Below are 70,197 nucleotides of genomic sequence, written 5' to 3' on the forward strand. Positions count from 1 at the left end.
TTTGAAAATCTTCTTCTCTGCTCCTGGGTATTATTAAAACAAAATAAGTGCATGGTTATGATAATGAATTATGCCTTTTCTAAATTTGTGAATTTCATGGCCCCTGGATCAGGGGTTCTGGTGTTAGGGCGAGGCTCTATTGATTATATAGTGAAAATGCATTAATTCTTTGAAAATCTTCTTCTCTGCTCCTGGGTATTATTTAAACAAACTAAATGCATGGTTATGATAAGCATTGATGCCTTTCCAAAATTGTGAATTTCATGGCTCCTGGGTCAGGAGTTCTGGTGTTAGGGCGGGGCTCTATTGATTAGTGAAAATGCATTAATTCTTTGAAAATCTTCTTCTCTGCTCCTTTGTTTTATTTAAACAAACAAAGTGCATGGTTACGATGCACAAGAATGCCTTTTCCAAAATTGTGAAATTCATGGCCCCTGGGTCAGGGGTTCTGGTGTTAGGGCGGGGCTCTATTGATTATATAGTAAAAATGCATTAATTCTTGGAAAATCTTCTTCTTTGCTTCTGGGTATTATTTAAACAAATTAAGTGCATATTTATGATAAGCAATGATGCCTTTTCAAAACTTATGAAATTCATGGCCCCAGGGTGGGGTGGGGTGGGGTGGGGGGGCTCCATTGATAATATAGTGAAAAAGCATAACTTCTTTGATAAAATATTGAAAATGCATTATTTCTGTTAAATAATCCTGTCTGTCCCTTATTGTTGAGCAGAGAAACAAAGTGCATAGTTATGATGAACAATTGTGCTTCTTAAAACTTTTTTTTAAAGTTGTGGTCCCAAGTTTTGGTGTTTCGCGGGGGGGGGGGGGGGGGGGCTAAATTGATAATGTAGTGAAAATGTGTTAATTACTTGAAAATCTTCAACTAAGTGCATAGTTATCAAGATGATGAAGGTACCTTTACCAAATTTGTGAATTTCATGACCCTGGGACATGGATTTTAGTGTTAGGATAGGGCTGTGTTTATTCTGTAGTGAAAATGCATTATTTCTTTGAAAATCTTCTCTGTTCCATGGCAAATCGAAGGCAAACAGAATAAAAGTTTTAATAAGCAGAGAAATTTTTACCAGATTTTTTAACATCAGCGCCATTTGGTCAAGTGTTCTGGTCCTGGCCAGCGCTCTATTAATTTGTATTCTATTGAGAGAAGTTATTCCCCTTTGCCATTCATTTTTGATAATTAATCACTGTAAATAATGTACATTATTTGAAAGTCAATAGACTAAGACAATTATGCAAAAAATGTTATTGTATAATACAAAAAGTACTTTCATAGTTTTAATGATCAGGTAGACTTGTAAATAATAAATGAATCAAAATGAGACAAAAATAACTAAAAATAAATGTTCTTCAAAGACCAAGAGAGGCCAATGTGAGAAGTCACAATATGGGGTTAAAAGTAGTACGGAATTGTCTGCATTGCGATAGTGCTAAATGGGAGATAGATTAGAATATAATGTATGAGTTGTTACTGAATACTAGACTAATTATTTCATTGATCCTGATCATCCTATTTCTCTTGCTTTTGGGCAACAAAGCTTCATCTATCAGTTTATTTTATACTCTATGAATCCTCTAAATTGTATTATACTCAGGTGTTCGTTAAGGCCCTTGGGCCTCTTGTTATTAATCGTTACAGCTCGTTTCAGTTTTTTCTTGTGGTTTGAACCCAATATGCTTTAAAAATTTAGTCTACCAATCACGTTGCGGTATAGTAGTTATCTCTGGCTATTATTATTATAAATATTGCATGTAGTTGAGTGTAACATTGAAAATTTTCACCCCAAGAAAACCATTGTCAACCGAGGCGCAGTCGAGGTTGACAATGGCTTTGGAGGGGTGATATTATATTATACTGAATGTTTTATACAAATACAAATTACAGTGAACCTTGCGCGCATGATTTCTGCGCAGTCAACATTTTTTGAAATATCACCCGTCGTCAAGCAATGTTGACTGTTGCTACGCTGGAGGGCGTGGCTTCATTATTCAGCGGGTAATAGTGTTTTTTAACAAATGTTTCTCGACGAATCAGATTCAACTAATTTACATGAAAGTATTTAAATATTATCTGCTGTATCATCAAGGTATTGTCGATATATGTCACATGTTACTAGTGTCTTGTATGTATCTTCCAAGTGCTCTGTTGTAGAGGGATTTCAAATATTTTGATGTAGATATCTTTCATATGCTATTTTGTAGATATCTTTCACAACTTGTGTTTTAGATATTTTGTTTAATTACATGCGTTGTAGATATCCTTTTCATGATGTGTTGTTGATATCTATTTCGTGTATAGTTTCGTAAATATCTTTTATATGTTGCGTTAAATTGCTAATTGTTCCCTTATCGATGACCATACAGCAAAACACACGCCTATAGATATAGATACCTTCATGGTTAGGTCAGCATTTATTCTTTGATTTTCCATGTCTCATTTTGTTTCTTTTTAAAAACTGTGACATTTTTTTTAATATTATACTAGATGAAATCCCGCGCAAGCGCGGGGAATTGAATTTATACCACTACCGACAGAAAAAACCTAATAATATATATTGTAGGTTCTACTGACAGCCTACAGGCTTATAGCAGGAAGAAATACTTTGTTCAAAATCCCGAAGTGAAGTAGAAGTACGTCTCCAACCCAACCCAACCCCCCCCCCCCGTAAAACTTAAATAACAATATCATTAATTGACGTTTATTGTGAAACCTGTTATATACAATGTACTATGTTATGGATATTGTACTTCAAATGCTCTTATTTCATTTCCGTCACGAATAAAAGCAGTGAATATGCACATTTTACTGAGAAATAGATTTTTTGGTAAAAATTCACAGGTACTTGAGTCTTGGTTTATAAATATGTGTGTACCTTATTGATATGTAAAAACTGTACCTTACCTCTTTTTTTTTTTTTTTTTTACATATCAATAAGGTACATGTATACATATTTATAATCCAAGACCAAAAACTACCTGTGTAAAATTTGGCTTTTATTTAACGCCCTATGAATACACTGGCGGATTTAGATAGGGGCCCAACCCCCCTCCCGTTTTGTGTCCAAATATATACATAAAATTTAATAAATCATTTTTTCGGTGTGTCCGTGGGCCCCTACCCCAACCCCTTTTCAAGATTCCTGGATCCGCCACTGGAATAGGCCGAGTATTTGATACAAAAGACTGTATTCAGAAAAAAAAAACCTGAAATGTATTAATTAAAGCACAAAATTATATAACATAATTGTATTTGAATAATGCCTTATTCATTGATATTCTCTTTTCATGTAAGCAAGTTTATTACGAAGTACAAATTGTACTTCGGGTTGCCACGATGCTCTCAGTGAGGAATATATACAAATTTTACCTATAAATTTATTAGGAAAACCTACTACATATATGTAATAGTCTTTTCGATATATAAATATATTCACAACTTACAGTGTTATCAATGATTTACCATTATTTCAATGACCATTCACACAAAAGCTTTTTTTTTTCTTTTTTAACATCGGGCTCGATGCTATATGATGTTCTAGAAGCTTCCGTCAATATTACGATCGGTGAATTACGAAAAATAATTTGCACATTTCCATTTTTAATCGGTTATCACAACTTATTTCTTTTATATCATTTAAATCAAGTTTTGATTGAATAATTCTGTAATGACGTTTCATGAAATAAATAAACGATTGCTTGTTGTCAGTTTCATTAAAAATTGCCAGTAACTTTGATCTGCCAACCGGAAACGCCACCGTACTCACGTTTTTGCTATTTCATGGCTGTTTATAGAAAATAAAAGTAGACTTCTAATTTAATGCGCGATACTTACCAGGCCCGTAGGAAGCAATTTCAGTTTGGGGGGGCACAGCCAAACATTTTTCAGTTGACAGTTGAGGGGGCACTACCAAAATTTTCTGACAAGCAAAAAAAAAAAAAAAAAAAAAAAAGGTCGTCAACTACCAAATATTCCTTGACAAGCAAAAAAAAAAAAAAAAAAAAAAAAAAAAAAAAAAAAAAAAAAAAGGTCATCAGGCGGTTTTATTGAGGGGGCACATGCTTATAGTATCTATGTTTACTATACTAATCTATATATCGGCAAAATTATTGGGGGGCACGGCCCCCCCCCCCCCGGTTCCTACGGCCATGCTTACAATGCAAGTGAAATCTAAATATAGTTTACGGACATCATCTTGTATCGTGTGTATTCTTAGAGGAGTAAGTAAGAACTTTGGTGCACCCGTTTCGGAGTTTACTTGCAAAATTTATTAATTTATAAGTATAGATATTGGTTTTGTGCTTTTGAAATAAATGCAATGGAATGAATGTGCCACTTCCTCGTCCTATAATGTCGAATGATCTTTTTTTTTCAAATGTGTATGACAATTTTGTTAGATTCAAGCCTTTAATAACTGTATCAACGAAGAATCCTTCTCATGAATTGTTTAAGTAAACTGATCAGAAATCCTATCTCAAGAAATATTTAACATTTACCTCGTACAAGTGATTTTAATTTCTTCTTAGTAGCTATGGGCGGTAAATTGTATATTTTGATTACCAAAAAAGCATAACTACTCTAGATATTCTCTCAAGAGCAATATGAGTAAAGTGATATTTTGAAGCTAGCCAAACTATACCCATGTTCTTTAATAAAGAATAGATTTATAGGGGGAAAAACATTTTGGCAATGAGACAAAGATGGAGAGAGATGGATCACACAATCTGTGACAAAAACGTAAATCCTAAGCAAACCCTTAATATTACAGCCACCTTGGTAAAAAATCGTGTCTCAAACAAAAGAAAACTATTTATGTGTTACATATTGTTTCTGCTATGGTGAGAAATTTCATTTTCTACGATTGTCACCTTAACGCATGCGCCATCGGATCTTTCGCAGTCATCTGAAACGCATGCCCATGAGATAACTCGACAACTTGCACAGGAGAAAGGTTCAGATTTAATTAAAATGGGTTGGTTCTTATCGAAGAAAGTTTTTTTTTTATTATCGCACCGACACCTGTTTTCTTCTCATAACATGGGCAATGGCAGATTTCTCACCTCGGCCGATCACTCGCCGTGGATTCCGTGTCCTAAGACACCGTTAATAGTGTTCATGTGCAACTTTCAGAGGTGTGAATCTCGACTAACCCAGCGAACAAAAGGACTGGAAACATGTCCATTGAATTCAATATAGTTACCCTCAAACTGTTAAAAAAAATCCTGCCATTCCCGTAATTACCACTTTGTAAGGGCACTTGTTGACGAGTAAGTTCGCCGTCGAGGCTTTCACACTTCTGTCTACAGTAGACTATTAACACCTCTGTTGCTGTCATATATTTATTATGCTTTAATGCAATATCTCTTACATTTGAGAGTGTGAAGTCCGCAAAACGACAGTTTATCAAGAGAAAATGGAGCAGGTAAGAAATCGCCACTATTTCATTTCATACACCCAAATATTTCAATCGGGGTGCCAAAGATGTGTGATTTTGATATTTTTAAGGATACTCTTTTAGAAATATCCAACTAGTTCCATATATTAAGAAATACAGGAGAACAAGAAATATTGTAGAATTAATTCGAAATCTCACATAAAAAATATATTAATTGCTTAAGAATTGATATTTCGTGAATTTTAAAATTCATTTAGCCATTAGATCTAACAACAAAAAGAGACAAAAGTGATCGCGCCATAAGTGACCACACACAGATTTTCTCACCATTGGACCAAAATCAAGGTTTCTACATCGGGAGTGATATTTTACAGACCAAGGAAGATGAAGCAATTCGAGGCGCGGATCTTATGGGGGTAGAGAAGAAAATTGTCCCAACCGCATCAAACCTTGGAATTTCGAAGATAAGATATCAAGTCCATCAAAATACGAAATTTATGAAAGACGAAATATTGAACTTAAGTGTGGGAGAAGAAACTTCAAAAAGTGTTTCAGGATATGGAACGGATCCCGAGGAGTCGAGGGGTGTTAATATTCAGGAGCCAGACAACAATCTCGGACAATTTGATGTATTTCAAAACATTGAGAGATCACAACGAGATTTTCAAACAGTGAATGATCAAAATATTAGGAATGGCGATAACGAAATCCATAGATTGAGAGAGGGATACCCGGATCAAGAAGATCCATTTGCGGCGAATATCTCGGAGGGTCTACACTGTGAACGGGAGGGGGTGCAAGTCAATATTATGGATTCACACTTGTGGATGGCCTTCAATGAAATTCAAACCGAAATGATAATCAACCGAAGCGGGAGGTTTGTTACAATGATGATTCTTCTTGTTAATTCATTTATTAACAGCTATTATCACCCAGGTTAGCTTTTCAACAAACATTCATTTAAGATTTATTCCTCTAATCACTCATATAATATTTGTTTTAAATCTAATGATTTTCCAAAAGAAATCTAATTTTTAATTAAAATGTGAATAATAGCAGCCTACCCTGTGAGACAAAATTTGACAGAAATGACCTTTTACTTGACAATATTTTATAAAGGAATAATGGTCATTTATCTCAGTGAGAGTTATCTCTCACCAGAGGGTCAATCCACCTTAAATCATCCCACCCCCATTTTCCCCAAAAAGCCTCATTACGAGGATATTTCATTTTTCGCTTAAAATATAATTATTATTTTTGAGAAATCTTAGAATTTAGTAAATATGGACGGCTTTTTATCGGTATGTTATAAAAGGTATAAAATTATGTCGATGCAGTATGAAGCTGCGAATTTAGAGTAACTTCATTATTTTTTAACGAAGAATTCTCGATCAACAAGCTGTCGTGTAGTTGCTGTGAAGTGACACATCTTTTATTGCCATGCCACTGACGAGTCTGAGCTAGGTGCTGAGGTTTTGTTTAATATTTCTATAATTATTCTGTAATATTCAAACAACAACAACCGTAATTTAACATGTTTTAACAAGTCAAGGATGACCCAGTTATATATGTAAGTTTTCATTTTATCTAACCCGAGTTTTTTCTACCGACGAAATGAAAATTCTGGTTTTTATAACAAAATTACTGTTGCAAATTCTCAAGATATGGAAATAGTATCTCTGGGTTTTATTCTTTTACATACAAGAAAAAAAGGACGTTTCTGTGCTTAAATATTCTTTTAAATATTTGCTTCAAAGTTCAAGGGTTATTATTACTAGTATGTCACGCAGGAAAATGAATTTTTCAATTGATTATTGTAAAGGTACTTATTTTAGCGGTAATCATATTTAAGCACCTTTCTCGCTTCTTCTTGTCTGCTATTTTATGCACCCGCTAATACATGATTGAAACTGACACTTGCAGTTTTCATGACTCAAATACGCGAATTTATGATTCCGCTAATTAGTTGAAGTGGAAGGATTGTGCTAAATTTTGTGTGCGCTAATTTATGTCCGTTTACAGCATTTAAAGTATGCTTACCCCTGCCATTACAGTATAATATTTACATCCACTGAATATTATTTCCTTTATTTCTTATAAAAACCAAAGCGGTTAATCAGTCAGTAAACAACACTAAGCAAGCCACCTGCATAGATTTCTTTAAAACGGCTGTTCCATCAATTATGCATACAATGACATTCACATCTATAATACAATATTTAATATATTTAATTTACTTAAATGTTTTTTTTTTATAAAGATATAAATATAAACAATAAAATTCACATAACCCGCTTACGCGGGTTATGTATTTTTTCTGCAACAACTGCGACATTAATTCCCGCACTAACAACCAAAGAAAGCATTTTATTGCTTAAATATACATCTCCGGAATCTCTGGTTTTCTACACTTGTAACCGTCTTCCAACAAAGAAAAAAAACGAACATATTTTTTATGATTAGCGATAGGGTTTTTTTTTACCTTTTTGTTTTGTTAAACTTTGTTTAGTTTGTTTTATTAATTTAGGACATGTACGTTTTTCTATCATGCACAATGTTTGTAACAGATAATTGTTTATTTATTGAACATTTTAATTCTTAATGCACAGTATATAAACATGTAGTATATGTACCCTAAAACTTTTTTCTTTGAATCACGCTTACACTTTAAAACTTCTTGTTCGTTATGTATTATTTTATAGATGATTGTGAATAACCAAACATTTTTAGCACACCCCAACGAAATCGAGATGAGCTTATGCTACACCCCGGGCGTTGGTGTCGGCGTTTAAGTTTTAGGAGCAAGTCCATTTCCCTACCTGCACCTAACTTGCATGGACGATGCATCTATGGATGGGTAATACACGTACCAGACTTGCTTCGGATGCTGAATCTGTGCTATATTTTCTAGATGAGTGACCAGGTTAAAGTTTTTGGAGCAGGTCCATTTTCAAGAAACTATAAGTCATATTTGGACCAAACTTGCATGGATGATGTATCTAGGGATGGACAATACCAGACTTGCTTCCGATGCTGGATCTGACCTACATTTTTCGGATGAGTGAACAGGTTAAATTTTTTGGAGCAGGTCCATTCCCAAGTAACTGTAAACCCAACCTGGATTGACTTAATTTGTATGGATGATGCATCTATATGGATGGACACTACCTTACTTGCTTCAGATGCTGGATCTGGCCTACATTTTTTGATGGGTGAACAGATTAATGATTTTTGAGCAGGTAAATTCCCAAGTAACTGTAAGTCCTACTTAAACCAAACTTGCATAGATATTGATCTCAGGATGCAAACTAACTAGAAAAAAATTGGTGTGAGATTTGCCTTACTTAAAGATTACGTGCGTCGAGGTGAGCATCGTTATCTTTGACTACCTATGTTTTTCTCAGGATGTCTCCTGGCTAGAAGTCTTCTCCAAACTATAGTTTTATCTTTTATCTTTTTTTTTTCTTTTTGTAATGTGGCTAGCGAGGTCCAATAATCTGGTCAGATTCATACACAAATTTTCAAGTGCTCACTTTAATTTTCAGGAGAATGTTCCCATATCTCTATATTTCTGTTACCGGCCTGAAGTCGGACGGAATATATGATATTTTGCTGGACGTCCTGCCGGCGGACAAACGAAGGTTTAAGTTTTTTAATGACGCCTGGGTCCCAGTGGGTGTGGCCGAACCTCAGCAGGAAAATTCCTCCTATGTACACCCCGACTCCCCCAGTCTAGGGTCGCTGTGGATGACGAGAAAAATTTCGTTCGCCAGAGTGAAACTGACCAACAGCTTAGAGTCTTCTCCAGAGAATGTAAGTAGACAGTGACTTGGAGTAGGTAGACTGGAATGGTGTAAGTATATAATGGCTTGGATTCTGCCGAGAATGTAATTAGACAATTAATTGGTGAATAACAGAGAATGTTAAAAGCCATTGGATTGGTTACCCCGGAGAATGTACTTAGACAATGAATGGCTTGGATAATTAGACAATGGCTTGGTAATTCCAGAGAATGTAGGTAGACATGCTATGGCCAGTGCGTCTTCTCACAAAAAAGTTAAGGTTAAAATAGGACAACTCTGTTATTCCTTAGGTCAACAAATACGTAATTTTTTTTACAGGATTATTAACATTATATTCTAATTAAATAGAAATATGAGTTTTGTGACCAACTATAGATTAGATATTTATTGGAGGCTCTGAAAATTTTGTCTTAGTCGTAAGATATTTTGTGAAAAGGTCCACTGGTTTCTTCAGAAGTAGCTCCCTCTTTCGTGAATGTTAATAAGTATTGCTGAACTTAAAAAGCATTTGATTGGTAATGTAATTAAGTATCATTTCTTTATGTTGTGATACATGTAGCATAAATACCTGAAAGCTAGGCGCGAAATCGATAATCAAAGTACTGAAATGTCATAAAGTGTGGAATAAAATATTACTTTTATATATCAAATACTACTAGTATAAGTGTAGGTATGAACCTTCCTCTAAGATATATTTGCAGGAAATCGTCGGTACTGATTAGAATGCACTCAGAGAAATGGGAGTGATAACAGCGAGCACTTAACACTTTTACATAAAAGATAAACCTGACCATGGCGTCAGGTCTGAAACAACGTGCAATTATACAACATGACAATTAGGATAAAAATAAGGCGTAAAATGGCCACAGATGATGAAAATGCGCGCAGCAATTGTAAGGCTGCATAAAAGAGGCGTATCCTAATTTATATGGAAAATATTTGACATCACGAAAAATAACATTAAAGGTGTAAAAAGGACAGTTGATTTTTTTAGGTATCTACATGAACCTAAAAATTAATAATTCGTCCTCAACTGGCAAGGAAATAATCTTTCCTTGACTAGTGCTCCTTGACTGATGCTACCCCCCCCCCCCCTTGAAAATTAAATAAAATCGGAATCGGATATAATATTGGGAACAACCCAGCCACGAATATTCTACACTTTTTTTGGCCAGCAAGTTTTTAATCTAAGCTGTATGTTGCACAATAGAATTCAAATTTAAACAGGAATTGAGTAAAACAGTTATATTTCATTTATGCTAAGATAATGATTGATTGATTGTATGTTGTTTAACGTCCCATTCGAGAATTTTTCACTCAGATAGAGACGTCACCGTATGGCGTTGAAGGGCTTCAAGTTTAGATCTATACTCGGCACTCCGGGCCATTGAGCAGTAAGAGATCTTTATCGTGCCAACGCCTACCGTGACACGGGACCTCGGTTTATATGATCTCATCCGAAAAACCCGAGACTTTCACTTCTAGTACCGGGCGCTTGGCGAAGGAACAGTCACTACCTATGTTTACGTCTTAGGTTTGACGCAGCGCGGCGAACGAGAATCGAAACCGGGCCTCCGGATCACGAAGCATGCGTCCTACCACTAGGGTATGGTAATTAACTTTCATATTAAGTATAATTCAGTAATAACCATAGAGTTATAGTTGCAAACAATGTATTAGCTTATTAAAACATATATTGTTTGTTTATTTCTCTCAGACCATACAATGGTATATGAGGTACATGAACATATTTACATATATACAAAATACAAAGTCAAGTAAGGAAGAGTAGTATGAAATGACAAAGTATTACTGAAAAATGGCCAATATCTTTTTAACAAACAAAGACAGCTTTATCAGTGAGTCAACATTTGTGGTGGACATAAGATTCTCAAACTTATAAATATTTACATGAAAACAATACTTCTTATCAATAAGTTTCATACGAAATGAGGAAAAGTATGGACACTCCATTACATAATGGAATTCATCACCTAAAGTATTTTTATTAATACATAAATTACATATTCTTAAAGATCTATCAGTATTAGTCCATCTACCAGCTTCAATTGGAAGTTTGTGGTTATAAATTCTAAATTTGGTCAATATAATTCTTAAATCTTTTGGGAGTTTACTTAGGTACATTTCTCGTCCAAAATTGTTTTTAAAAATCCTGTAATTTAAACATTTAGGTGAATTTTCTATGCTCATATGCCAGTCTTGTAAAAATTGACTTAACAATGTTTCTTTCACAATAGATTTTAACCATGAAATACTCGAAAAATTTTGATTCATCCACACATAAGAGAGACCACATGAATTCAAAATATCTCTTATACATTTCAACCATGGATGCATAAATAAACCTTCAGAAAAGCATTTATGGAGAAAACAATACATTATTATGTAATCTTACGTTCATGTGACATCAAAAGTTTAGCCCAATAAGTAATCATTTGTACCTTTATACGTATTATTAAAGGGTATCGCCCAGTTTCCCCATATACCATACAATTTGGAGTGCTGGATTTAACATGTAAAACAAATTTCAGAAATTTTAAGTGTACCTTTTCTAAAATATCTATATTTTCGTAGCCCCACACTTCACACCCGTACATCAAAATTGGGCTTATAACTCTGTCAAAGAGATCTATTTGACAATCTACTGGCAAATTAAAATACCTTATTTTTCTAAGTACTCCATACATGGCTTTTGATGCTTGTTTAGTTAAATGTGTTTTGGCATTTCTGAAAAAACCACTACGAGACATGATAACACCTAAGTATTTAAATTCGTTCACAATTTCAATTGGTGCACCTCTATACAAAAATATTTTCTTTGGTATTCTTCCTCTAGAAAAAAATTACTATTTTAGTCTTGTCTGTATTTACTTGAAGCTTCCAATGGTCACAATAATCAGAGAAAATATTCAGAGATCTTTGTAAATCCTCTGGATTATCAGATAATAAAACTGTGTCATCAGCATAAAAAAGTATAAGTAGTTTAAACATAATCTGCATTTCAATTCCTAATTTTTCACTAAAGCTCGTAACCCCTTCAATATTATTCTGCAATAAATAGCTTTCTAAATCGTTAATATATAAAGTAAAAAGAAATGGGGATAAATTTTCCCCTTGTCTTACTGCAAGGTTACACACGAAAAATTCAGAGATATTTTGATCAATATATATCTTCGATTTAATACCACTGTACATATTTTTGATAAATCTTAGACATTTACCATCTATACCACTTTTACACACTTTGGACCACAAACCAGATCGCCAAACAGTACCAAAGGCTTGTTTAAAATCAATAAATGCACAATGCAGTTTTTTCTTACTAAAAGAAACAAATTTACACAAAAAATCTAGTATCAGTATGTTATCTATTGCATGTACCATATCCTTTTCTAGAGCCAGCTTGGGCTTCAGTAATTAATTCTAACTCATCAGCAAAAATATTCAAACGTTCACATAAAATACTGGTAAATACTTTTCCTAAACAGCTTAATAGTGTTATTGGTCTATAGTTTACAGGAAGAGTTGGGTCTCCCTTGTTTTTATATATTGGCTTAACGATACCAATAAGCCATTCCTCAGGTACAAAACCAGTATCAAAAATCAAATTAAAAAGGTCAACATATAGTGGCAAAAAACATGATATCGTTGTACTTATATATTCTTTACAGATTTGATCATACCCTGAACATACCCTGGAGCTTTATTATTTTTCAGTTTGTTAACTGCTTGCAAGATTTCTTCTGCAGAGATTTTAAAGGGGAGTTATTATCGAGATTGACATCATTATCATCTACATCACCTTTATCATCTTTAGATTCATTATTTTTTTTCAAAAAATCGTACATTGCTTTGATATCAACTACAGTTTTACATCTAGCCTTCGAACTATTTAAAATTCTCCAATATTCCTTAATATCACTTTTCTGTAGATTTTCTAGATAAAGAATGTTCTTTAATACATTTATCCATTGTTTTCTTGTATTCTTTACTTGTAATCTTAAGATTTTCGGAGTCCTCCGGGGTTTTGTGTTTGTTGTGAAGACGTTTAGCCAAATGAAATTTTCTTCTTGCAGTGCGGCATGTCGCATTGTACCATAGTCTATTAACTTTTTGATTATTTTTTAGTTTTGATTTGTTTTTCACATCTAGTGTAATTTCTGCAGTAGATAGAAATAGACTACACAATTTACTAGAAATGTTGTTTATATCGCTATTTTGGACAGTATCAAGATTTTCTCTACGTTGTAAAACTTCTGTCTGTAATTCTTTCAATTTATCAAATTCAATGTTTTCTTTGAATTGTTCAGATTTTTCCGGGTTCCATTTATACTGTTTGTTATTGTTTTCGTCACACGGTTGATCGGTTGAGTGAGTTTCTACCTTTAGGCTTTCGAGTTCAAATGCTATTGGACAATGAACATCAGAATATAAATTACAAAAATCATGAATATAAAATTTTTTAAGCAATTTGAACATGTATACACTGCATATTACATAATCTACTGTACTACTACTTCTACACGGGAGTTTATCTTCACCAGCTCTACCGTTTGCTATAAATATATTGTTATTTTGACAGAATTCAATGCATTTGTACCCGTAATTATTGCAAGTAGTATCTACAGGTAAACGATCAAGTTTTATATTCGTGTCACATAAAATGCTACCATGTGTAATAGCTTGTCTTGTTTCTTCATCCCAATTATTATGATCTGCTATAAATTCATCAACATTTACGTAGTCCTGCAGTTTACCCACACGGGCATTAAAATCACCTAACAAACATGTATATTCAGTGTCATGTGAGAGATTAAACAATTCTCTCTCTATTTCTAGAAAACAATCTTTTGAAGCATATTTTGTATTTTCAGGGGGTATATATACAGTTCCAAATAGAATGTCACTTGGTAGATTAAACAAAGTTTTGGCAAGTGAAAACCAGTAGACATATGGGCAACATGTATTATGTACAGTAAAAAATTTAACAAAATCTACTTTAACAGCTAAAACTATCCCGCCAGATTTAACCTTAGCTATATCAAATCTATTTTTCATGAAAGTACAATAATCTGGTATGTTAATATCGTCAGTATTATCCGTTTTTGTTTCAGTGAAACACAAGATGTCATATTCAGAGATAAAGTACATATGAAAGTCTATAAGCAGTTAGAAAAAAAAAGCATCACAAAGATGTAAAAATATATTCGTTTATAAATTATGACGATTTGGTCCCCAAGTATATGTAACCCCATCCCATCTCAAATAAGAGAACAAAAGTTTATTTGCAAACTTCCGTTAATCCGGATACGCATGAAGTTTTGTCTTCTAAAAGACGTAAGATGGGCGTGTTACTGCAGCCTCATCTTTATAGGAATGCCAAGTTATATTTTGGTATACCGTTATTTACGTTCTTGCGCCATCGACCCTTTAGTCGATGCTCTACTATCTAAGTGCTGATCTAAGTGGCCCTCTCCGGATTCCATATATGCGAACTATATTTAACCTTGTGAAATAATATCGGTTTATTTAACATACATGAAAATCTCAGAACATATACTAAATAAAATATAAATATAAATACATTGTCATACATCAGAAATAACACACTTAATGTCTTAAATTACGTGAATATATCTTTAAAAATGTGTTTTTGGTATTCGTAAGAAACGCTGTATGTTGCAGTTCACCGACTTTAGCGTGGGAGAGATGCGAACTCGGTCACTTCCTTTGATGTGGTGACAATGAATTCTCGACATGGAAAGCGTTAGCACGTCACGAACAGAGAAATCATTATGGTCTTCTGCAAAAAGTTCTAATCGCAAAACATGTGAATGAATCTCACAACTCGGGATGAATTTGAGCTCTTCGACATCTGGGATTTCAATAGCTGCAATAACGTAGTCCTCTCCACTTATTTTAATTTTGGGGTGGGGGTGGGGGTAATGGTGCAAGTGCAGGAGTGATCCACTACAAAAGTCTCTTGTGTAAAATAAATCTATTTCTATCAATACTATTGGTTCATCAATATAAAGGAAAACTGCTCAACAGGAACTTTCTTTAGTTCCAGAAATACTTAGAGGATAGGGTTGTTTGCTTTTTACGAAAGCCTATTAGGATCAAACTATGGTAAAAAAAAATCTTGGTTAGTTTAGTTTAGTTTGGTATAGTTTAAATATAAAAAATCATTTATTGATTGCTTGGTCTCTTAACATTTTGTTGCAGTATGGTTAAACTCGGGCAAGTCATTGCATTTAAAAAAGGTTTTACCGAAAAGTTAGAAAAAGATTCCCCTCAAGTTTAGGCAGTTTATTTTTTTTTTTGGGGGGGGGGGTTGTTTCTTGTTGTTTTTTCTTGTTTGCTTGTCATTTTTTATGGGAGGCTACCCCTCCCCCTTCAAAAGCACGGATCTGTCAAAGACATAATAATGGCTCTTCAAAAGGCATAATAACGCCCTTTGGAAAGGCGTAATAACGCCTTTTAGAAGTTTGATTAGTTTGTAGTTTGATCCTAATAGGCTTTCGTAGCTTTTGTATGTACAGTATTTATTTTGATTACCTGGTCATTTTTGGTCATGAGTGCCGTACAGGACTGTATTCTTTACATCTAAATTTATATTGTAGATTTTTCTTCATTCTATGCATAAATACGTCATCAGGATTACGATCCGAAAGCGCCAGACCACAACAGAAGTCAAAAAATGCATTTCGTTTTTGCTGCGGGAGACCAATTTCATAGCAGTGACGGCGTATCAAAACAGCAAGATCACTCACCTTAAAATCCTCAACAATCCTTTTGCCAAAGCATTCCGAGGGGACAAAGCAAGGTCGGTTAATTCTGAGCATTGGGGATAAATTTACATCATATTCATCTCAAGGTCTATGAATTCTGCGCAATGGTGATAATTTTACATCATATTCAATTTCGGAGATAAACTATATAACACACGCATATTCATTTCAAGGTCGGGATAAATTTACATCATATTCATTTACGGTCAGTAAAGACTGTGCTGTGGGATAAATTTACATCATATTATTTCCAAGGTCGGATAGTTCTACTCAGTGGTTATAAATTTACATCATATTCATTCCAAAGTCGGTTAGTTCTACTCATGGTGATAAATTTACATCATACTCATTCCCAGGTCGGTTAATTCTACTCAATGGTGATAAATTTACATCATATTCATTCTCAGAGATAGATTTACATCAAATTCATTTCAAGGTCGATTACATTTGCGCTATTTGTGATAAATTGTATCATATTCATTGGTAAATAAATTTAAATCATACTCATTTCAAGATCGATTAATTCTGCGCAGTGGAGATAAATTTACATCGTATTCATTGCAAAGTCGTTTGATTCTGCGCAGTGGGGATAAATATATAATTATATAAACCTTCTAACTTCTGATTGCCAATTATATAAAGATATATCGTAAACAGAGGTTTTACCCTTAAAAACCTCCAGTTGTGCATCTTAATTATACCGGTATCTGATACAAAAGAAATTTATGAACGATTTCAAGGTATAATTTATTACTATAAAAAATAGTTTGCTTCGAGGAATGTTTGTTGAAATCTGATTTTCATTTCCTAGCTAGTTGTCGGTGGTGCTGTTATGTGTTTTGTTAATATATTTTTTTGCTCCTTAAAAGTCAAAAGCAAGAGAATTTCCACAGAGATCTCGATAACTGTATACATGTACATATATTAAGCAAGGACTGTGTTAAAGGTAGATTGGAGTTGAAGTCTTAATTGTATAAAGCATGAACTGTTGGATTCAATAGGTAGTTTTTGGCAGTTTTTACCACAAGTGACTAAATTGCAGCAAGTAATGATAAAATTATACAGTACTTGTATCATTATACGTGTGTATTTCGTGAAGTACAATTCAGGAGAGAACGTCAGGTACCCGTGATTATGACGTCATAATAGAAAATATCCGACTTCCATAGACCTGTGTGAATTGGTGAGAAAATAAGTTACAAATCTACGTGTTCATATATTGTTCTTCAGGTGCGATAAATGTTTTCTCTCTCGAGTGGCGAAATGAACGTGTTGACCTCATGCAAGCCAAGAATTGTATATAATATTTGAACATTAGCACCTGTGTAAAAAAAAAATCACGTACATACCTTGGGCACATTCTTTTAAAAGGTCAGACGACAAGTTCCTCAATAATACATAATTTTTCTTAAGAATTTGTCATTGAAGTATTGCTACTTTAACAAGTTTTCTCGCAAAAATTGAGTATCTTACTAGGCATTTATGCAAGATACATGTACCAGATGATGGTGTTATCTATATAATCCTATTGGAAATCTCTTGAATTCTCTGTATCACAATTTTTAGTGTATATATTTTTTTATATTATTGTGTACATTTTTTTAAAGACATATTTTAAAAACAGTTTAACAATTACAAGATAATGATATTTATATTTTTCTATATATATTATAAAGAGATACAAAACAGCTATTCGAGGAAAGTGTCGTCTGACCCATTTCCATGTGGCTATTCCTGTTGTATTGCAGAATAGCAATCAATACATGGTTAATATATATTTTTATGAATACATGTTGTAGCCATGCAGTAAATATCAAAACTTATAACAATCGTAGAAACGGTAGACCTCTTATGATTCGAGTTTTCAATGTTCGTAATGGAACGTACTAGTTAAAAACGTTAGAAGCATAGTTTACTTAAATATAATTTGACGGATGGTGCGTTGGAATAGGGCCACTAGCTACTTCACATATGAAATGTGGAGATAACGAACATTATTCAAGCTCAAAGTCCATTATTAAAACAATACAAATCGGGAGCATAGCAAACATGGACCTCCAAAAACATCAGAGGTTGAATCAGGTGCCATGAGGGAGTGAGCATCCACTGCCGACCGGTCACACCCGCCGAGTGCTCCATGTCATGATGTGGAAAAAAACGGAAAAATCCGTAGACATTTCAGTGTGTAAATAATGGCCTTACAATTAGTATGAAAAATGTCATTCGAAAAATATAAGGCGAGATCGTAAGGTTGGCAACGCGACGGTCGAAGCCGACAAAGCAAGGGAGAGAGAATACATGCACGAAAAGCATGGGCGACCAGAACACGAGCCGAGGGAAACAATACGAGGAAGTGAAGGCAATAAAGCAAGAGAACGAGAGGGAGTATAGGCGACAAAGCTAGGGAGCAAAAGTACGAGGGCAGAAAGCGGCGAGGCCGACGGTGCAAACCGACAATGCGAAAAAGCGAAATTACCATTATCCTCGAATTACATGGCTCTCGCTCCGATATTCCCCCCCCCCCCCCGTTTTTGCGATTGCTCAGTTTCGCTCTTTCGTGTTGTCGCTCTAACGACATTGAACTGAGGGAGGTAGAAATTGGATGTTAAAGCTAATATACTTCTAGTTCCTAGTAATCATTGGACACTATTTCAGGTACAAGCGACCCAGACGAAGGTCTTCAGAGAAAGACCGTAAAGCAGATGACTCATACGGACAAGGCAAGTGTGAACAAGATTACAAATGAGAAAACTTAAAAGTGCTAATCCACTTTAGTATAAAGTTTTTTTGTGTGCTATTTTTAGAGAGCGATGAGGTCAGTGATGAGAAAGGCAGACGACTGTCGGAATCCCGCGCAATCTTCCCGTGGACTCACCAGAATACTACCTCTAACAAAGACAGCGGTAAATCTGCAGAAATTATGCTTAAAATGTTATTAAATGATACTCTGTTCACTTGCTGCGACTTGTACGAATACGTATATTATATTACTACGCAAGCTTACATCACCCTATTCAACTCGGTAGGAACACAGATATGAACAAATTATGCATGCAGCTGAACACCCTCTCGCATCATGGTTTCATTTAAAGAATGTTTCTCACAAAATAAATTATCATAATAAATGTCAATCATTGGCCTTGACTTATAACCAAGGTCAAGTGAGACTTTAAAGTGTTTCAACAACTAACACTGTCTTTGACCTTTAACTTGACCCTTTAACTTTGACCCTGTACTCGGTGGGCTTATGGCCACTGTTCCTCTATCGCAAATAAGAAACTGAAAGTTAATAAATATTATATATTGTGTCCGAAACTTAGATTAAACATTCTTTGAACTTAACCTTTGACTTTACGACCCTAAATTGACGAGGCTTGGGATTTATTTCAAACAAAAAGGTTAAATATGTCTCTACATATCTTGTTTACAACACTACTGGGACACACTCGCATATTCTACCATATATCCCCTTGCAACATTATTGCGAGGGGATGATATCCAACCAGCTAAAAGATTTGATTTTTTCTCTAGAATTTTAAACTTCATCCAATATTTCAATGATACTCTCGATTTATCTTTCAGAAGAACTTAGTAGTAGTCTGACTTTTTCATCGGAATCGACCTCTAAGAATGTATTGATGTCTCCATACCTTCTGAATGCCTATCGTTATAACGTCGGGATCTACGCCAGCATCATGGCCTATCACGCTCGCCTGGCGGAACTCAATGGAATCTCCAACAACTAGTGCTTGGATAATTTATCTGTGCACACTGACCACAGGACGACAATGTCCAAGGGAAGAGAGATGTGACTATGTCTGTCAAAAGTGCATTTTGTATATGCTTTTAAGATACATACAATCATACTTTTGACATTCTTATTATATATCATGTCAAACTTGCTAAATTTACAAGCACCCTGTGCTTACTCTTGTTTTCTTTGATTCTCCATCACATGTTTGGATAGTGCTTCACATACATCACGTCTCTATGTATTCCAGACGTGCAAATCTGACAAATTAAACATTTTATGTTCGTCTTTAGGGTGATTTTTATTAATAGAGATCACGTCATTAAATTATTGAATAACCCGCTATCGCAGATATGTGATTTTAGTTATTTTTGTGTATCTTTTTGCAATGATTGCAACAGTCATATCCCATAAAACACAAGAATGACTAAGACATTTTATTGTTTATATTTATATCTTTCTTGTGTTTTCATAAAATGGATGAAAGTGATAAAATATTATATTATCGATCTTTAGGTTACATGCATTGAAAACCCGTGAAACAAGTGACATTTGACATGTATTTCCATACTTGAAAGTTACATGTCATTTTTATGTCTAAATTGATGGGGAAAAAATTTTTCAGAACTATTTTAAAAAATTCAGTTATTGGGCTTATACAAAAGTACTATAAATAGAACGCCTTTCACATCCTAGTACATTACGTTCAATGAACCCTAACCCCGTCACCAGGGCCCTCTACAATATGTCACCGAATTAATTATAATTTTTTCCAGTTTGGTTTTATCTTCCTTCATCTTAAATTTGTACACATAGAACATTAGTTTTGAAGATTTAAAATAGTATTAATTAAATTGTATTTTAGAAAAAGTATCAACAACAGAAAAAAAATAACGTTAGTATAACGTATTTTATATGTAATAACGTCACGCTACGTTATCTCCAACGTGTAGCGTATTACGGTAAATTGAGACGAAAAATCAAATATTTTTAGCCGTACTCAATATGGTATATCATATTAATCCTTTGGCAAAGACCTTCATAAATACGACTGACATGTAAAACTGAGCATATTGACGCCCATGTCGGAGGTACCGATGGAATAGCGCATAAAGGAAAAAGTGCTTACTGATTTCATATAAAATATGATAGATACTATAGATCACGTGTAACTGTTATTTATTTGTGATGTTCTTGAAATTGACTGTCAAAATTTCTCGGATTGTAGATTTTCAGCATGTTAAAAATGACGTAACAATCGCATTCATTTACAAACAGCGCGGAGTTTCCCGAAAGTGACAGAGTTAGGGTAGTGACAGAGTTAGGGCGGTTGGCGATACTGGATACAACAGTTGCAAATTAACCCGAGTTAGCGAGTTATGAATTTTTTTCTGCAATGATTTCAATTCCGCATTACTCAGCAAAGAAGGACATTTATCGTTTATATTTATATGATTTGCATTGTATATCTTGATACGTATAATCTTTTTCATTTGAAGTAAGTTGGTAAAATTTTGTGTTATCGATCTGTGCGACACAAAGATGGTAGAAACATGAAACAGTTGCCCTTAAACGGTTTTTCCATATTTAGAGTTACTGATGGGCTCTGTCTATTTCAGAAGCAAACTGTTGTTACTGTTGGTGTAAAGAGCAAGAAATAAAGGGGGAGATTCATATATATTACAGTAGCGGCCAAAGTTCTTAATAGGAGCAGTTTTATGTACACCATGTTAGAACAACAAGCTATAATTTTTGTCCTAATTTATGCAAATATTTGATGTACTGTAAATTGAAATTGTACAGATCATGTCCTTTCGTTAATCATGACTTGGTCTACAGGTTGATTCCAGATTATAGCATTGTGACTCAAGTGAGCGTTGTGTACCATAGGCATTTTGTTATACAATGTACTTTTTCCTGAATTTTCTGAAAATTCCACTTAATTCTTATATTTAGATAAATTATATAGCCTTATAGCCCTATAGATAATTCAAAAAATGTAAGGCATCTATATGTCATTCCATGGAAACGGTAAAATCCATGGTAATATAGCTGTAATTGGTTTTGTTCTATATACGTAGAATAAGAGCACGCCAATAGCGTTAAAAATATTTTTGGTACAACGATCGAAACGCAAAATTTAATATCCACACACCGTCAGGGGTCCCGTGGCCACGACGTTGTAAGGAAGGGTGAGTAGGAAAAGTATGCGTATCAGCAAAAAATGTTTATATCGGGAATATTTTTAGCTCACCTTGACGAAGTCTGAGATGAGCTTATGCTATTAGTATACCCCCGGCGTTGGTGTCGGCGTCCCGGTTAAAGTTTTAGAAGCAAGTCCATTCCCAAGTAACTATAAGCCCTACCTGGACCAAACTTCCATGGATGATGCATCTAGGGATGGACACTACACACTTGCTTTGGATGCAGGATCTGACCTAGATTTTCCAGATGAGTGACCAGGATAAAGTTTTTGGATTTTGGAGCAGGTCCATTCCCAAGTAACTATAAGCCGTACCTGGACCAAACTTGCATGGATGATGCATCTAGGGATAGACACTACCACACTTGCTTCGGATGCTGGGATTGACCTAGATTTTCCAGACAAGTGACCAGATTAAAGTTTTTGGAGCAAGTTTAATTCCCAAGTAACTATAAGCCCTACCTGGACCAAATTTGTATGGATGATGCATCTAGGGATGAACACTACTACACTTGCTTCGGATGCTGAATCTGAACTAGATTTTCCAGATGAGTGACCAGGTTAAAGTTTTTGGAGCAGGTCCGTTCCCAAGTAACTATAAGCCCTACCTGAACCAACCTTGCATGGATGATGCATTTAGGGATGGACACTACCATTTTTAGCCATATTTTAATCAAATTAGCATGGATGATGTATCTTAGGATGGACACTTTCAGACTTGCTTTGTGTTCTGAATCTGACCTACACTTTCCAGATGAGTGACCAGGGTAATTTTTTTTGGATTAGCTATATAGTATTATGGCCTGTTATGATTATACTTGCATAGATGGTGCATCTAAGGATGAAAACTTCCAGACTTCCTTTGGATGTTGGAACTGACCAAAATTTTCTTGATTAGTAAACAGGTTAAAAGTTTTTTGAGCAGGTCTATTTCCAAGTAACTGTAAGTCCTACTTAAACCAAACTTGCATTGATATTGATCTTGGAATGTACACTAACTAGAAAAAACATGATGTGAAATTTGCCCTACTAAGTTACTTATTGATAACATTCGTCGAGGTGAGCTTTGTGATCTTTGATTACTTATGTTTGTACATACACGTAGATATATATAAAAAAAAAAAATACTGTCCTAAATTTGTCGCTACTAGGAAATAAAGAAGTGATTATGTCAAAAAGAAGAACAAGAGGCTGCAAGCCACAATGCTCACCAGAGTCCTAAGTCATTCTCCTCTTCTTTTTCAATCTATATTGTGTCCCAGCCCCAAGGTAATAACTAATTAACCAATCTTGTCGAATCCACTACATACATGGTGATTCTGAATATCATTATGACTAATGTGCCCTTGCTGCTTTGGGGATTTTTTTTTTCAATTTTGCAGGAAGTAAGTGTCTATGGCATGTAGTATGTAAAACTTGACCCCCGATTTTAGCTCCACACTACCCCAGTGTCCATATTTAATTTCAACAAACTCGAATCTACACGATTTGGGATGTCGCCATGCGTGCTGCCTTCGAAATTTTCCATTTTAATTACCGGTATATCTGTGCATTCCCATGTAAAATTCCGAGTACCTATTTTAGCCTCACACTTGTCCCAGTGGCCATTATTTGAACAATATAAATTTGACTATATTCGGGATGCTAGCATTTTAATATATATACTTATACGTAAATGTTCCACTTCTCTATTTGAGAATAGGATCAATTTTAATTTTTTTTTTCTTCAGTTTTTTCCCTGTATATGTTCCATGTGAATGATCTTTTATTGTTAAACCACCTAAACACAGTAAACATGGTTCGAGTCAGTTTGAATAAATTTATATTTGTAATATCTGGGAATACTTGCATAATATAATTTTAGTGACCTTGATGATCTTGATTTAAGTAAAAAATGTAGATTTTTAAATATATATATATATATTCCCATGTAAATTTTTATCCCCTTTTATGGCCTCGCCCTACCCGGGGGGGGGGGGGGGGGGGTACGATTTGAACAATCTTAAGTTTGAACTACATGGAGAAGCGTGCATATCAATATGACTTATCATGACCCTACTGTTCTTTAAAGATTTTCCCTACAGATTCCCAAGTTAAACTTTGAACCCCTTTAAACCGTAACCCCTAGGGCCATGGTTTGATCGAAATTGAATCAGAATCTACACTACATCAAGAAGCTTTCGCACAAGTTTCATCTTATCAGGCCCAGGGGTTCTTGAGAAGATTTTGAAATCACTCCACTATTGTTGGGTGGGGGTGGGGGGGGGGGGGGAGGCTTTTCTTATTTACCCTAGGAAGGGGCATATTCATTCATTTAAATAAAATTGAAATCTTCTTCATTTAAGGATTCTTTGCAATAAAATTGATTGAAATTGAATAACTGATGCTTGAGAAGAAGTCTACAGTTAAGAGATGACAGACTTCATCAGAAAACTTCACTTAAGCCATTGGCTTAGGTGAGATAAATGGTGACCAAATAGAGACCGAGCTAAATATAGCTATGGTGAGAAGAACTATATCACCCACACTCCATGGTGGCCAAAGTATACTAATAAATCATCCAGGGAGGCTCCAAGAAGTAAGGAGTTTTCACACAGATCTAAGCAGATAACTTAAATACAGTGAAAAATAAACTTGTAAATATTTTTCAACACTTTAGTAGTTACACAACTGCCTAACTGATATTTTTCTATCAAGCTATACAGTGAAAATAAACTTGTGAATTTTTTAATTTTTTTGTAACACCTGCATTATTACAATTTCCCTGTTGACATTTGAAGATCTTCTGAGCTTTTAACACCTGCCAATCTGATAAGTAGATAAAACTCCAGAAATAGCTGGCATTACAGAAATTACCAGTATTTGATGTCAATTTGTTTCAGGGAACAAACAAGAGTGTCAATTAAGTAAGCTGCTAAAAAGGGTTATTAAGTTCACTGAGGAGTTGCTCAGAAGTTTTGAAAATAATCTCAAATCAGATTTGGAGCTTAAATAACCTCCTGACTAGATTAACTGGGTACTGGATAGAATACACAAACTGACCACAAAAAAAATTCCCAGTATATCTGTTTCTGGAACTGCTGTCCAATCTTTTTGACACATCAACAATAAAAATATGTTCAAAACAAACAACTAAATCTATTGGCCTACCTTATTTATTCCCATGACCAATCAGTTGTTAGAGTCTTTACATGATCAATAATTCTCAAAAAAACAGTAAAGAACATTGAAATAACACATTAGTTGATATCCTTAACCTGCAGTTTAGGGAACCATTGATCATAAAAATCACAATTAAAAAATCATTATACATGTTTGCACATGATAAAAATAATTTTCATGTATGTTTACAAATAAAAAAAAACCTGAAGATAATAAACAAAGAATAACAAGATACAAGCAAATAACAAATGAATTGATCACAGCAACAAGTTTGTTGGACGGACAGCAACAAGTTTGTTGGACGGACAATGATGATAAATGCAGTCGAGAGTCAGCAATACTGAATTAAATGTTTATCACAGATTGGCTTTTATACATTGTTAACACTGGTCTATGCTAATGGCAGGCCTGAGTCTGCAGGTGTTCTGTTTGTGTGTGCGTGGGTTTGTCAAACAGAGATTTTCACTATTGGTTTCCAAATTTGCCAGTATTTCAGTCAGAGCTAAGTTTACAACAAAAAACTGCTTCATACATGTGCAAACACAAGATGGAACCTGCTTTTCCTTCCAAATAATAAATCCTCTCTTTCTCCAGTAGACTTAGATGTGTACAGAATTTCAGCTGCCTCATCATTCTATCTGCACTTCTTTTATGTGATTACATGAAGACATAAAAGCTTTAAATGGTCCTTTTCCGTCAGATATTGTGACCTTTCTACAGGCCCATCCATTATAAAGCCTATTATGTGAAGATATCAGTCCTTACTGGCTCTACATGTATATTTTCACGCTCATAAATAGACTAGCACTATTGAAATATCACAGAGTGAATCATATCATTTGACAAATTTCTTCGTGAAGGATGGCAGAGGTTTGGAGGGGTTCAGTGGATCGTGGTGCATGGGGGAGTTAGGGAGTGGGTCCAAGCGGTGGCTTCCTAGATTTGGTTGACTGGAATGTTTGGACACAGCTGGCTTCTCTCCCTTCTTAGGTTTCTGGTAAAAAAAATTACATTAAGCAAACATTGAATATAATGAAATGCTCAATTTTAATTTCTTTTCTAGAATAAAGTTTAGGTGCAGATCTGCAACACCCTTATTGTGTCACCTACAGAGCAGGGTGACACTTACGGATCACTTTACCCGAGGTCTGTCTGTGTCCATCCATCTGTTACACCCTATATCTTGAGAACTGTAAGAGGTATGGATTTGATATTTTGTACATATATTGCTTGACACTTTGGCTTTTGTAAAATACCATGGTTATTGACCTTTTGACTCTTAAACTTGATCTTTAACCTACTTTTCAAAATAATGAATTGTGCCAATACACAGCATATTTTTGACATTTAAGAGGTAAGTCAATGTTATTTGGCATGTGCACTGTTTGCCATAAAACATTATGAAAATACCATTATTACATCTTCTTGACCTTAACCTTTGACCTACTTTGCAAAAATTACTCCTGACACAACTGAACCTGTGTCTTGAGTGTCTTGAGAATTTTGAGAGGCAAGGTTTTGATAATTAGCATTTATATCATAAGTTTATGAGCTCTGACACTGTTCTTTGAAACTGTATGCTATACATTTATCAAGAACACTGAAATTTAAAATACTATGAAAATACATCAGGATCCATATACCAAAAGGATGGTTGTCCACTGACAATTGCTGTAAAGACAGACAAAATCTTTTTTGGAGGATAGTTGGATTAAACACGTGTTTACAAAATGAAAAATAATTTCATTTTTCATTTTAGCTTTGGGGGTTGAGGAATCATACTTCTATTTGATTGCCAAATTTTATATGACAAATGCTATTCTATTGGTCTTACTATCAATGGATTTTTTTTTCTTTGCAGGCAATAACTATAATGCTAGTAATAAATAAATAGATGACCAAGCCATCTTTAAAAAATTGTTTGGTTGCCCTCTCCCAACTGACTGAAAAATCACCCGACTCCAAACTTTTTTAACCTCCAGGACGCAATTATTTTTTTATGCATTCTGGAAATTCAGCGTTGATTTTGAAATTTTCTTGGGAAATAAAATTCTCACCTACCTACCAACCCAATTTTTTTCATCCTGAGTTGGGAGAGGGCAAGCAAATCATTTTAAAGTTGACCCCACCTTTAGATTTCTTTTAATTGTTAATGATGCTATAGAGCAGGCGACACAAGCATTCCTTTGAACACTAGTTTTTTCAATTTTATTTTACCACAATGTTTTACAGGCCTTTTTAAACTGCTCATATGACTGAATTGAAAGTCTTTTTATTGAATGGACTATTTAGGTGACTTTTAATCTCAAGTTCTCAAGGTGTGTATCTACGACAGTCTTCACTGCAAGTATGTCTCTCAAAAAACAAGCATATTGGTTTAAAAATTTTAGTCCACAGTATTTTTGATACAGCTGCAATTTACAAAAATAAAATTTGCATGAACCCCGCTAAGTTGTGTATCATCAAAATATCAGAACATGAAGAAAAGATGTCATTGTTCAAGAAGTTCTAATTTTTTCCAGTTTTAACCACTGCGTAATCAATCATATCTTTATAGATACTAGTGGGATTCAAAATAAATACAAATGGTTTTCCTTTCCACACATTTTCTTCTTTTAATGATTCCACATATAGTTTGACATTTGATAAATAATATACAGGAGTGTCACCATTTAAGTCCTCCCACAAAATTGTATACAACCAACTTGCACATTTTGAGCATCCCACAATACTTGCACAGTAAGTAGCAATGTGTTAGTCCCCACCTTGGTGTTAATTGGTGGTGATGAGATTATTGTCCATTGTTTGTTTTTTACATATGTCATTCTAGTGGTCTACTTGTAGTACACATGTACAGAAAAAATAACTGTACTGTGTTTATTACATCATAATTAAACATATCAATAGGTGATTTTGAAATCAGGAAAGGGAGATAAGCCTGTGAGACAACTTAGAACATGCTGTGATTTGTTACATCAAATAAATTACTAAGTAAACAATATATTCCTTCATGTTGTCTGTGGACATTTGTGCTTATTTGTTTTCTACGTGGCCAATAATAAAACAGCTATGACTTTCAAATTTTTAAACAAAATACTTTGACAATTCAAACGTAGAGAAATAAACTGAAAGTCTATGTGTGAGGCATATCTGAAAATTTGTCCACAGCAAATGTGTTAGTTTGCTTCACAATAAGAAATGAATGACACATTGTTACCTGGTACAATAGACAAAGTCACCAAGTACAAGAATCATACTAGTCATAGAACTACAGAGAGAATCAGACATACCTTCGCCAATGGGTTAATGACTCCTACGTTGGTTGTGTTATTAAACACCTTGTTAAAGTTGGTTTCCCTGTTTACTAGCTCCAGCTGATAATATCTCTTCTCATCCTGTAAGAGAACATACAATGTTAACAAAGGTCATTAAGTCCACTGAGAGAAACAACATGAAGAATTTAGATGTACAACACTGAGCTCCAGTGACTGACAAAATATGTGTTCTGCCTAATCTATTGAATGAATTTCAATGTTCTATTATTGGACAACAACATTAATTTGTTGGCCTATTTCTCTATCATTATTTGTATGTGTACAGACATAAACTGCTTCAGAGAAGACTTAACACATACTATCAATTGTTTCATTCGTCCCTCTCTCTCAGCGATTGCATCCCTTAGCTGCTGGATCAGTTCGAGGTCCTCAGGGCGGGAGTCCCGGTTATTATACTTCTCCTCAGCCTCCTCCAACCTATCAGACAAAAGGTCAAAGGTCATAAAGCATAAAATAACAATCTTACATTATGCTTGGTGAAACTTGTCCAAAACATTGGAAAATTATATCAACTTTAATGTACTAGAGCAGGTATAATGCAATGTACCGGTAACTCATTTTTAGGAAAACAAGAGTTGTCTTACTGGGACTGATACAATACACCATGCAAAGGCCACTTTTAAAACATGGTACATTTCAAATGCTGCATAGATAAAAGAATCCAAAGATGTGCCTCATCATTAAGTCTGCAGCATACATCCTTTGTGGTATGCTTTAAGTGCTAAATCCTTTCTCTCTTATGTCAATGAAGCATAAAATCTAGGTCAGATGCAGCATACAATGCATGCACCAGACAGTAATTCAACATTATCTTGTGTGCACATTTAGTTTGTACATCATGTGTGAGAAAGAAAAAACAGGTCTTAATGCTGTTCTTGACCACGGTCACTCAAGCTTAACCAAAGACAGATCTAAGTGCAAGTTTCCTTTAGTTCCCACTTGTAATAAGCTTAGAACAAACTTCAAAGCTACACTTAACAGGATACATTGCAGGAGAAATTGTAGATCAGGTGCAGCATATACATCATGCATTACACTAAGTGTAGAGGCACCATGTCTGCAATTTTGTTTTAGATACCTTAAGAGATAAGTTAGAAAGTGATCTTAACACTGAGCTTAATCTTGCATCATAGTGACACACAGCAGATAGACAGACATCTAGACAGATGGAAATGAGAATTCCAGTAAACTATCTATACTACTCTGCAAGATGCTGTATAATTACAATTAATGAAGAGTTTATCTTGTTAAAAAAGTAATCAAAATTAAGTGAGATGGACAAGAGTTATGGCCCTTGCCCTAAAATGAATTCTGTGGAATACTGAGATACATACATGATCTGTAACTCCGAGATCTTGTCCTTCAGAATGTCCTGTGCCTCAGTAAATTCAGACATCATAGACTCTGACTCCCTGGAAAAGTCCTGCTTAACATTTTCCAGTTGCTGTAGGTGGCGCTTGTTAAGCACTTCTTCTTTTTTCCTGAACAACCAAAGCATTTGTTATTCATGAACAAGTGTGAGTCATTTCTTATTTGTTAACTTTGCTCGAGTTTATTATAGTGATTTACTGTGTGATTATTTATTGGAAAGGTTTTTTTCTTGGGCAGAGAATGTGTTCGGGTAAATTGGGCACTACTTATTTTTTGATCTATACTTTGGATATAAATAAAATCTACAGACAATTCTCCAATTATCGCCATCCAATTCAATCACCATTCTTGCAATAATGCCATATTTTCTCAGGAACATTTTTCCTGCTATATAAAATCCCTTTTATAATGCTAAATTCGCAAAATCATTAATATATGTAATTAAAATATTAAGATAACATTTTGAATAAAGAAACACAAAATATTTTATTCCCAAGAATGGTTACTCCATTTCATACTACGAAAGAACCTGTGTCCTCTGTTTTCCCCAAGATGCAAAAATTCATCGCCACATGCACTAAACTGCCATGATTTCCAAATGACAAAAGTGTGTTTTATTGAGAGTTGATGTATTTTGTCTTTTAAAACTCTATTCTTTCTGTAGTTGTTTAGCATCTTACTTAAGCTGTATCTTTGCATATCAAACATGAGTTATAATTATGTTGGGTCTTACTTGAGCTGTAGGTTTGCGTCATTGCGGATTTTGACGATATCCTTTCCCTTTTGTTCCAGCTCTCTCATCAGATGATCAATATTGTCCTTGAGTTTCTGGATCTCCTCCTGTAGGTTTTTAATGTGTCTCTCTCTCTGTGTAATCTCTGCCTTCAGTTCCTCAATCTGCATACCATGATCTCTGTCCTGTATCAAACAATACAAAGCAATTAATTGATGCTTCTTGGTATTTCTCTCTCCTAAGTTAGTTGTAAAATAATGTTTTATATGAATGTTGATGAAAAATAATGAGCAGTGATATTCAATTAGGTGGACAGTGCTTTGTTCATCTCTTACCCTCTGGTGAGAGATTTCCACCGCTCGCTCGAGCTCGAGTCTAGCAGCCTCCAGCTGCTGTTCATGTGATGTAGTGACCTCTGACATGTGGGTCATGTGACGCTCGTGCAGCTCCTCCTTAGTTGTCTCTATACAAAGAGAGCAAAATAATAATGTAAGTATTTATTAATGGTAATCTAAGAAATTTAATGTTGGAGAATAATTTCTAAATACAAAATTTTACATATAGAACATTAAGTAGGATAAACTACGCAAAAAAAAGTCAGTGAATTTCTAATTACCTGGTAATTCTCCCACACCCCACCCCCTCAATTTTTTTTTTAAATTTTTTATGTTTCTAGTAATATATAATTTTAAGGAGCTATAGACCTTTCTATTTCACATATTTTATATCACTTAATATTTTTCTTTAACCTACCAATTTCTTGTAGGCCCTTTTATGTCCCTACTATAGATTTTCAGAGGACCAATAAATTTTCACTATAATGACCAGTCTCTTCCTTGGTATATATTCTCACTCACCTAACACTTTCCTGTGGGCATTTTTCTGTTCCTCTAGGGCCTGCTGCTTTAATCTCTCAGCCTCCAATTTCAGGCCCTCTAGGGCTGCTTTATGAGCTGTGATGGATGTCTGCATTTCATCTATGTGTTTGGATTTCAGACTGGTCTCAAGCTCCTAAATAAGATTATTCATACATTGAACTATACATAAAGTACTGCATAATTTAGAGTTCAATCTACAGAGAGATTACAGATTACAGTTCTGCTTATGTGCTACAAAAAATAGAAATTTCAATTTTTTCATTTGTTTCAATTTACTTTCAAGACTTTTAATGTAAGACAGGTCATAAAAATCAATATCAAAGGAATAACTCATAACAAATGCAGTTTTCACTTGCATGATACTGGAAGATTCGTAGCAATATTATTTTCATGTTTAGCTTTGTCCCGAACCTGAATTTCCTCTTCCTTTTGTTTGATGAGAACCTGTATTTCTGCTGTATGCTTAGCTTCAATGGCAGCAACCTCTTGAGCAAATTCCTCGGCAGCTTGTGCCATTCTCTCCTCTAGACGGCATTTTTCTTCAGCAGCCTCTCTCTGGAGTCTCTCAAGCTCACCAGCACTGATTGTCTGAGCATTGTTTAATTTGCTCTTCAACTCATTCACCTATTTAAAAAAAACCAAGCACTTATTTATTTCAATAACATCAGAATTTGACAAGTGAGATATCTGACTTATAGCAAAATTCGCAAAGATTTCCCCACAGAAACATTTCCATGTTTACAGTAAATCTGTTGATAATTCCATGTTCCAAAACTGATTGATTTCATTTTTTTCAAAGATTGATGAAAACATCTACATGCCATAAAAAACATCAAACTGAACTTACTGAAGGTGTATTTCATTCTATAAAGAACAGATGAATTTGATGATTTTATATTAATCCACATACTCTAAGAGTGATGATTTTATATTAATCCACATACTCTAAGAGTGATGATTTTATATTAATCCATAGCTCTAAGATTGATGATTTTATATTAATCCATAACTCTAAGATTGATGATTTTATATTAATCCATATACTCTAAGACTGATGATTTTATATTAATCCAGATTTTATATTAATCCATATACTCTAAGATTGATGATTTTATATTAATCCATATACTCTAACATTGATGATTTTATATTAATCCATATACTCTAGGAGTGATGATTTCATATAAATCCATATACTCTAAGAGTGATAATTTTATATTAATCCATATACTCTAAGAGTGATGATTTTATATTAATCCATATACTCTTAGAGTGATGATTTTATTTTAATCCATATACTCTAGGAGTAACTTTTTGATCTAACCTGTTTCTGTAGCTCATTAACAATGTTCTCCCATCCCCGTTTGGAGGCGGCAATTTCCTCGTCTTTTAGTCGTGATAATTGTTGTAGGGCCGCCTTCTTCTCCTCTTCCTTTTGCTGAGTCAGTTCCCGTCGCAGGTCTGCTGTTTCTTTCCTGTAAGTAGTAACGCATATAAATTTAATGCCTGTACCAAAAAATCTTTTAACAATACCAGTAATCCTTCTTCTTTTAGGTTGGTATCCCCCACCCCTAAAAAGGGGGGGGGGGGGAATTTTCATCCCTACAATTTAAATTTAATCTAAGAAACTTTATGCTACCTACCTTGTCTTATGAACCAACTTGTGATCAAAATTTATCTTATTTTCAGAGAGCAAACATGTATGGCAGGAGTTTGATATCATCTACTAACTTGAGTGTATCAGACCATTTTCCTTCCAAGTCTGCTGACAACTTCTCAAGTTTGGTTTTTATGTCTGCCTGTGCCTCTATCATTTTTGCATCATACAAATTCTGTAGCTTGTCTAGTTGTACCTGAAATCATAGAAAAACAATTAAGTATCTCTAAATACTGTACAATGACAAAACATGTAATGAAATTTGGTTTGAATAACAAAGTTTTTAAAACTCTTAGCATTTAAGAATTGTTAAAGTCAATGTACTTCATAAACAGTGTATTTATATAAATATCTTTTTTACTATAAGAGGACCTATTTCTGACCTTGAAATTAGCAGCATTAGTTTTGGACATTCGGAGCTCCTCTCTGGTTTTCTCTAACTCTGACTGTAATCGGTGTGATGCATCTTTAAGACTGGAGATCTGACTGGAGGCAGTGCCCAGGCCACTCTCACTCTCCCGGACAATCCTCTCAAGTCTCTGGACCTATCAATATGTCACATACATTAATAATTCATATAATGAGGTCCTGACACAAGAATTAATACTTCATACTTTATCATACAATATAATTAAAACAAATTTCAAACATCTTCTTCTTATGCACATTTATCTCCAAATTAGAGATTGCTTAGAAAAAATGTTAAAATGTAGCATCAGATGTGGATATCATTAAAAATATCATATTACATAACAAATCTCTGTAGCTATACTGTACCCCAATATATAACACATCTATTTTCCATTTGATACTAAAACCTTGTACAAATGTGTTTAAAAACCATTTTTCACTTTTCAGATGCTGATTTTGACAAATATTATTCTCAATCATTGCATCTGAGTGCCATTTTGAATGCTTCAATAGATTAGATCCTATGCTTACTCCTCCTAGGTGATGTGATCCCACATCAATTACCTTTTCATTGAGAAAATATATCTGTTGGTATCAATGCTATTTACGGAATAACTATCTAATTTTTTGGATTCATGATGTGATCAATCGAGTGGCTTGCGTGATAATTTGCATAAATGCCGAAGGTGTTTATGCATAAAATTATCACGCAAGCCAATTGATTGATCATCGTCATGAATCCAAAAAATCTGACAGTTATTCCTTATATCTACATGCTCCTGATTCTGCAAATTCCCGTGCTAATAGCCCCGCTTCTGTCTCTATTTGTCCCGCCCCACACGTGATTTTTTTTTACCGCCCCTATCGATGAACCAGTAGATTTATGTAGAAATAAAGTATTTTTACAATTTGTAATTTTATCTCGGACAAAGACATTGGAAATGTAAATATTGTATCATTCACAAAAGGCATCAAATCAAGGTGTTTTAAATTTTACTTAGTTATAGCACTTTGATTTTATAATTATAAGCATTTTTGTGTAGAATTCCTGCATGTATTTCAATCCACATTTACTGCTTTTAGTTTTCACTCCAGTATACACAATGTACATGTATACTGTAAATATTTGTACAAGTAAAAATAATTACCATGTACTGCAATAGCATATGTTATTGAAAATTGCTCTTATATTGTAATAAACTAAGACCCATTATTATGACACATCTCTGTACAGCATTGTGAATGGTGAATAAACTAAGACCCATTATTATGACCCACCTGTTTACAGTATTGTGAATAGTGATAAATTAAGACCCATTATCATGACCAACCTGTTAACAGCATTGTGAATGGTGAATAAACTAAGACCCATTATTATGACACACCTGTTTACAGCATTGTGAATGGTGAATAAACTAAGACCCATTATTATGACCCACCTGTTTACAGTATTGTGAATAGTGAATAAATTAAGACCCATTATCATGACCCACCTGTTTACAGCATTGTGAATAGTGAATAAACTAAGACCCATTATTATGACACACCTGTGTACAGCATTGTGAATGGTGAATAAACTTAAAAACCCATTATTATGACCCACCTGTGTACAGCACTGTAAATGGTGAATAAACTAAGACTCATTATTATGACACACCTGTGTACAGCACTGTAAATGGTGAATAAACTAAGACTCATTATTATGACACACCTGTGTACAGCACTGTAAATAGTGAATAAACTAAGACTCATTATTATGACCCACCTGTGTACAGCACTGTAAATGGTGAATAAACTAAGACCCATTATTATGACACACCTGTTTACAGCATTGTGAATGATGAATAAACTAAGACCCATTATTATGACACACCTGTTTACAGCACTGTGAATGGTGAATAAACTAAGACCCATTATTATGACACACCTGTTTACAGCATTGTGAATGATGAATAAACTAAGACCCATTATTATGACACACCTGTTTACAGCATTATGAATGATGAATAAACTAAGACCCATTATTATGACACACCTGTTTACAGCACTGTGAATGGTGAATAAACTAAGACCCATTATTATGACACACCTGTTTACAGTATTGTGAATAGTGAATAAATTAAGACCCATTATCATGACCCACCTGTTTACAGCATTGTGAATGGTGAATAAACTAAGACCCATTATTATGACCCAGCTGTTTACAGTATTGTGAATAGTGAATAAACTAAGACCCATTATTATGACACACCTGTGTACAGCATTGTGAATGGTGAATAAACTTAAAAACCCATTATTATGACCCACCTGTGTACAGCACTGTAAATGGTGAATAAACTAAGACTCATTATTATGACCCACCTGTGTACAGCACTGTAAATGGTGAATAAACTAAGACTCATTATTATGACACACCTGTGTACAGCACTGTAAATGGTGAATAAATTAAGACCCATTATCATGACCAACCTGTTTACAGCATTGTGAATGGTGAATAAACTAAGACTCATTATTATGACACACCTGTTTACAGCACTGTGAATGGTGAATAAACTAAGACCCATTATTATGACACACCTGTTTACAGCATTGTGAATGATGAATAAACTAAGACCCATTATTATGACACACCTGTTTACAGCATTGTGAATGGTGAATAAACTAAGACCCATTATTATGACACACCTGTTTACAGCACTGTAAATGATGAATAAACTAAGACCCATTATTATGACCCACCTGTTTACAGCATTGTGAATGATGAATAAACTAAGACCCATTATTATGACACACCTGTTTACAGCACTGTGAATGGTGAATAAACTAAGACCCATTATTATGACCCACCTGTTTACAGCATTGTGAATGATGAATAAACTAAGACCCATTATTATGACCCACCTGTTTACAGCATTGTGAATGGTGAATAAACTAACACCCATTATTATGACACACCTGTTTACAGCATTGTGAATGATGAATAAACTAACACCCATTATTATGACACACCTGTTTACAGCATTGTGAATGGTGACATTACCTCTGATTCAGCAGCTGCTAGCTTGTTTATCAAGTCCTGCTTGGTTCTTTCAAACTCATTCAGTAATGATGATTTGTCCTTGTTTAATCTCTCCACATCTTCATGGTATTTCTTCAACATTTCCTTGAAATAAATTAAGCTGTCATTAATATGTTAGCTAGTATTTGCACAGCTTGTGAAAATGTTGCAACATACACTATATCACACTGGCTAAGGCACATTGTTTAAATCTCAAGTTTTACATGAATTGGGAAACAAGAAATCATGTTAAAGGCTTTTCTTGTAAAAATTATTTCTACCACATTAAAAATAGCTATAAATACTCTGCAAATAATTTGTCAGGTAGAAATATCAGTCCCTCCCTTCCACCTACCTCTTTGGTTTGAGTCAGTTGAGTCTCTGCCTTTTGTTTGGTCATCTCTAAACTTTCTGAGTGAGCTTTGTTCAGTTGTTGTACATCATGTGTGTGTTTATCTGTCAGCTCTTTTTCTCTAGCTGCTGATTTTTCCCTCAGAGTCTGAATTTCCCTCTCCAATCTTGTCATCATTGTCTGCTTCTCAATAGACAGATCCTCTAGAGACTGAAAAAGTAGGGGGTTAAGATTTTGTTACTTATCTCTGTACAGAATCAGGATCAGCCATTGACCAGATACAATGACTTGAGCTGCAATCTTTAATACAGGACAAGTTCAACATCAGCTAATCAACAAACTAGTGATTTGAGCCCTGACCTTTGATCAAGTAGGTTCATTTTGACTCCTAATGCCATTAGATCCCTTGTGTAGCGAGTATGTAAGCAGATCAAAGATCTAATCTTAATTACCATAAATTAACCTCTAACAAAAAATGTCAAACTTGAACTACCGTATTTTATCATGTCATTTACAACATGACCTTCTTCACTGAACATTCTATATTAGTGACTTACCTATGCCAGGTATTTGAACTGTGACCTTTGGCTGTAAACCATGCTCTAGATCACTGACTTATCTGTGCCAATGATCTGTAGTGTGACTTTCGATTTTAGAACCTGTCTTACCTGTTCAAGTGACTTGAGCTGTGATCTTTGATTCTCTGTTAGGGAATCTTTCTGATTCTCTAGTGACTTGCGTTCTGACTCGAGCCAGCTTAGTCTGTCTTTCAGTTTTCTTATCTCATCTTCCAGTTCCTTAATCTTTGAAGTCTTCTGAATGTTGGTTCCTTCCAGCTGGCCAATATGAACTACAAAAAGACATGTTCAAAGTTTCTCATTTGGTAACTGACAGTCTTGTTGCTCATTCAGATCCCATTTCTTTTCACTAAGACAATACCACAAATGCTGACAATAGAGTTACAGCCTGATCTCACCTGACTTTTTCTGAAGGTCTTCCGCCTGCTGACTACATCTCTCTTTGGTGGCCACAAGCTCAGACTGCAGCTCCTTCAGCCTCTTACTGGCATCTGTTGCCTCCATTTTGGCTTCCTGCAACTGTTGAACAAAAAAAAAATGATCCCATGAACTAAGGAAAACACTCACAGAGTTTGTGACTTAAACTCTTTCTCCATTTTTTTTTTTTGGAAAGATTTTTAAATCTATGTCAATGGCATCAAGATATTAAACCAACCTGTTTGAACAGTCCAGATGATGTTGAGTCTTTGTCTTTCATTGTCTCCCTCAGACCCTCCAATTCTTTTCGTAATTTGTCCACATTTTCCTCGCTGACTGACAAATCATTTACGAGGCGTTCAATTTGAAGTTTTAGCTCTTTCTGCTGCGACAAGAAGTCCTTTTTCAGTTTCTCTTGTTCTTCTTTGTAACGATTCACTACATCTTCTACAGAACTGTCTTTTGCATTTTGTAACACTTCCAACTCCTTCTCGTAAAAAGCTTTGGCCTTGGCAAGCTTGGACTCATAGTCATCTGTGAGTTTCTGTTTTTCAGTGTTTAGTGTTTCACATTGTGTTTTCAGTCCTTCTAACTCAACCTTATATTTATCCTCTATTTTAGCACATTCATTTAACCAGTCATTGTTCTGGGATCGGAAGAAATCACGGAGTTCATCCATTTCCTTGGTGTGGATTTTTTTCTGCTCATCCAAAGTCTTCTCTTTCTCTGAATCCATTTCTTTCCTCCATAATTCAAACTTAGACAACTGTTCCTCAAAGTGACGCTTCGCTGTCAGGACCTCCTGTGAGAGTTCCAGATATTTCTGTGAATGTTCCGTTTTGAGTTTGGTCTCACGTTCCTCTGCTTGTCTCTTAAAGTTCTCAAATTTGCTGAGGGCTTCTTTTTTGTGCTTTTCATGCTCTGCCACACAGTTCTGTAGGTTGGATATGGTGTGTTTGTGGTCACTTTCACTATCAATTTTTTGTTTGAACTTGAGGATTTTCTCCCTCGTTTCAGACAACAACTGCTGTATTTGTTCTTCATGTTGTTCCTTCAGTGTTTGGACAACTGCTTCATGTTCATCATTCTTGGTGTTAAGTGCATATATAACCTTGCAAAATGAAAAATAAATAATTCATTCAACAACCTTAATCAAAGTTAAAGAATTACAGTATTATCCAATATACAGGCCTACCACTAGCTGCAAAACTATAGTGTTATGGTTTTATATTTCAGTCTAATTGACCATAATGCCACAGATCCCGTAATGCAAATATGGTGTAATTTATGGCGCAAGATTTTCTGCACATGGTTGGGAAGAATTTCTCCACTTTCCAGCATTGGTCAATCAACTACTCTTCACTCCCTAATTCCAGACACATTCTTTGACCAACCTTTATATTTAATCCACCTCCTAACCCTTTACAATCGTCTCTACAGACCAATAAACTCGCTTGTTTTGAATTTTTTGCCTACCACTGCACCTGCATGTACTATGCGATTATGATTTCATATTTTAATAACTCAATTTTTTTCTGTTTCAGCTTTGTTGAACAAAAATAAAGCATATCTCTAACAAATATGAAAACAAGATCAGATATCCTGACTTATTCTTTTACTAACACTGCCAGACATTCACAATGTTGCAGAGGAAATTCGAGTACCTTTCAACCCTACATTTTAAATCAAATTCCAGTTCTTTACACGTTTTTTTAAATTAATCAGATGATGTACATGTATATGGAATAAAGTGTTAAATAATATATATCTGTTGGTATGTATTGACTAGACATTTATTTATCGAGATTCTTCATCATCTTTGACTACGTTTACCAAGTGGCTAACACATAAGCAAAATGATGTCTTAATACTTACTTTTGTGAGCTGTGCGATTTTCTTTGACATCTTAAGATGCATGTCTTGTGTAACCTCCGAATTATTATTCGGGTTTCCCGGTAAAGTGCCATATTTTCCATTTTGATAATGGTTAAACGAATTTTTGGCACTTGTCGCCATTTTGACGAACCCTCTCTCTACTTCTTGCGCATTAAAATAGTTCTGAAATACGCTTCATACAAAATTATTATTCCATCTTTTTTAATACTCGGTGATATGAACATTTTATTATAAAAGATTTATTCAATTTCCCCTTTATCTGGAAGTAATTCGTGTATTTACCTTAATTTTTACACTAACCTTAAATTAGTACGCGATGTGATTCGTCGTGTTATGGTTTACACGTTGCTAAGAACAGCAGGTGGTTGGAGTTATCGCCCTTAAGCTTCCAGGGCGGAAAATTCAAAGAACGTTTACTGTTTAAGCCCAGTCATTTTTCATGAGACATCAAACTAATTGCATCATAATTTCTTTTGTAATAAATAAATAAACTTTTGAATGCACAAATTAAATGAATTAAAAAAAACTAACAAAATCGGATGAGGGAAAGCATTATTTGGGGTTAATAAAGAATCTGGGGGGATAAGACGAGCCATGTGCCCATGCCCATTTTTCGGCTATGCAAGAACATTTAGTGGAAAAAATCTCTCAATTGTTCGAATTTACTTAAGCATATTAATGTTTTCCGTAGTTTTCAAAATGATATTTATATTCTAAACAAGCTAAACAGTTGACTTTCATTTACTGTCACAAATGTCTAACATGGGTAAGGACTTCTATTAATTAATCTGCATATTGAGTGTTTACACTTATTGTGGAGATATTATAAAAATGTTAACATCGTATATAATGATAATGGTGATCTAGAAGTGCTTTTATTTAAAATAAATAAAACGGGAATAAAAGTATTCAAATATCTATTATAATTTTTATCCGGCATTTTAAATAATTTACTGTAAATAAGTTCATTACTACATGTATAAATTTTATTTCCAGTGAAAAATATGTTATTCCTATAGACATTTTTTATAAAGTAAAACAAAATTAAACTAAAAAAATCAACAACAAAAAACAAAACAAAAAAAAAAATCAGTGCATGACTCGAACACTTTCCTCAATAAACGTCCCTTTAAAGAGCTCATCGCTAACCACTAGACCACGGAGTCACACTAACATTTCCATTTAAATAGCATACAGTTCTCTATATTTAGCAAGCGTTTTTGGACTTAGAATTTTTAAGACCACGGTGAAAATTTAAGTAAGGTAACTTAATTTTTTATGTTGAGTGGGTCTTCATACCAAATTTTTGCAAGTGTAAAAAGCAACATCTTTCCATTGCCTTTCATTAATCGTTCTCAAAAAAATGGTACGATGATCCACTCTATTTAAAAAATGTAGTTATATCATCCAATTTATGTCAGTTTCTGTGAAAATTGAGCGTGATGCCATTTTGTTGTATTACCGGTAATCAGAATCATTTTCGCTGTTACAGTTTTCAGGTTTTGTCAAATTTATATGCAAATGGTAATAAGCATTACATTAATTCAACAAAAAGTGAAATTTTTGTGAAATGAATTTATTGATTTTTTATCGATCGTTATGTAGGCATATGGCTCGGCTTATCCCCCCAGTTCTTTTCTATGAAAATTACAATAGGAAAGGGGCATAAATCTTGTCAATTTTTTGTACATTTTGGTTAAAATTGGGTACATTTTCTACCTTGATGAAAAAGGAGGTGACTTCAATTGTGTATAATGACATTTATGGGTGCAGTAAAACCTTTTATATCTAAGAAAAAAATTTAAAATCTGGTTCCTGTGTACCAAAGATTTGAGAATGTAGTGATTTGGGCTATTTCGACCAAGTAATTGTAAGTCTGTGTAGCTCAATGGTGATGGCACCTGACTAATAATACAAGGGTGATGGTTTAGATTCCCTGTCCAGCCACAAGTGCTTTGCACTCGTGAAATATTTAACAAGAGGCCGATGGGCCACATTGCTCACCTGAGCACTGTGGCTAGGAAAAAAGCAAAAATAAGTTTAGTATTGAGTAGCTTTAATGCATAAGTGGTCCCGACCTACCTTTGAGCATAGTAAAGTCTATTGTAGTGTTTCTACAATTTGCTTTGAAGTGCACAAAAAAATTCTATACAATCCTACAGTATATGTAACTGTATTTTGAGATGATCTCTAAAAATACCCAGTAGATTTTCCTGATACCCCGGTACTTGCATGTACACTGGAGTCAGTGTAGGCTATACATGACATAAAAGTAAAGAGTTTCTCTATTGCATTTTTCACACACACACACACAAAACCCAGTAGGCTCCCTTAAATGAATTAGGCTTGTACCCTTGGTCACCAGTATCACCGTTGTGGCCTGAGTTTACAACTGAAAGATCAGAAAATAAACTGCATCCACAAGATTGTTTAAGGGATACACATACATACAGGCAAGTTAATGCATGCGAACCACTTTCGGGCTTTTGGCTAATTACACTGACACTACGCCGAGGTTTTCTTTGGACACAGACACTGGAATTTTTCCCCCTCAATTTTGATCTCTCTATATCTCAGGGGTTGGGCAGGTACAGGTCATAATTTTCAAATCCTTCTTTTTCATAAATACATCATTACATTGTATCATAAAAGACACCAAATAAATCATTGTTCTTGTGCAATAGTAAGTTAATCAAAGCATTATATATATATATATATATATATATATATATATATATATATATATATATATATATACAACAGTTTTGAATATTTGTAAATGCAACACAATGGAATCTTAGTAAGGAATTTTAAGCATGTGTCACCAGAAAATATTACAATTTAATTTTTTTTTTACAGTACATTGTTTATTAACAAAATTCTTATGAACAAAAGAAGAATTCTTTAAGAAAATGTTCCATGTCTTAAAACTCATATTTAAAAAAATACATGTTTTAACACCAATAAGCAATGTTACTGACTTGCTAACATACCAGTTCAGTTGTAAGCTAAGAATATTTACAACAGTAATATCCTAAATCTGGACTTTGAGAAATATACTAAAGAAGAACCAAAAAATAATGATCCAGAATATTTTACAAATTATGCTAACAAATTCATTTTACCAATTAAACAGTTGAAAATCATTTTACAGGATAGTTAATACTTGTTCATGGAGAGCTTTTAAAAATAATAGTCCTTATCTCTGTTCTGATCTCACTTCATTAATTATAGTGTGGTTTGCATTGCCATTGTCAAAAAGTAAACTTGATGACCTCTTCCTTTTCACTTCAACTTTTTCTAATGTTTATGAAAATGACAGGTACTAACACCTCATTTAAACACCCCGTTCTCACTGATATGTTTTTACAGTTACATCCCTTTACTATGATCATCCTGTGCTAGAAGGAGTCCAGTTAGTCTTATTTCACAGTTTTCTGAGTTATGTCCCTTTACTATGATCATCCTGTGCTAGGTGGAGGCCAGTTAGTCTTATTTCACAAATTTCCTTTACTTTGATCATCATGTACAAGGTGGAGACCTTTCAGTTAGTCTTATCTCACAGTTATGTCCCTTTATTATCGGCCTGTGCTGAATGATCTGTGCTCTTCAGTTGCTGCTGAGTATTTTCGTTACCATAGTTTTCAATGGACTTGGAGTAGGAAGACATAGACTCCATAGAGGTTGGTGTATATGGGGACATGTTTGGATCCCTGCCTGGTTGGTATGGCAACATGTTTGGATCCCTGCCTGGTGGGTATGGTGACATTTTTGGATCCCTGCTTGCCATCTGCTGCATCATGTGCATTTGCTGCATGTATGCTGCCATCATATAGGAATTCTGCATCAGGTTCATGCTGTGTCCATGCTGCTGCTGTTGAGCCATATGCTGCATCATTGCCATCTGTTGTAGGTATATGTGCTGTAGAACATCTGGAGGAAGATTGGGGTACCTGTCCTGAGGAGGTAGATCTGGTGTAGTCTGGTGCATACCAGTTGAGCCGGCTGAGCTGTTTCTGGACCGGTTCTGTCCTGATCCAGTTTTGTGCTGGCTCTGTGGTGTGATTGTATTTGAACCGATTAAGCTTGGTGGGGTGGATCTATCAGATTTGTAGGGTGTGGTTCTGCCATGTGAGGTGTCCTCCTGATCCGGACCTGGGCTAAAGAGCTGACCACCTCCAGAAGCAGTTGGTAGGGTTCCTTTTGATGGGGTTTCTCTCATATGGATTTTCTCATGCCTAAAAGTAATACAAAAAAGGTTATTTTAAGCAGTGATGATTTTTCTATGAGAACAGTAAAAGTTCATCTTTTAGCTCAGTAATTATAACTAACTTAAGATTAGCCAATTGGATTTATTAATACATAATAATTTTAGTTCAAATTATATTTTCTACACAACATTAATTTAAATACTGACCTATTAAGACTATTTTTCTGACTGAATTTCCTATCACACCATGCACAGGTGTATGGTTTTTCACCTGTATGTGTCCTCATGTGCTTTGTCAGGTTAAAATTGTGAACGAAGGTGCGGTCACAGACATTGCACTTGAATGGTCTCTCAGTGAGGTGAGTTCGGCAGTGTGATCCCAGGTAGGACTTGACAGGAAACCTCCTCTGGCAGACTCCACACTGGAAAGGTTTCTCCTGGGGGTGAACTTGAGACTGATGAGCCCCGAGACTGATTCTGTCAGGGAAGTGGTTGTGGCAGACATTGCACATGTATGGATTATGGGGAGGGTGAACAGGGGTGTGAGCTCTGTAACTGTCTTCCTCTGTGAACATGGTGTTACAATAGTTACAGCAGAAGGCCCATTCCTTGTAGTGAGATGACAGGTGCCTGTTCATGGTTACTGGATCAGTGAAGACCTTGGAGCAGTACTCACAGGTCAAGGTCAATGAGGGGGAATCTGCTCTACTGCTCAGGTCAGAGGCATGGTCAGGGAAGTCACTCTTGTCAGTCAAGCTAGAGTTCTCATCTGGGAAGTCCTCTTGGCTTGTTTCCATGGCAATATTTGAGTCCAGGTTTGGTGACTTCAGAGGTGTAACCCCTTCTTCACTATCTAGGGATCCTAATTCCTCTTTCTTTACTGTCTTTGTGAAGTCTTTTTCTGTACATTTGTTCAATTCTGACATTTCTTGATCTTTTGACAGTGTTTGATCTACAACAACAGTTCCATGTGAAGTTTCTGAACGTTTTGATCTACAAGATAAATCCAGTCCCACACTCCCTGGACTTGTCTGAGGTTGGGAATTATGATGGATTGGCATAGCACTGTTCACAAGTGGCATGGTACTGATGCAGGGTACTGTTGATTGAATCCTCTCTTGGTGGATCCCTAGAACCTTGGCCTTGACCCTGGGGGAGTATTTCTTCTTGGACAGATTGAGTGGCTCATTTTCCTTGTCACTGTCATAGTACTCATGTGGTTCTTCAGTCTGAATGGCTTCCAACTTCAAACGTTTCCTTGGAGGAGGTTGTGTGGCATCTTTCCTCGATTTGGATAGATCTAAAGCATTTTCTGAACTGCTCTGTGAAGAGGAATGTTCCATCATGTGTAAGTCAAGCATCACTGGATTGTAGAATTTTTCACCACAAATGGAACAGAAGAGTGACCCAGATCCCTCTGTTTTAGAAATTTTAGTTTCAGACATAGTGTTCCCTGATTTCTTCATGGTTTGCAAATGCTCTGACATATGCTCAGTGAGTAAAGTGAGATCAGGGAAACTTTGTCCACAGACTCGGCAGATGTATCCCTTGGTGTCTGATGTCTGGGAGTGGACCTGTCGAGTGTGCTTCAGAAGATCATAAACATCATGGAACTTAAGACCACACAAATCACATGTCTGTATTGGCATTCCCTCTTTTGACTGTAGGTGACGGTAGTAGTTTCCTGGGTTCTTAAAAGCTTTACGACAGACTTCACACTGAGTCTCCATGGACCTTCTAGTCCGTTTAGCCCGAGATTTCTGATCAGGATTTGGTTTGATGACTGTCTCCATCTCTATATTTCCTGGATTATTTTGAGCAGAGTCTGTATGGCTAAGCTGTTCCTTTGTTTGACTGTTTAGAACATCAGGAGCTGAGTTCTCTTTTGTTGTTTCTTTGTGAGTTTTCTGATGTTTCTGGAGCTCTTTGCTGTTGGTGAAGGACTGGTCACACTGGTTACAGCTGAGGAGCTGATGAGAAGCCAGGTGCTTCTGTAGGGTCCATCTATCAAGACACACCTTGTTACAGACAGAGCACTCCAACTCAGTCTCATTAGTATGCAAACTCATATGACGATTCAGGCTGTTCTTATGAGTGAACTTAAGCTCACACAAAACACAGGTGTAAGGCTTCTCACCTGTGTGTGTTCTCAGATGTTTCTTCAGGTTAAATGAGTAGTGGAATTCTTTACCACAGAACTGGCAGGAAAATTCTTTCTTGTCTTGGTGAATTTTCACATGACGCTGAAGCTCAGATTTCTCCTCAAAAGATTTGAAGCAAACTCGACACTTGTAAACTTTAGGCATTTCTAAATGTGCTTGAACATGAGCTTTGAATTCCATCTCATACAAATACATTTTCTCACAGATTTTACATTTAAGTCCCAGCAGTGGTGAACTCATCTGAGCATGTTTTGCCATGTGCATTGTATATGAGTTCATGTTCATAAACCAATTGTTACACATTGCACAATGAACATCTGTTGTCATCAGAGGTTGAACTGGTTCTCCTTCCTGAACTTGACTGGTATCCATCTCATCCTCCATTTTGCTAAGGTCACTTTGGTCACACGTCTCATTCATGTCCTCAATTTCTTCATCATCACCCTCAGGACAAACATTCCATTCAACTCTGGGAGACTTTTCTCTCTGCTGTAGCTTAGAATTCAGTCTGGACATTTCTTGTGAATAAAAGTCTGCAGGTATAGGCTTCATTTGCCTATTCTCAGCCACAAATGATTGCTCCTCTCTTTTTGAAAAAGAATTCTGTGAACTTCCAGCATCTTCTCGCTGTACACATCTGTTTTCTGACAAAGATGGGGCTTTTTCCTCAGTAGCTTTCAGCACAGTTGATTCAACATTGCAGATAGAACTTGGTTGAAGAGGTTTTGAGTTTTCTTTGGACACAAATGTAGTACCATTAACAGGCAAGCCTAACTGTTTCAGTGATTTGTCATTCCTATTTATTTTGGCATTAGAAACTGTATTGTCATCAGCATTCTCTTTCTTTAAGTCATTCCCCCTACAGGACGGAGATACATAAGCGTTAACAGCCAGCTGGGCCAATCTGTGGTCCACTTTCTGGGGAGTGTATTTACTTTTATTTATATCATTCTTCCCACCTAGTGACATAGGCCTAATGTTTTTCTTTGGAGTGAACTTGTCCGTTTGATCAGGCTGGTGTGAAAACTGAGTGACGTCCACTTCTCTCTTTCTGAGTCCTCTCTCACACATTTCATTGACCTCTTCTCCTTCAGTCTTCTCTCTGTTGACCACCTCACTCTGGTTGGAGTCTGTCACATTCATTGTCCCCTCAGACTTACTTTTGACACACACAGAAATCTCCGACTGCTGAGTATCTGCTCTGTTCGAGCGTTCCAGGATCTGAGATGATTCAGGGATAATTTTGAGTGGGTCACTCATTCGGGAATCTTCAGTCTTGTCTCCCAATGTGTCCAGAAGCCTTGAGTTATCGGCTCTGCATCTCGAGGTATCTGAGAGCTGTGAGTCATCTGTACAGTGAGATAGATCCACTACCAATGCTCCCTCTGATGTGTCGAGCACAGAACTATTCCCTGTGTCATCCATCCCTACAAGTAGAAAATCAGTGTTGAAAAATTCTTTTTTCTAAACATTTTTCTTTTTTTTTTTAAGATGAAGAATACCTTACACAATTTCAAGTTTTTTTTTGTTTGTTTGCTTGTTTGTACAGTAAAACTCGGATATAAGGAAGTCACTGGGACAACTTATCTCAATATATGATAAGTAATATGTGAGGTTCAATTTGATATGAGATTCCGGCGATCTTTGGCTTTATACCATTTTTGGATCATCTTTAAAAGGAACTTGCTAAAATAAGTCATTAGAGGGAGTATGCATAAAGCCACAGTAAATTAATTCTTTGTTTTCTGTCTCCTAGTGGGTAGGTTTTCAGTCAAATTCTCAACATTTTTTCTCTGTATTTTTTGGAAATATTGCAAATCCATTCAAAACAGTAGTTTTTGGAATGTGTTTTGTTTTTTATCCAGACTAGAGGATTCCTTTCCAAAGAATTAAGGGATTCAAAACAAGATATTATTTACCACAGCCAAGGATGATTTTTCTCTCCCTGTGTGGGTGAATCTATGAGTGTTGGGGGAGGGGGCACCCTGGAACCCCCCTTTCAAACATAGGTTATCAGAGATAACAGAGATCACCTCAATGAATGTTGTCTTTTAGCAAGGCAAAGTCCTTAACTAAACTCATAATCTAGTAGTGTGCATCCCTAGATGCAACATTTATGCAATTTTGGTCTGATAGGGCTTGCAGTTACTTGGGAAGGAACTTTTCTAAAAACTTTGACCTGGTCACCTATCCGGAAAATGTAGGTCAGATCCAGCATCCAAAGCAAGCCTGGTAATGTACATCCTTAGGTTATCATTCATGAAAGTTTGGTCAATATAGGGCTTATAGTTACTTGGAAATAAGATCTGCTCCAAAAACTGAATCCTGGTCACTCATTCAGAAATTGCAGGTCAGATCCAGCATCCAAAACACATCCAGTAGTGTGCATCCTTAGATGTATCATCCGTGCAAGTTTGGTCAATGTAGGACTTACATTTACTTGGAAATGAGATCTGCTCCAAAAACTTTAACCTGGTCACTCATTTGGAATATGTAGGTCAGATTCAGCATCCAAAGCAAGTCCAGTAGTGTGCATCCTTAGACATGTTAGATGTACCATCCATGCAAGTTTGGTCAACATAGGACTTATAGTTACTTGGAAATGAGATCTCCTTCAAAAACTTTAACCTGGTCACTCATCCGGAAAATGGGTATAGCATTTGGAAGTTTGGTATATCACATATTTTCCCTTGGGAATTTCTGCAAGGGGAATCTTTGTTAAAGAATACTGGTAGTGTGCATCTCTAGATGCTTTATCAATGCTAGTTTGTTTATCCAGGTATTGCTCATGTTACATTGGAATGGACTGTAACCCTGGGATACTCAGGTGTGGATCCAGGAATTTTTTCTTGGGGGTGGGGGTAAGGGATCCACCACAGTCAAAAAATTTCCAACCCAGAAATTTCTTGACAAGCAAAAAAAAAGAAAAAAAGAAAAAAACATGACACATGACACTGACGACAGAGGTATAGTGTAAAAGTTCATCTTGACTGTCAAAGTGAGAATGTGCGCACAGTGTGAGATTGAACATCATTTAGAAAGTATTGTTAATCCAGATTTTTCTATGGGCATTAAGAGGACAGTTAAACTTGCATGGTTACAAAAACCATGTATTCACGCTTACATCAAAGTGATATAGCACAGTCAGTACAGTAAAACATTGATAACATAATTAAACCATGCTTATTATATATTCACAATCACGGTGAAGTGATTTTAATGCAGCTTATTTATGCCCTTTAGTTTTAAATCATATTTTGAACTTTATTATTGGATACAATGAATTACTTTCATAATGAATCAAAATTCCTCAACCCAAGCAGACACTTCGCTATATGCATTATATGCGTGTTTTGTATATATTGATTTTAAAATGTTTCTATTATAACTTCAACAGTTTTTCAATAAGCAAAGAGATGACACAGATATTAATGTATAGTACAGAAATACAATGCAGTGTTCTGTGCTTGTTCAAAGAATTGTAGAACCAGCTGGTTGGTCAATGCAAGTTTTCCATTGTCCTGCTGACAATTGATTTGAAGCACGTACATTCAACTGAGCAATTAAAACAAGCTGTTTGGGAAGAGGAATATTTTTTGTTTTTCAAAATAATTGCTCAAAGACTTACTGATGCCAAACAAAAACAATTAAACAAAAATATACCTTTTTTCTCAAAAGAAGTAACTTGTTAATTACATCAAGGGAAATACTTATTAATCCATATTTGGATACATACAATGTGTGCAATAAAAAAGGGTCATTGCTTTGATTTAAATGTACATATATATATAGTTTGATTTGGACATCTGCTCAAGTTTTTTTTTTTTTAGGGGGGGGGGGGGGTTATCTCTAAAAGCAAATCAACACATTGGTCTCTTTAGTCTTAATTACTTACCACACTGCTATGCTTGGAGTTTGAATCTCAGTCACTGTGCTGGGGTTCTCACAGCAAAACAGGTACAACCTTGAAATATAATTTTACATCCTTTAAAAAAAAAGAAGATAATAAACAGAATGTCAGGTGTAAACTCATCCAGGCTTCCCTTTTCTCTCAAACACCGAGACTCAATTTAAACTTTATTTGATACATTCATTATTAAATTTTTGCCAAAATATAAGTATCATTTCTTATGTTATTACCAACAATTTTACACAAAATTAAATCATATCATAAATGCCTTTATAAGCATGATAAGCAAGTTTTCAAGCTATTAAAAAATTAAGGTTCGATATATTAAGCAGAAAGTCAGATTAAAAAAAAAAAGTTAAAGAATTCTCCACCTTGACCATATGTCCGTGTCCAGTGAAGGTCGATGTTTATGTGGATTGAATTTGTAAAACTGAGTGACAACTCAAACTGGCTTGACAGGTGTAGCAGGTATTCTTCAGGTATATAGAGGGGTGTTATATAATTCACACTGGATTAAAGTCACCAGCCTCAAGTCAAACCATGTTTATTATCCACACAACCAATTGTTTATTGGTCTATTGAGGTAAACAATTATCACCATTATAATAGCACTGAGAACCTATAGCTACAGGAGTCGGTCCCACAGATTGTTGAGAATTGAACAGCACGACACCTTACGGCAAATCTTTTCTATGAAAATCTTTACAATAAGTAGTAGTATCTTTATTGGCGTATACATTACATATATTGCCACAGAAGTATAACATTAGTTTTATAATATAAACATTGGTCAACAGGTGTTACACAGGTGCTTTATAACATAACTTGAAATATACATATATGAAAGAAGAACTATACAGCAGTATCTCCTATTATTAATCTTGCTTTAGAGTAAAGTTTTCCCTCTTTTTAAAACATTCAAACACGTATTTCCCAAGTTTTTTAAGTACATTTTCTGAGTCGGAATTAAGTAATTCAATTAATTTTACCATACTAGGTCTTGCGTAAAAATATTTTTTAATATATTTTTCTCTTAACTCAACATAAAACTTGCATATTAAAACAAAATGATATTCGTCTTCTATTTCGTTAGATGTACAAAATACACATTTTCGTTCACTTATAAGACATTTTTGCTCATATCTACCAGACTCAATACGTAAACAATGTGAAGATAATCTGAGTCTACTTAATGCTTTTCTATGTTTTTCATAATATATACAATTGAGATATTCAGCCTGGTGCATAGTCGGGTTTAGATATTTAAACAATCTTAAAGGATGGGCATTTTCTATCTCTACTTTTAGTTTTTGAAAAAAACAATCAGCCTGCCTTTGTTCAAAATTAACATACAAGAACAGATATATGGGTTACCCCATATCCAAGATATTCGACTTTTAATTTATTCGAATTTTCATTATGCTCAGATGATTTCTAATTTAAAAAAAAAACTATTTACTGATAAAAGGTCAGAGATACTCAAGCTGTAGAATGTCAACTATACAATGGCCATAAATATCCTGAAATGACATAATATTTAGGCTACTGAGTTTCAACATCTTTTGTTGATTAAAATATGCATGTGTTAAGGAAACTGCATGTACATATATAACGTTACATGCGTGTAGTGACTTATTATCACAACGTTGCAGATGCCTAAAAAATAGTTTTAATTTCCCATAGAACATAGACTAAATATAATTAACCGTATAATTTTAAAGATGTATTTAACAGCTCACTCATTTTCAGGAATATTTTAATCCAGATAGCATGTTACAGGCCTGTAGCAACGTTTTCAAAGTGAAAGAGGGGGGGGGGGCTCCGAAAAAATCCCGCGTACTATGGGCCTGTGCTACATGTGTACCATCTAACTTTCCAATGATAGAATCTTCTGTAAAAATTCGAAACAAGTCCAAGCAAAGATCAAAGATAGCCCAATTTTTTAAATAGCAAAACTATAGAACTATCAAGGATAGATTTTAATTTATTTTTTAATTTTGTGCTATTAAAGTACTATCACTCAAAGTATAGGCAGATGTTAAAGATGGGTCAACAAGAGTAATCAATGGACTCGTCTAGAGATGCATTGACGGCCGTTGTTAAACGCAAAGTAAAGCGCGAGATCGGTTGCGACTGTGGAGCGTCACTGAACATTCCTTCGTCATAGAATAAAATCCGACATTTAACACTTTATATAGACTTTGAATATAGAGACGTTTTGAAGATAAACTACATTTTTGTTTCTAGAAATGTTTTTATTTACAAAAATAGTATATTTTCGTGTTTATAAACTGAGTAGATCAATGACCTAGCATTGTTTTAGATAACTCAGCCCCTCTAGCCCAGTCTAGGGCTTGAGTAAAAAACCTGCACTTGTTATGAAACTGGTGTATAGTTCTTCCTCATGTCCGTAGCAAATACTGATACCCATTCTACATGATCTAAGCGTCGCTAGCGAACAGTGCACATACCTGTGCTTGCAAGACCAAATAGACTAGGTTTACACACGTGCGAAGATCCTTTCCGACGAGCTCGGCAAATCACGTTGCTTTGCCGAGAAGTTACGATTGCAGGTGTTTAACAATAATATCCATTCCGTTATTTAAAAAAAAAAAAAAGAGAAAAAAAACACACACAGTTAATGATTAACATTCTCACTCAAAAGAAAATATACGGCAATTAACGAACAATAATCATGACAGGTATATAATTGGTGAAAAGATTTATCACTATCAATCGAAGGATGACCTATATATTTTCGTGAAAAAGACTGAGGAGGCAGAGAGCGTAGGAATATGAAAACTTTTTATTTCCTTTTCTGGGGAAAAGTGATTTTCTTAAAATCTTTTTAGGTTAATTTTGTTTTCTTTAACGAATTAAATATACATCATTATTCTTAACATTTGTTGTAATGTTGTATCTACTGATCATGAATGGAACTATTTTCTTCGGAGCAATTGTGTGAAGAGTACCTGACTTTAGTAATATATCTTGAATAGATAATATGCACTGATCGAATATATTAAAAATACCTTTTCATTTACTGACTCGGGAAAATACCATACATCGCCAAAACCATGTGATAAAAGTGTCTGTTTGACAAAAATGATCCAATTTGTAGACATATTCTTAAAATCATAATTATAAATTGACCTTATAAGACAATTTTCTGATCGAAGGACTTACAATTTGATGAACTGTAAATAATGGATATTGATAATGCCCAAAACAGACCTCAGGAATACAATTATTAATTTCACTAATTAATGTTCCCACTTCATTTGTATCAATTCCTGAGAGAAGGAAAAAAAAATTAATAGAAAAATAGCCAATTAAAAGTTTAAATAATCCTTTTTCGTATATTTTCATGTATTTTGTAGATTAAGTTATTATACTGCAGTAAAAGAAACTTGGAGAAAGTGCGTTCGAAGAAGAATCTCGCGTAAAATCTCACGCTAAACTAGCTGCAGAACTGTAGCGTTATGGTTTTATATTGTAGCCTTTCACCATAATTAATGGTTATGGTTATGGTAAAAGACTAAAATATAAAACCATAACGCTACAGTTCTGCATCTAACGCTAACCCTGTACAACCCCCAACCCCCCAGCGATTTAAGGACCCTCTATACACTAAATTTTTTTTTCGTCAAAAAGTTCATGGACTGGCGCCATAAAATACGAACCGCTACTTGCACATCAATGAATTTTTACACATTTATGTAACATTGTCTTTTCTATCCAGGCCCATAGGAACTGAGGAAGCAAATTTCACTGGGGGGGGGGGGGGGGGTCAAACATTATCAGTTTGGAGGGCCACTACCAGAAGCTTATCACATCTGATGATATTATGGGAGGGGCACAAACATATAAAAGTAGCTATGTTTTCTTTATTATACATGTACTCTGTGGTGCTGGAACTGGTACTGATGAAGGGATTCTTGGTTCCCATGGGTAAAAGCAAGTTCCCATGCAGGATCAATTGCCTGTGTGTGTATATTGGACTTACTCCCTACAGAAAGGAATATCAAGTCCTAAATAGCATAGGCGTCGGAACCGGAGGGGGCTTAACCCCCCCCCCCCCCCATTTTTTTTCTTTTTGCAAAGATGGACATACATGTAATATAGGCATTGAAAATTGGGGCTTAGATGATACATCGCTATATAAGGATGGTTAATAGTATCTATACATCGTCAAAATTATGGAGGGGGACACCCCCTCACCCGGTTTCTACAGTCATGCTGTCTACAGAATAAACTATAAGGAATACAGTTTATCTTTGAATAAAATGTCAATATTTTCGTAAGCAATGGTATGTCCACAAGGAGCAACCTAAAAATAAGACTCTCACAAGGCTACCAAAAGTCTAGAGGAAACAAATCTTTTGATATGAAGGCCCGTAGCAACGGTTTCAAAAGGGGTGGGGGGGGGCAACTTCCCCCAAAAAATCTGACAAGCAAATTAAAAAAAAAAATACACTGACCAAAAGGGGGGGGGGGAGGGGGCTAACTTCCCAAAATTATCTGACAACAAAAAAGAAAAAGCTAATTTACTGTCCGAATCCAGGACTTTGCTTGTGCTCGACCTTATAACATCAAAAAGTGGGGAGGGGGGGGGGGGGCAACCAGCATCTAAAGGAAAATTTACTATAGCCAAAACTATACCCAGAAAAAAAGAAAATTAGTTCCCTCGTGAGACTGACACACAGTTGTTCTGTAAAATTTACAATTTTCATCTCATTTTGTCAATTCGATGAGATTTTATCGAAGATGCTATAGAAAGTACTAAAAAAAAATTAGTGGTTAAAGTTTTGATTTAATATATGACAGCGTAAGGGGGGGGGGGTCTTTTTGGAGCAATTTATAATTTCACTTTGGAAAAATTTAGAAATTTTTGAACAGGCGGGAAATAGACGGAAAAAGTATAGACCTTTTAAACAGCCACAGAACCAAGAAGATTTGGAGAGAGAAAATTTACATTTAATGCCGATTTGTGATCGGTGTCCGAAGTCAGTCACTTCGAAATGTAACATTGCGCGGTAGAAATTTACGAAAGCCCATTGAGCTCATTTTCGTAGGTAAAAAAAATATATATTTCGCGTTGTAACGCGAAACTTTCGCGAATAAACGCGTAACTGGGCTTTCGTAGTACACAAATATATAAAAAAAATCGAAAAGATTTTTATGAATAACCAGCGTAACCATTCTGTATCTATTACAACCCCTTTCCTTTCTTTTTTTGCACCCCCCCCCACTTTTCTTATTTCCCTGCACTTTTTTGTATTGTACATTTGTTGGTTGTACATCACGTGTATATGTATATGTCATTTTGTTTGTGTTGGAGAGGACAATTTTAAGTTGGTAAAACTTGTGTCCAATCCTATTGATCATGTTACAATAAAATATGTTTAAATACAAAATACCCCTTTCCTAAAGAAACAAATATCTGAAACACAGTTTTTAAAATGGCTCGGTGTTAATATTGCTATCAATCATTTCTTTCAAATTATCCAATTAAATTTATTACCTAGCTTTATCTTAACTAACACAGCAAGGTTTATCAGATGCTAATCCGGAATATGTTTCCGGTTTTGAAAGTTACACTCGCCTTGATATTGTTTGGGTTCGCGGACTTGTTGTCAGGGTAAGGGAATCCTTCAAATCTTTCATATAAAAATTTCAAAACTTAAGCAATCGCTATTTGTATCATTAGGCATATGTATGATTGAAATATATGCCTTTAATTCCTATCAAAATGAAGATACTAAAAGACAGTTCGAATTACCTCTATGATTCACAGTTTCTGTTCTAGCATTCTGTACGTAGATTTATATGCTTATAGAGACTCCTATAATTGAAAACTAAGGGTGATATAAAGAGCATGTATGATGTAGTGAGAAAGTAATTTTTGAATTGGGTAGGTTTACGATGAATACATGCCTTGCAGTGTAACTCTGGACAGTGTTATTGGAATGCTTGCACATGTTTAACGAGAAAAAAGAATACGGATTTTTATTTTGGACAAGAGTATCTATGTTTTTCCTGTTATGTGCATGATTTATATCACTAATCTTATTTACTGTGCTTAGGTTTCTCTGGCACAAGATGGAATTGTCAAAGGATATTCCACAAGACAATGTTTCCTTTGCAAAGGAGAAGAGCATCCTCAATGATATTGCTCAGGAGACACGGGAAATGCCGGGCTATGGCTCGCTCACAGAGGAGGAGCTCATGGAGAAAGTGGAGAACATCCTGTTAGAAAGGATTAAGAATGGTGAAAAGCATGCTTACTTTCAACTGGGCTTATTTTATTATGAGCAGGTATAAACACGAATTGCTTGTCATTTATGATAAATATTAATATATATAATTTTTTTGTCAATTGTATAATAGTGAATATGCTTTTAAGCCGTGCTTTACTGAAGTGAACTTTATTAGTACATTTGTCTTTAGCAATTCTTTTACCATTTTTAATTTGTACTGAAAACAGAATTTGTATGTATATATATATATATATATATATATATATATATATATATATATATATATATATATATATATATATATATATATATATATATACACCATGTACTTTGTGAAGTGTAAGTGACAAAGCCTGAAAGGTTTGGTTTGATAAATGATTTCATCCTTCTTTAACTTTCTATATTGTTAATACTTTTTAAAACCAAGCAAACTCTTAATTATTTTGATATAATTTTGGTAGGTGTGGTTACTGTGGAAACAAACATTTTTAAGGCCTAATCCCTGTATGGATTTGAGAAGTGTTTTGATCTTGTGGAATCATTCAATATTTTGTATGACCCTAGCAATGTACAAACTGTTTTTTAAAATTCCTGTGCATGTATTCATTTTGCAGAATATGTTTGACAAAGCTAGAATCTACTTTGAGCGGTCCAAAGATTTTGATTTTCAGTCCCTATATATGCTGGCCTCTATGTTGTATGACGGACAGGGAGGCAAACCAGATGAGGTAGGTATCTAGGAAGAATTCAGCTCATTAATTAATTTTCATGAGGAAAATTTAAAGCAATGATTACCGGTATTATTATTTAAATTTTGTAGAAAGCTGCTGTGGAATATCTAAAGAAAATTGCACTCTCAGATTCCAAGCATGCAAAACACCTCAAGTTTTCAGCATTGTTCAACATTGGGCGAGCGTATTTCCAGGGATATGGTGTCAAACAGTCGGATGATGAGGCACTGAGGTAGAGTCTAAACAATCGGCTTATTGGAGTGTTTCTTGTCAGTGTTTGTTACTTAAGGTCTACTTTTGTGTTTCTCATAGGATATTGGTGACAAATGTGTATGAAATCTTAATGTTCCCTTATTGTGAATGAAATCACTAAGTTCTGTTATATGTACATAAAACATTGCTGTGACGTCATGCCTTTGTTCTTGCAGTCTTAAAATTTACTTGTAGCCGTCCAATTATAATAATTAGCAGTCCAATAATATATTATCAGACGGCAGTGATAACAAAATCGTACAGTATTTAAAAACCAAAATGTAGAGTGAAATCAAGGTTTAATATGCCAAGAACCCCCCCCCCCCAAAAAAAAAAAAGGTTAGATAAAAACAAATTCAGGGAAAGCAAATGCAAGGAAATTAATTTGTTACAAAAACAGCAAATCCGTGAAGAAGGAAATCTAGTTTTAACCTCGTGGCGAAAACGGTAACACTTACTATTGGGGCTAAGTGTTTTCGATACAGCACTGTAAATAAGTGAATTTAAATACATTTCCGATAAAGAATTTTTGAATCTCTCCATTTAACGAGGTTTGTTCGCCGATGACCGCACTTTTAAAACCAGAGATTTTGATTATATCATCCAACTAAAATTTCAGATAAAACCCCTCATTTTTTATTTCCATAGTGATGATATCATCCAACACAATCAATGTCAGATGAACTTAATAAAACAATGAATGCCATGTTACAAATAAAATCCTTCAACATCTGACCACCGTCCATAATTCCTGCTAAGCTAAGTGACTGCCATTGAATGAATGAAATGAAACCAAAAAGTTCAATCACTGTTTTTAATGTCTAAAGAGAAAAAAAACTGTTCTCTTTTCTTTTGTCTACTTATTAGATGGTTTCAGGTAAAAAAAACAAAAAAAACAAAAACACTATTGATGCCAGAATTCTCATTGTGTAATTATCCGACTCCTCCAGGTAACTTTTGGACATTTAAATAACAATGTTTTAAGTAAGATAAATGCCTCATACGATTCTATCTGTAAAATTATCAGACCATTTTCAGCCCTAACGGGCTTCAAACAGTCTGATAATTTTATATATAGAACAGTATTCGGCATATATCCATTTCATATCTATAGGGTACGTATTTCTGCATTTCAGTCTCTGTATGTTTTTGTTATGATGTGAAAATGCTTCTTTATAGATACTGGCTATTAGCTGCTGATGACGGCAATCCCTCAGCTAGCGTCCCTGCTCAGACGACACTTGGCATGTTTTACTCTCGACCTGACAGTCTGGATCTCAAGAAAGCTTTCTTCTGGCACAATGAAGCTTGTGGAAATGGAAGTTTAGAATCTCAAGGTTTGTGGTTTATGGTTCATTTTGTGAAATCACAGAAGGAGGGGGAATTTTGTTACCTACATCTTCAGTGACCTAAGACCAAAGATTGAATATCATTATTTATATTATATATCACGTTTATTCAGACCATTAGATGAGAACCTCCAAAATAGAATCAAGAAGTTAAATAAAGGTGACAGACTTCAAAGCGATTGGCAAACTCATTTTCAAAGAACCATTTATTTCAGAACATTGAATGTTATTCTGTCTATTTCATTCCCAATAGATTTATGTTTTCACTTGGACAGGTGCTTTAGGTGTGATGTATGAGTATGGTATAGGTGTGAAACAGGATGCAGACAGTGCTTATGTTTGTCTGAAGGAAGCCTCCGACCGAGGGAATGTTTATGCCATGGGGAATCTTGTGGCCAATTATTACAGAAGGAAACTGTACACTAAGGCAGCTGATCTGGCAGCCAGGTGAAATATTTTATACCTGGTGCACAGGTAATATAAATACAGTCAAACCTCTTTATCTTAAACTCTATGGGACTGAGAAAAAACATTGAGATGTCCAAGGATTCAAGATATCAAGGTTAAGTACATTAAAGAAAAGGAGGTTGGTACACCCAACTCACTTCAATATGTCCATGGTATTCAAGATATCAAAATTCAACTGTATATCAATATCATGAGCTTGAAACCTTTTCCAGTATTTCAAAATGACTTCCACTATAGGTTAAATGTTGCACATAGAATGAGAAGAAAATCATGTGAATTAATATTTCATAATTTTTTGGTATAATATTCTTTATTTATCAAATAGTGTGAAATCTGCAGGAAATTTGCTAACACCTAGGTTTTCTTCCATAGGGTTTCACAATTTTCAGATGTCAAGCGATTAGCAGAAGAAACAGGGTGTCTGCCCAGCTACCTTGCTAAGGGGATTGCAATGGGATGCTTCTACTACGCTAGATGTCTCCATGAGGGGCATGGGGTGAAAAAAGATGAGGAGGAAGCCAAAAAATATTATTCAAAGGTAACTGGGGCAAGGGTACAGGTAGAAAACCATTTATACAAAATATACTCCAAGGTAGTCAAATAAAGCAAGGAGTAGACAACTCTTAACAATAAACTGCTACACCTCGATTTGAGTGATAGACAATTAACTCATACATACACTTATCCTTTGTAAACAATAGTGATGGTAGGGGAAGACAACTAGCTAAAAAATACTATGCCTTGGAAAATGTGTAAGGCTTTATGGATAAACAACCCTCCTATGAATTGATAGCACTGATATATACTGCATTGCCTAGACCATCGTGTTTGGGTTTTTTTAAAAGCTAAAATAGGACCAAACTATGGAAGTATGGAACCATGATTTGTAACAAGTGTAAGTGATAGAATTCATTATTATACAGATGGAGTCTTACAGGAGTTACAATTCTTGGACTGGTCTTTAAAGTTCGTGTATACCATATGTGCAGTTACAAGGCATTTTAATTTAATTCTAATTAAATTTCATCAGGAAGGGAAAACAACAATTTCTGCATACAATTTGCAACCGAGAGTCTAGACTTAAAAACATTCCTGAAGCTTGTTTTATAATTAATGTCCATTTGTCAGTTGGTTATTTTTACACATTAAAATTAAAGTTGTACAATGAGACAAGTGGCATAATGGTTCATCTGACATTCCCTTTTTTAATCTACACAGTATGCAGTTTGCTAGATCATGTAATGAAGTTTTTTTTTTGAGAGACAAAAGACATTGTTATAGATGTAATAAAGTAAATCAAATGGCCAGAGTATGGATATGACAGGACACAGGTGTTTAATGAAGAAGACTATTTTATAATAGGAATTAGTAGACCACATCCAGTTTATCTTCATGATGTCATAGGTAGATTTGAATTAGGGCCAGTAGAAGATAGATTGACCTTTTATTTGACAGGGATTTCCTTGTCACAGTAAAGCATCAAGTGTTTTTCTTTTTTGAAGGGTTTTCTCTCAATCCCCATCCCACCCCAATACAAAAAAATCCTATCATATACAGCAGCTAAAATTTATTGAAAAATTAATTAAAATTCAAAGATTTATTTTCACAAACTTTTCATAAATATATGGTGTTTATCAGCAAACATTTTTTTGAATATATATTCCTTACATGATATCATTGTGTTTAGTATTAACAGAGATCATATAGATTTCATTTCTGTCAATGTATCATTGCCACCTGTTTTTTGAGAATACCGTATACCGGTATTTCACAGTCCTATATCATGAACTTTAGTATAAGTACATACTTTTACATTGTTTATTATGTTAATTGATGGCAGAGAGCTACTAGCACAGTAATGACTTTAATTTTGTGGAAGATTGCACTTGATGGCCATTTCACTTGTTTCATAAAATGTCAGCTTTAACATTTAAGCTTAATGTCAGCTGCCCTTATTTACAAACAATATGTCTGACTTTGCAATTTAAAGTAATAATGTTCTGATGACTACTGCATTTTTTTTTATGAATAATAAATTATTTGTACCTCACAATATTGACCACAAAATTCCATGTATTAAGTTGATTTAATGAAATCTTTAAGAATTCCTATTCTTAGTCAAGCTGATACCCAAATGTATAATGATCACCATGGCCACTAGTATGATATAACATGAATTTTATAATTTGTTCATTTGATATGATCCTTAGTAAAGGGATGGACATATATCTGTTTAGATAATTCTTTACTGATAGTTGACATATTATCATGGAAACAACATTGTTCAAGGTTATAAACACCTGATTTTCTTCAGGTGCAAACTACACTTGAAAGCAAAGTATATATATTATTATTAGCTCAACTGAGCCGAAGGCTCAAGTGAGCTTTTCTGATCAAAATTTGTCCGTTGTCTGTCGTCATCCGCATTGTTGTCGTTGTAAACTTTTCACAATTTAATCTTCTTCTCCAAAACTACTGGGCCAATTTCAACCAAACTTGGCACAGAGTATCCATGGGTGAAGGGGATTCAAGTTTGTTCAAATGAAGGGCCACACCCTCTTTCAAGGGGAGATAATAAAGAATCAGTGAAAAATTAATAGAATCTTTTAAAAATCTTCTTCTCAAGAACCACTGGGCCAGGAAAGATGAAACTCATGTGGAAGCATCCTCAGGTAGTGTAGATTCAAGTTTGTTCAAATCATTACCCCCGGGGGTAGGGCGGGGCCACAATGGAGGATCAAAGTTTTACATAGAAATATATAGGAAAAACCCTTAAAAATTTTTTCTCAAGAACAGCAAAGCCATGATGAGTCATATTTATATGGAAGCATCCTCAGGTAGTGTAAATTCAAGTTTGTTCAATTCATGACCCCCGGGGATGGAGCGAGGCCACAATGGAGGATCAATGTTTTACATAGAAATATATAGGAAAAACCTTTAAAAATCTTCTCAAGAACAGCAAAGCCATGATGAGTCATATTCATATGGAAGCATCCTCAGGTAGTGTAGATTCATGTTTGTTCAAATCATGACCCCCGGGGGTGGGGCGGGGCCACATTGGAGGGTCAAAGTTTTACATAGAAATTTATAGGAAAAATCTTTAAAAATCTTCTTCTCAAGAACAGCAAAGCCATGATTTAATATATAGAAATATTTATATGGAAGCATCCGCATGTTGGGTAGATTCTGTTTTGTTCAAAAATGACCCCCGGGGGTAGGGTGGGGCCACAAATGAGGATTAAATAGAAATATATAGGAAAATATCTTCTTCTGAAGAACTGCAAAGCTATGATTAGTCATTTTAATATGGAAGCATTCTTAGGTAGTGTAGATTGAAGTTTGTTAAAATTATGACCCCCGGGGATAGGGTCGGGCCACAATGCGGGGTCAAAAATTTTACATAAGAACATATAGAAAAAATATTTCTTCTCAAGAACAGAAAAGCTATGTTTAGTCATATTGATTTGGAAGCATCCTCAGGTAGTGTAGATTCAAGTTTGTTGAAATGATGATGCCTGGGATAGGGAGGAACCACAATGGGGGATCAAATTTTTACAAAGGAATATATGGGTTTTTTTTTTTTTAAATCTCAAGTACAGCAAAGCCATTTGTTATACTGACATGGAAGCATCATCAGGTAGTTTCTTTTCAATACTGAACTGATTTGTGCTTTTGCCAAGCCAATGTGCTCAGGTGAGCGATGTGGCCCATGGGCCTTTTGTTTCATGTATTTTTACAAAAAGTTAAACTGCAATAAAGTCTGATATCATGATAAGAGAGAGCAATCAGGGTTGATCACCAAAGAATTGGGGGTAGGATGGGATGGGGTGGAGGTGTTAAGATGGGTTTCTTGTGAATATTTGAACATTTTTAGTACAGAGGGAGATAACTTTTGAAAATTCTTCTGCAACAAACATCATTGACACCAAGGGAGATAAATGAATACCTTTATTTAATATTTTGTACATCCTGTTAAATCAGCTTTTAAATTTTATCCATATATATACCCTGTTAGGTACTGACTGTCTTCCCATCTGACTGTATCTATCCATTTTGCTGCTTCTAGCTTAAATTTCTAGACTTGTCTTTTAAATGCTGAGTTGATCTACTTGTTGATGTACATCTTTGACAATCTTCTTTACTCTTAGACATCTATCCAGTAAACTGGCAGACAAGTAGTACTTAACCCTTTACCAGAAATACAAAATTCATGGCCCCTGAGTCCAGGACACAGGTCCTAGGATAGGGTTTAATTAGTCATTATTCATACACAGTAAAACTCATTTAGTACAAACATGGATATTGCGAATTCACGGATATAGTGAAGTTTTTTGGATCCCCAGCTATATAAATTTAATAAATTCCTTATACGGGTATAACGAATTATGGATATAGCAAAGTAATTTCACAGGTCCCAGTGACTTCATTATAAATGAGTTTTACTGTATTAGGATTACCAGAGTTGTAAAATTTTTGGAGTTTAAAGCCCTAGGATGGGATAATAAGTTGATCATATAATGAAAATACATTACACCTTCAGAAATCTTCGTTACTAAAAGGTGTGACACAAGTTTAGAGATCCAGGTTTACATGGCACCAAGTCGGTCATATCAAGAGTCAAAACCCATGATACTCAGGTGATCATTAAGGCCCATGGGCTCTTTGTTGTAATTTTTAACTATTCTTTTTATTACTGTGGATGAGAATTCATATTTTATAATATATGAACAAATAATTTGACAAAGGAAGACAACCAATCTCACAGATTGAAATAAATATTTTTATTATATGATTGAACAATTCCTAGCTCTACTAAGTTATGTTCACCTGCAGTAAGGTCTTCCAGGTGAACATATTTCATTTATTTGTTCTACATTGGCTAAAAATAGATTGAAAACTTCCAGATTGATACAATTAGTTTTGAAAACATATTTCTTATGCACGTATCTGACCTTCCAGGTGAAGATACATTTATTTTATCTACATTGGACCAAAAATAGATCAAAAACTTCTAAATTGATAAAATTGGTTATGAAAAGGTATTTCATCTGCATCAGACTTTCACATCTTTTTTCCCCCTACTACATCAAAAATAGGTGAAGAAATTCAAAGTAATAAAACTATGTTGTTTTATCCTGCTTCTATCACTACATTTGGCTAGGATTTCAACAAATGTAAACAATCAAGAAACATGGCAGAGTTTGCTTACCAAGTTTGTATCAATTATTAATTGATCATTGAATCATATGATTGAAACAATAATTGCTGTTTTTTTTCAGTCAATATGATGATTCAGTCACCTTCAAAGTTAAATATTCGCTGAACATGAAGAACTTGTGAATACTGTACTCCTCTGGTGGCTAAATCATCATTAATTGACCTCAAAAATAGCAATAATTGTATAGTGTAAATATTAAAAGTTATTAACCCAGTGTACCAATGATTGAAACTGAACTGTTTATGTCTCAGACACTTAAAAGATCATTTGTATATAGACGCAAAATGTAATGATTGTCTGAAAAATATTACAGATAAAAATTATATTAATACATGTATCAGTTCTTTCTGCTTGCTTGACAATTTTTTGCTGAGTGTGTATTGATGTTTTGTGTTGGTTTTTCAGTCTTATCAATTTGACCCAGATGTCTGTGCCAGATTACAGAACATTACTCAGCATGGTGTTATATGAGTACTATTTATTGTGATGTCAGAACATTGTGATGTCATCATTCTATTCAGCATTATGAGGGCCTCAGTGGTGATCTACTGCTGTTTCTAGTTTTTGATTGTTATACAGTGATGCCTTACGTGTTATATTGTTTTTTATATTCCTCTTTTCTGTGATAATGTATCTTTTACATCAGGAATTCTGCTGCATTTAAATTGTATCATAATGTTTTTTATATCATGTTTATCCTTGAAATTTTGTGCCAAGACTAGATTATACAGTTTTCAATGTCAGGTACAGGAGTCATAAATATTGCCGAAAAATACAAGAGCATTACTTAGAGGAGCCAAATGTACTTGGTCAAATTACCAGGAACTTTATTCTATATAGTGAAGTCAAAATGACATATTGCCTTGAACCGGTAGAGAAATTGCAAACCCTGAAGGCAGACGTTGTATAACTGCATGTCCTAGTCAAACTGTCTAAATGTTAATGTGTAATGTATATCAGTCCTTTACTTAGCACTCCCTAATGTTTCCTGTTTAAAGATAACTAATAAATTAAAATTTATGGACAAGAAAGAATTTATTGCTCTATATTTCTTATGCAAGCAAAGTTCTGGAAAATTGATTTATATGAACTGGTATCAAGTGTAAATTGAGTGAAATATCTTAACTATGTTGAATGTATGTCCATATGTATTGATTATTTTAGTGCTTCTTGGCTTTGATAGATTTGTATTAAACATCAGAGGCAATTTTTGTCCATTTATAGAAACATTACTTGTGATTTGTTTATATGCATGCACAGAGTTTTGTCAATCCAGATATATAGCATAATTGTAGTGCACACATAGTTTTTAGATAACCGCAAGATATTTCTTCTGTAACTGGTTTATTGATGTATAATTACATTTACCAAACTTGTACAATTATTGTTCATGGTTGAAGAACAGATATTAAGGTGAGCTACAAGTAATTTAATTTCAAGATCAGTATATCAAATAGGTATGAAATATTTTGAATGAAATTATGTACAAGCAGCTAATTACCTTGACCTGTTTCCTCAGTGAGTGCACTTTTAGCAGTTTTTACCTGTACAGTGTTATATTTCTAGATCTGACATGTATTCTTTTGTAAGGACCATTTCCTAGCTATGTTACAGTCATTTTAAAAAACTCCAGCCAAAAAGATGGTCAATTAATTTAAAGAATGTGACATTATAACTTATTTAAATTTTTAGACCTATTTATGTCTTATAAAAAATGTTTCACAAACACTTCTTGTGTAATGAACAGAATGATACTGTACATACGTGTATACTCTACAAGTTTTGGATTCAGTTAATCTGCTAGATTGTTTCCGAGATAAATTCTCCCTATTTTTGTGTGCAATGTATGTTATTACCGATATATCTGAGCTCTTGACTCACAATCAAACTGTGATCTTTAAATGTTAGACACTAGTTTAGTATGTTTTGCAGCACCTTTATACATGTTTTGTAATCATTGATCAGTGGTGTTTGTTATAGATAAGTGATACTGTTATTTATGTTTGTATTTTTTCCCTGTTTTTGTATAAAGTATGTAATTTATAATGATGTGAAGATTGTTATTTCATAATCCTTATGGATTATCATCCCTTCCAAAATTGAGAGCCTAATTTATGCTTGGACACTATTGCATTTAATAAGATGTTCAAGCAGGGATCATTTATCCATGAATATTTTCAAATTTCTCTATTCAATTGTGTGATGAAAAGAGAATATTACATACTAAAATCCATATGATATATGTCATATCAGCCGGAGTGGCCCCATATCAGCATGAGGGCTGATATGGGGCCCGAGGGCTGATATGACATATGATATGGAAATTATGGATTTTAGTATGTAGTATTCTCTTTATCGTATATTTAAAATGTTTAATATGCGAGTTGTCTTAAAGTCATTAAGAATGTTTCATGCCTTTTGACTTTTTTCTTGAAAATCTAATATATTCAATTTTTGGTCATTTTAAAAAATAATCAGGTCAAAATATTTGATTATATGAGTTGTATTACATGTACGAGTATACATGTATTTCATAAAAGTTATTTAAAAAACATTACTTACGGTTTGATATGGATTTATGTATGCCGGTCTGATACGTGATATGGGTTTTTGGACTGGTCATTAATATGGAGTATTGTGACGTCATCCGTATTGCACAGTGTGGAATCGGTGTATTTACTACTAATTATATGATAAATAACTATTCAATGCCATGGTTATGTTAAAGTGAGTTGGAAGTCCCGACCATTTTTAGCTCACCTCAATGAAGTTGGGGGAGCTTATGTAATACCGTCGGCGTCCCAGGTTAAGGTTTTTGGAGCAGTTTTCTTTTCAAGTACTTCTATGGCCTATATTAGTCAGAGATGCACGGAGGATGCTTCTAGTGTGTTTTATTGTACCAGTCAAGGTTTCAGATGCTGCAATTTCAGCTAAAGAATGACCAGGTTAATGATTTTGGAGCAGGTTAAAGTTTTTGGAGCAGGTTAAAGTTTTTGGAGCAGGTCTCATTTCCAAGTAACTATAAGCCCTATATTGACCAAACTTGCATGGATGATACATCTAAGGATGCACACTACTGAACTTGCTTCAGATGCTGGATCTGACCTACATTTTCCAAATGAGTGACTAGGTTAAAGTTTTTGGAGTAGATCTCATTTCCAAGTAACTATAAGCCCTATATTGACCAAACTTGCATGGATGATACATCTAAGGATATACACTACTGGACTTGCTTCGGATGCTGGATCTGACCTATATTTTCTGGATGAGTGACCAGGTTAAGGTTTTTGGAGCAGATCTCATTTCCAAGTAACTATAAGCCCTATATTGACCAAACTTGCTTGGATGATACATCAAAGGATGCACACTACTGGACTTGCTTAGGATGCTGAATCTGACCTATATTTTATGGATGAGTGACCAGGTTAAAGTTTTTGGAGCAGATGTCATTTCCGAGTATCTATAAACCCTATATTGACCAAACTTGCATGGATGATACATCTAAGGATATACACTACTGGACTTGCTTCGGATGCTGGATCTGACCTATATTTTATGGATGAGTAACCAGGTTAAAGTTTTTAGAGCAGATGTCATTTCCAAGTAACTATAAGCCCTATATTGACTAAACTTGCATGGATGATACATCTAAGGATGCACACTACTGGACTTGCTTCGGATGCTGGATTTTACTTACATTTTCCAGATGAGTGACCAGGTTAAAGTTTTTGGAGCAGATGTCATTATCAAGTAACTATAAACCCTATATTGACCAAACTTGCATGGATGATACATCTAAGGATTCACACTACTGGACTTGCTTCGGATGCTGGATCTGACCTACATTTTCCGGATGAATAACCAGGTTAAAGTTTTTGGAGCAGATCTCATTTCTAAGTAACTATAAGGCCTATCTGACCCAAACTTGCATGGATGATGCATCAAGGGACAAACAATCTCAAAACTTGCTTCGGATGCTGGATTTGACTTACATTTTATGGATGAGTGACTAGTTTTAAGTTTTCAGATAAGTCTATTTCCAAGTAACTGCAAGCCCTATCAGACCAAAAGTGCATAAATGTTGCATCTAGGGATGCACACTACTAGATTATGAGTTTAGTTAAGGACTTTGCCTTACTTAAAGACAACATTCGTTGAGGTGAGCTCTGTAATCTCTGATTACCTATGTTTTCTTTATGTATTTTAACCTCAATATCTTGAAAACTCTAATATCTTGAAATTTTTCTTAGTGCAATGAGTTCTGGATAACAAGCATTGACTGTATATCTTTATTTTTTTTTTATGCCCCCAGATCGAGAGATCCCGGGGGTATATTGTTTTTGTCCTGTCTGTCTGTCTGTTTGTAGTCAACTTTAACCTTGCCCATAACTTTTGATTGGTTGGAGGTATGACTTTCATATTTCACATCTGTATTCCTTGTGACAAGACCTTTCTTTGGGTACCGTCATAATTGACCGCGACCTTGGAGTTTGACCCACTTTTGCAAAATTTTATGAGACTTTAACCTTGGCCATAACTTCTGAACAGTTGGTGCTTGGGGTTTCAAACTTCTCATGTGTGTTCTTTGTCACAATGCCTTCCTTTGGATACCAACAACTTTGACCTTTTGACCTTGACCTTGGAGTTTGACCTACTTTTGAAAAACTTTAACCTTGGCCATAACTTTTGAACAGTGGGGCTTGGGGTTTTAAACTTCATATGTGTATTCCTTGTGACAAGACCTTCCTCTGGATATCAACCTCTTTGACCCTTTGACCTTGACCTAGGAGTTTGACCCACTTTTGAAAAACTTTAACCTTGGCCATAACTTTTGAATGGTTGGAGCTAGGGCTTTCATACTTCACATATGTAATCCTTGTGACAAGACCTTTCTTTGGATACCAACCCATTTGACCTTTTGACCTTGACCTAGGAGTTTGACCTACTTTTGAAAAACTTTAACATTGGCCATAACTTTTGAATGGTTGATGCTAGAGCTTTCATACTTCACATATGTAATCCTTGTGACATCACCTTTCTTTGGATAGCAACCACTTTGACCCTTTGACCTTGCCATAGGAGTTTGACCTACTTTTGAAAAACTTTAACCTTGGCCATAACTTTTAGGGCTTTCATACTTCACATATGTAATCCTTGTGACAAGACCTTTCTTTGGATAGCAACCACTTTGACCCTTTGACCTTGACATAGGAGTTTGACCTACTTTCAAAAAACTTTAACCTTGGTCATAACTTTTGAATGGTTGTTGCTAGGGCTTTCATACTTCACATATGTAATCCTTGTGACAAGACCTTCCTTTGGATACCAACAACTTTGACCTTGACCTTGATGTTTTACTTACTTTTCAAAAACTTTAACCTTCACCATAACTTTTGAACAGTTGCAGCTAGGGCTTTCAAATTTCACAGGTTTATTCCTGGAGACAAGACCTTTCTTTGGGTACCAGCATTTTTTATCTTTTGGCCTGGATTTTGACTTGCATTTGAGAAACTTTAACCTTCGCCATAAGCTGCCATACGGGGGCATCAGTGTTTCACAAACACATCTTGTTTAGGAATGAATTTAAAGTTACACAAGTTGTGACCTGGGTTGAAGCAGTTTATGGTTTATGAAACATAATTAAAGCTGCTAGTTTATAACAAGCGTAAACTATTCCAATCCAGGTTATATGGGTAACTTTAAAATTTATCCCTTATAAAGAAAATAGATGATTTGTCCTCAAATATGGCATTAAAATGCACAAAATTTAGAATAGGCAAATTGATACGTTTTTGAAGCAAGTCAACA

The 70,197-nt window shown here is 34.8% G+C and overlaps 4 protein-coding genes across 5 annotated transcripts; 2 read left to right on the forward strand and 2 right to left on the reverse strand.

Moving 5' to 3' along the window:
• Positions 1–5,068: 5,068 nt before the first annotated feature.
• On the forward strand, positions 5,069–19,948 carry LOC133179841 (T-box-containing protein TBX6L-like). Of its 2 annotated transcripts, none has more exons than XM_061314546.1 (7): positions 5,069–5,439; positions 5,670–6,289; positions 8,958–9,225; positions 15,860–16,062; positions 18,683–18,751; positions 18,836–18,930; positions 19,610–19,948. In XM_061314546.1, the coding sequence occupies exons 1-7, from the start codon at positions 5,431–5,433 to the stop codon at positions 19,771–19,773; spliced, it is 1,428 nt and encodes a 475-aa protein (XP_061170530.1). In that variant the 5' UTR covers positions 5,069–5,430; the 3' UTR covers positions 19,774–19,948. The 2 variants fall into 2 exon arrangements, with proteins under 2 accessions (XP_061170530.1, XP_061170536.1); XM_061314552.1 differs by having other exon boundaries at positions 5,787–6,289.
• A 5,170-nt stretch (positions 19,949–25,118) lies between these two features.
• Positions 25,119–39,981, reverse strand: LOC133192272 (protein FAM184A-like). The gene is made up of 17 exons (XM_061328271.1): positions 39,809–39,981; positions 38,172–39,044; positions 37,915–38,035; positions 37,607–37,788; positions 36,942–37,148; positions 36,569–36,691; positions 33,501–33,662; positions 33,192–33,313; positions 32,785–32,935; positions 31,872–32,084; positions 31,440–31,593; positions 30,918–31,045; positions 30,583–30,767; positions 29,813–29,959; positions 28,778–28,895; positions 28,434–28,538; positions 25,119–26,137 (listed from the first exon to the last, which is right to left on the reverse strand). Exons 1-17 carry the CDS (start codon positions 39,947–39,949, stop codon positions 25,979–25,981), a joined length of 3,291 nt encoding a protein of 1,096 aa, XP_061184255.1. The 5' UTR covers positions 39,950–39,981; the 3' UTR covers positions 25,119–25,978.
• Positions 39,982–42,751: 2,770 nt separating this feature from the next.
• LOC133192279 (zinc finger protein Xfin-like) lies at positions 42,752–47,626 on the reverse strand. Its single transcript, XM_061328286.1, has 2 exons — positions 44,247–47,626; positions 42,752–44,067 (listed from the first exon to the last, which is right to left on the reverse strand). The coding sequence occupies exons 1-2, from the start codon at positions 47,624–47,626 to the stop codon at positions 43,395–43,397; spliced, it is 4,053 nt and encodes a 1,350-aa protein (XP_061184270.1). The 3' UTR covers positions 42,752–43,394.
• Positions 47,627–55,700: 8,074 nt separating this feature from the next.
• On the forward strand, positions 55,701–66,435 carry LOC133179858 (LRP2-binding protein-like). Its single transcript, XM_061314558.1, has 8 exons — positions 55,701–55,752; positions 56,198–56,429; positions 56,986–57,099; positions 57,192–57,334; positions 58,534–58,691; positions 58,979–59,150; positions 59,544–59,709; positions 64,795–66,435. Exons 2-8 carry the CDS (start codon positions 56,214–56,216, stop codon positions 64,858–64,860), a joined length of 1,035 nt encoding a protein of 344 aa, XP_061170542.1. The 5' UTR covers positions 55,701–55,752; positions 56,198–56,213; the 3' UTR covers positions 64,861–66,435.
• The last annotated feature ends 3,762 nt before the right edge of the window (positions 66,436–70,197 follow it).

Source organism: Saccostrea echinata, unplaced genomic scaffold (genome assembly GCF_033153115.1).
Source record: "Saccostrea echinata isolate AGI-Se365-2 ecotype Australia unplaced genomic scaffold, CSIRO_AGI_Sech_v1 ptg000001l, whole genome shotgun sequence".
Classification (NCBI taxonomy): domain Eukaryota; kingdom Metazoa; phylum Mollusca; class Bivalvia; order Ostreida; family Ostreidae; genus Saccostrea; species Saccostrea echinata.

Bases quoted from the DNA above. Each gene is read 5' to 3' on its own strand.
- LOC133192272 (XM_061328271.1), bottom strand. From the start codon at position 39,949: ATGGCGACAAGTGCCAAAAATTCGTTTAACCATTATCAAAATGGAAAA. The intron at 39,045-39,808 runs GTAAGTATTAAG...TCATTTTGCAAG, and splicing joins AAATCGCACAGCTCACAAAA to GTTATATATGCACTTAACAC. The intron at 28,539-28,777 runs GTATGTGTTAAG...GTTCTCTTACAG, and splicing joins GACGAATGAAACAATTGATA to GATGAGAAGAGATATTATCA.
- LOC133192279 (XM_061328286.1), bottom strand. From the start codon at position 47,626: ATGGATGACACAGGGAATAGTTCTGTGCTCGACACATCAGAGGGAGCA. The intron at 44,068-44,246 runs GTCAGTATTTAA...TATTACTTTTAG, and splicing joins CAGAAAAATAGTCTTAATAG to GCATGAGAAAATCCATATGA.
- LOC133179858 (XM_061314558.1), top strand. From the start codon at position 56,214: ATGGAATTGTCAAAGGATATTCCACAAGACAATGTTTCCTTTGCAAAG. The intron at 57,335-58,533 runs GTAGAGTCTAAA...GCTTCTTTATAG, and splicing joins TCGGATGATGAGGCACTGAG to ATACTGGCTATTAGCTGCTG. The intron at 58,692-58,978 runs GTTTGTGGTTTA...TCACTTGGACAG, and splicing joins TGGAAGTTTAGAATCTCAAG to GTGCTTTAGGTGTGATGTAT.
- LOC133179841 (XM_061314546.1), top strand. The intron at 9,226-15,859 runs GTAAGTAGACAG...TTTATATTGTAG, and splicing joins TAGAGTCTTCTCCAGAGAAT to ATTTTTCTTCATTCTATGCA. The intron at 18,752-18,835 runs GTGTGAACAAGA...ATTTTTAGAGAG, and splicing joins GACTCATACGGACAAGGCAA to CGATGAGGTCAGTGATGAGA.